Source organism: Oncorhynchus gorbuscha, linkage group LG06 (genome assembly GCF_021184085.1).
Source record: "Oncorhynchus gorbuscha isolate QuinsamMale2020 ecotype Even-year linkage group LG06, OgorEven_v1.0, whole genome shotgun sequence".
Lineage (NCBI taxonomy): Eukaryota > Metazoa > Chordata > Actinopteri > Salmoniformes > Salmonidae > Oncorhynchus > Oncorhynchus gorbuscha.
The window spans coordinates 36,512,967-36,585,055 of record NC_060178.1 but is presented as its reverse complement, the minus strand read 5'-3'; the positions used below and the strand labels follow the sequence as shown (position 1 = coordinate 36,585,055).

General features: G+C 44.4%; 1 protein-coding gene across 2 annotated transcripts; it reads left to right on the top strand.

Moving 5' to 3' along the window:
• The first annotated feature begins 22,923 nt into the window (after nt 1-22,923).
• Nucleotides 22,924-59,041, top strand: LOC124037119 (divergent protein kinase domain 1A-like). Of its 2 annotated transcripts, none has more exons than XM_046351772.1 (7): nt 22,924-23,050; nt 23,185-23,268; nt 53,071-53,205; nt 53,410-53,517; nt 56,531-56,707; nt 57,026-57,241; nt 57,445-59,041. In XM_046351772.1, the coding sequence occupies exons 1-7, from the start codon at nt 23,036-23,038 to the stop codon at nt 58,039-58,041; spliced, it is 1,332 nt and encodes a 443-aa protein (XP_046207728.1). In that variant the 5' UTR covers nt 22,924-23,035; the 3' UTR covers nt 58,042-59,041. The 2 variants fall into 2 exon arrangements, with proteins under 2 accessions (XP_046207728.1, XP_046207729.1); XM_046351773.1 differs by having other exon boundaries at nt 22,982-23,050; nt 23,190-23,268.
• Nucleotides 59,042-72,089: the final 13,048 nt, after the last annotated feature.

Below are 72,089 nucleotides of genomic sequence, written 5' to 3'. Positions count from 1 at the left end.
TGTAGCTGGTATTCTGTCTGGGTGGTGTTGCAGGATACAAAGATACTTTGCGTACTTCACGTGTACCCACAATGTTACATGACTGAGTACAAGGAAGAGAGACATTTTTTTGTTCATCTACTCTCCTATATGCATGGCCTAGAGATGGGAAAATAAAGATGTGCTATATATAGACTACAATAGGGTGTGTAGACAGTAAACTAGGGAAATACCCTGGCTTGAGTTTGGGGGACATCACACGGTGGCACAGGAGCTGGCAGACAAGGCTTAGCACAGAGTGATCCCCCACCGCTTTATAACAAATAGTTAGGTCCGTTTTACATACCGTAACAGTATAGTAAAGTTGTATGGCCAACTTTGCACGAAACAGTCTTATATTCAGTTATATGCTGAGTTAGCAATAAGCAGGTTGCACTTTGGTTGCATGGGGAACATACAAAATACAACATTTAAAAAGGTTCTCGTGTGAGACTATGGAGCTAGGCTCACCCCAAAGATACAGCAGGCTGAGAATGGCCTCTCGGGGTGCTAGTTCAGCCTGCCTCTGCAGTGCTGATCATTGACACTGCTCCTGGCTGTTAGTAAGGTGGCGTAGGTCCAAGCTCTCCTTCCTCAACACCTCTATGTCCTTCCCAACTCTCCCCCTGTCACTCAGTCTTTTCCTCAGTTCCACAGCCCCGGACAGAGGCCTCTTCCAGAAGAGAACGCAAGGTGGTTCTCTCTACACTCGTCACCTCTGCTTTAATCCTTCAACTGGTTGGTAAAGGGAGAGAGCAAGTTGATTCCTAACTACTATTGTTACTATACACGGAGTATACAAAACATAAAGCACATAGACTGACCAGGTGAAAGCTATGATCCTATAACATGAACGCTGGGGGTCGGCGAGCAAGTTCAGGGAGTGTATTTAATAAATAATTGAACATAGAACAAAACAAGAAACACGGGTAGCGTACAGACATAAGCAGAAATAATAACGCCTCGGGATAGAACCAAAGAGAGTGACATACAGTTGAAGTCGGAAGTTTACATACACCTTAGCCAAATACATTTAAACTCAGTTTTTCACAATTCCTGACATTTAATCCTAGTATAAATTCCCTGTTTTAGGTCAGTTAGGATCACCACTTTATTTTAAGAATGTGAAATGCTCAGAATAAATGGAGAGAGAATTATTTCATCTTTTATTTCTTTCATCACATTCGCAGTGGGTCAGAAGTTTACATAATACACTCAATTATTATTTTGTTAGCATTGCCTTTAAATTGTTTAACTTGGGTCAAACGTTTCGGGTAGACTTCCACCAGCTTCCCACAATAAATTGGGTGAACTTTGGCCAATTCCTCCTGACAGAGCTGGTGTAACGGAGTCAGGTTTGTAGGCCTCCTTGCTCGCACATGCTTTTTCAGTTCTGCCCCCAAATGTTCTATAGGTTTGAGGTTAGGGCTTTGTGATGGCCACTCCAATACCTTGACTTTGTTGTCCTTAACCTGTTAAGTCGACCCTCTACTTTTTCGAACATTCTGTTAAAAATCGCGCAACATTTCAGCGCCCTGCTACTCATGCCAGGAATATAGTATATGCATATGATTAGTATGTGTGGATAGCAAACACTCTGACGTTTCTAAAACGGGTTAAATCACGGCTGTGACTTTAACAGAGCGTGAGTTTCATCGAATAGCGCAGGAAAACCTGATCACTGAAAATGGAAATAAATATCCTTGCGCTTACTTCCAGGAATTGTTCAAAGTGAACCGAATTACATGAGACCGAGGTTTCAGCGCCTACAGCTACCACACGTTGTCTAGTCTTGTCATTTGATTCGTAATTGATTCTTGGTCTAACCGGTTCAAGGGAACTCCTTCCCTCCGTTCTCCGACCGGATGTTTTGGTCGAGCTCTCTCGGCCATGTTTTTTTCCAGACGACACCTATAGAAGTTACATCGCCTCCTGATGAATTTTATCGCTTATTAACGTGTACTAATACCTAAAGTTGCATTACAAAAGTATTTCGAAGTATTTTGTGAAAGTTTATTGTCGACTTTTAGAATTTAAAAAAATGACGTTACGTTATGAAACGCTCTTTTTTTTCGTTTATCATATAGTCTACATAGAACGATATCTAGGCTATATATGGACCGATTTAATCGAAAAAAAGACCCAATAGTGATTATGGGACATCTAGGAGTGCCAACAAAGAAGATGGTCAAAGGTAATGAATGTTTTATATTTTATTGTGCGGTTTGTGTAGCGCCGAATATGCTAATTATTTTGTTTACGTCCCCTGCGGGTCTTTTGTGGTGTTACATGCTATCAGATAATAGCTTCTCATGCTTTTGCCGAAAAGCATTTTAAAAATCTGACTTGTTGCCTGGATTCACAACGAGTGTAGCTTTAATTCAATACCCTGCATGTGTATTTTAATGAACGTTTGAGTTTTAACTAATACTATTAGCATTTAGCGTAGCGCATTTGCATTTCCAGAGCTCTAGATGGGACACCTGCGTGCCAGGTAGGAGCAAGTGGTTAAGGCATTTTGCCACAACTTTGGAAGTACGCTTGGGGTCATTGTCCATTTGGAAGACCCATTTGCGACCAAGCTTTAACTTCCTGACTGATGTCTTGAGATGTTGCTTCAATATATCCACATAATTTTCCCCCCTCGTAATGCCATCTATTTTGTGAAGGGCACAAGTCCCTCCTGCAGCAAAGCACCCCCCACAACATGATGCTGCCATCCTCGTGCTTCATGGTTGGGATGGTGTTCTTCGGCCTGCAAGCCTCCCATGTTTTCCTCCAAACATAACTATGGTCATTATGACCAAATTTCGACAAAAAGTATGATCTTTGTCCCCATGTGCAGTTGCAAACCATAGTCTGGCTTTTTTATGGCGGTTTTGGAGCAATGGCTTCCTCCTTGTGTCACGTTCTTTCAAAATCGAACCCAGAAGCAGACCAGGACAAGGAGAGTAGGAAGAAGGTGAGTATTTATTTACAAATGAATGTGAATGGGTAGATATATCCAGGTGGCGTAGCGGGCAGCGGTGGTGAGTTGATGGGAGTAAATAGGTGGATCCAATGGGGTAGCGGAATCCTCCGACGACCAGGCGGGAATGGGGTAAATGATCCGGGTGAGTAACTGAAGACAGAACAAACGGAGGTAAGTTTAAGGCAAGCAATACGTAAAAAACAACAAAACAAATTCTATCCAACTTGAGGCTGATACTATGGCACAACATACTGTTCATGGCTAACGATCCGGCAGGGAATGGATGTCAGGTCAGAGCTTTTGAAGGGGAGAGGTGATGATCAGGACAGGTGTGCAGATTACTGATATGATACAGGTGCGGGTGAACATCGATCTCCCAACAAGCTAATTCGCCCGGCAACCAGACAGGACACCGGAAACACTCCAGGACAGAAACACAGGCAAACACAGACTCAGGAAGCGGGATTCGTGACACCTTGCTGAGCGGCCTTTCATGTTATGTCGATATAGGACTCATTTTACTGTGGATATAGACACGTTTGTACCTGTTTCTTCCAGCATCTTCACAAGGTCCTTTGCTGTTGTTCTGGGATTGATTTGCACTTTTCGCACCAAAGTATGTCTCTAGGAGACAGAACGCGTCTCTTTCCTGAGCAGTATGACGGCTGCGTGGTCCCATGATGTTTATACTTGCGTACTATTGTTTGTACAGATGAACGTGGTACCTTCAGGCATTTGGAAATTGCTCCCAAGGATGATCCAGACTTGTGGAGGTCTAAAACAAAATTCTGAGGTCTTAGCTGATTTCTTTTGATTTTCCCATGATGTCAAGCAAAGAGGCATTGAGTTTGAAGGTAGGCCTTGAAATACATCCACAGGTACACTTCCAACTGACACAAATGATGTCAATTAGCCTATCAGAAGCTTCTAAATTCATTACATCATTTTATGGAATTTTCCAACATGTTTAAAGGCACAGTCAACTTAGTGTATGGATGTAATAAACGTATCACTAGTCACTTTAAACAAAGCCACTTTATATAATGTTTACATACCCTACATTACTCATCTCATATGTATATACTGTACTCTGTACCATCTCCTGCATCTTACCTATGCCGCTCAGCCGTCACTCATCCATCTATTTATATGTACATATTCTTATTCATTCCTTTACACTTGTGTGTATAAGGTAGTTGTTGTGAAATTGATAGATCACTTGTTAGATATTACTGCAGGGTCGGAACTAGAAGCACAAGCATTTCTCTACACTCGCATTAACATCTGCTAACCATGTGTATGTGACCAATAAAATTTGATTTGATGTAAATGTCTGACCCACTGGAGTTGTGATACAGTGAATTATAAGTGAAATAATCTGTCTGCAAACAATTGTTGCAGAAAATTACTTTTGTCATGCAAAAAGTAGATATCCTAACCAACTTGCCAAAACTATAGTTTTTTAACAAGATATTTGTGGAGCGGTTGAAAAACTAGTTTTAATGTCACCAACCTAAGTGTATATAAACTTCTAACTTGAACTGTATATAGGGAATCAGGCAGGTGTTTGAGTCTAGGTGAGTCTGATGAGGCGCGTAACGATGTGCGTAAGAATGAGCAGCCTGACGACCTTGAGCATCTATACTGAGGGAGTATACGTGACAGAACCCCCTCCCTGACGCATGACTCCAGCTGCAGGACGCCAACCAGATTGACACTCGGCCCGATCATGTTGGCTGACCTGCGGGAGCCTTACCAGCTGGCTGAGGCATTCCCAGTTGTGGCACTCGAACCCGATGATGTCACCTACACAAATACATTTAAATAATAACTCCCTGGTGGTCCCCTTCTGTAACATGAACGCTGGGAGTCAGGAGGCAAGTTTAGGGAGTGTATTAAATAAATAAATTAACCTAGCCCAAAACAACAAACACAGGTAGCATACAGATATGAACAGAAACAATAACACCTACAGAAAGAACGAAAGGGAGGGACGTGTATATGGAAGGTAATCAGGCAGGTGATTGAGTCCAGGTGAGTCGTTATGCGCATCATGGTGACAGGTGTGCGTAATAATGAGCAGCCTGACTACCTCGAGTGCTGGAGAGGGAGTATATGAGACAGATCCCTTATTGATGTCACTTGTTAAATCCACTTCAATCAGTGTAGATGAAGGGGAGGAGACATGTTAAAGAAGGATATTTAAGCCTTGACACATTGATTGTGTATTTGTACCATTCCGAGGATGAATGCGTAAGACAAAAGATTTACACTGAACAAAAATATAAAACGCAACATGCAACAACTTCAAGAGTTACAGTTCATATAAGGAAATCAGTCAATTGAAAGTAATTAATTAGGCCCTAATCTATGGATTTCACATGACTGGTGTAGTGGAAATTATTTTATAGGGACACTAGAAGTCAATCTTAAATTAATCATTGTTTATTGTCACCGCACTGGAGAGGTTCCAAAAAACTCAATGAAGTAGATAAGTTAGTTCCCTTATATACTGACAAGTTATATTTGTATGACTCAGCTTATTCATCATTCAGAATTAATGTTTGGTTCATAGCATGTGACAGACCAATATCTCAGGAGGCTTCTTATCTAAGCTGACACCTTGAAACAGAGATGTCCCTTTCTCTCAACAAGCTTCTGGGCGTACTGCCAAATTGCAGATACTGATAGTGAGGATTCATTCAATCAGTCACTTGAATGGACACAGATTGTTTTATAGAAAAGCACAAACAGAACACAGAAATTGGTTATTAGAAAAGTACAAACATAAAAATGTCCACGTTCCCTCCTCTTATTACTTGTGTAATAATAATCATTACATTTGAATGTAATTATTTTGATTTTAGCTTCTATATCATAATATTCTATACTCCTATTAAAGTAAGGGAAATCAACACAGAAAAAAAGACACTTAATTTCAAGCCCTTCATTCTGTAATTAGTATGGAAATACTATCAACATAATACACAGCATGTTAAATAGCACAATTTAGATTAAATAAAAATAAAATAAAAACACACACTGCAGCCCCTTTGGCAATTTGGGATCCCCATCTTCCAAACAGGGATCCCAACCAAGTTGCAGGCATCCACTCTGGTTGTGGGGAATTATTCTTAGCAACAGCGGCAATGTATTCGGTGAGATCAGTCATATTAGAAGAGGGATCTGGGACAAAAGAACAACATTTGCCAATGATTGCACAAGTGCTCCCTTGACCTGCCAAAAGAAAGTCAAGGGCCTCTTTGTTTCGCAGAGCCAATTTCCGCAATTATTTTAGCATTGACAATTTTCTCTTAGTCTCTAGAGATCTCCTGAATTTGGTCTAGGGAATATGCATATTGACTTTCACAGGGAAGAGAGAGAACACATGTTATAACAGTTTCACACCAACCTTGATAAGAATGAGATTGGGACCAAGTTAGCCAAAGCTACAATCGAGTGACTCTCCTGACATTTGCTGTATGGTTAGTGAGAAAGTCCATATTGCAAATGTACGGTCCCTTACTAGACGTCCGAAAACGTTTGTAAAATTTGCGGATGGCGTCGGGCCGAGCGGCAGGGCCGGACCTACCGGGAAGTCATCAAATGAACTTTGTCGGACATTCGGTTTCCGTTTTATAAAATAATCCAATTTTGGTCATTTTTCCGCTGTCACAGAAAATCCCACAAGAGGGCATAAGCAATCATATCGCCATTGGACAAAACATCACGAATCACGATGGGGCCTTATCTCGAAAACTGAAAATATTTAGAAGCCGAAACTTGGTGAGCGTAGGTTTGGCATAATGGGCAGTTGGCCCCGAACAAGATGGCATCTAGGCCTCAACGGTTTTTGAGTTATTGCCATTTATCTGGGATTAAAGGTCCAAAATGAAAATAGAGAAATTATTTTTCCACTTCACGTCAAAGTCAAGGAGCCTCCGGTGTCAATAAAAAAAGAACCAGCCATTTATCTATCGTCATTTAAGAGAAATCGTACAATGACAGATTGGTGATGTTCAAAGATAGGTGGGGTTTTTTCAACGGTTACAGATCCAGTTGCAGCGTGTTCATACGAATCTTTTTAAAGTGTGCTGCGGAGCTCTGCGAGATTTCTGTGATTTTCTGAAATAACACACACTCACTAAACCCTCCGTAAATAACTCAGTTCTTAACGTAAAGACTTAAAACTCAGGATTCTGTAAAGACATACCCCAATCAGGATATGAGTTTATTTATAGCCTCCTGTGCCAACCGGAAGTGCCTTAAATGGTGTCACAGTGGCAGTTTCCAAGGGTTAAAAAGGTCAGATATTTTCAAAACTTCATATGTGTGATTAGGCAACCCCCATAAACTGTAAGTCAGTCATTTCTCCCAACAGATGTCAAAGAAAAGCTCTCTATCACACGCACACACACAGAAACACACACTCAGCAAGCCTACAATGGTATTTCCATATTCTCTAGGCCGTGCCGAGTTCAACGAGACACCCCGCTTGACCGTAGCTCGCTCTGAGTGCAGCGACTTTGAAAAAAAGAAGGCGCAAAAGGAAGGCTGACCCTCAATGTCATTTGCTTTTGGGTGACAGTGAGAGAACCGTTAAGGTGAGAAGCACAATTCGACCTCAGGAACGTACCTGTGGTCCTCCCGATCCGTGCAAGCCTAACCTTGACCGTGTGGCATTAACCCTTACCAGTTAAAAGAAGGTGTTTACATCAAACAGTTTGCATTGACTTCTCTCCCCATAGGAATACATTGCCTGCACCTCTAAATTCAACCTGAAGCCTATGTGGGTTATGAATGCCTTATGAACCTGTCTTCTATGACAGTCCATCAGACCACTATGAGGTCTACCTGTGTCAATTCTAAGCTTCCTGGAGCAACCGGAAGTGGTTAAAATCACCCTAAAAGTGTATATCCATACCCTGCCTGCAGTTTGATAGACATAGTGCATTCAACCCTGTGTAAATCAGTCAGTTCTTAACGTAAGGACTTAAAACTCAGGATTCTGTAAAATAATACCCCAATGAGGATATGTGTTGACTTATAGCTTCCTGTGACAACCGGAAGTGCCATAATTGGTGTCTCAGGGGCTGTTTCAAGGGGTTAAAAAGTCAGATCATTCCAAAACTTCATTAGGCAACCCCCATGAACTGTAAATCAGTCATTTTTCCCATAAAATTTCAAAGGAAAACTAAATCACACACACACACAGCTTGGAAGTAGGGACCCATTGGGGTGCGTAGAGACATACACTGCCTGCATTAGTTAACCTTGTTGGAACTTTTAAAGAACCGTCAGACCTAGAGTTACGAAACTTTAGAATCCTGTTCTAGACCTCAGGTCGATAGTGCGTGGTGAGTTACGTGGCTCTAGAAGGTTCTCGGACCGAGAAACAGCCTCGTACATTTGCAATGACTTCAATTAATTTTTGCATCACGAAAATGACGACCATTTAGAAATATATATATATATATATATGCCATTTAGCAGACGCTTTTATCCAAAGCGACTTACAGTCATGTGTGCATACATTATACGTATGGGTGGTCCCGGGGATCGAACCCACTACCCTGGCGTTACAAGCGCCATGCTCTACCAACTGAGCTAGAGAAGGAAGACTAGGTGCATTGCGACCGTCTCGGCCCATATAGACAGACCCCAACATTTCTGTCTGATAGCTCATTCAAGGACCCCGTAGCAAGTCATGGAAAAAAGTGGATTTTCAGCATCAATTAGGGTTTTGCTCGGACACCAAATGACCGATCGAGCCGAAACTTGGGATTCAGGGTCTCCTCAGCTAGGCCTACACATAACATAAGAAATGGACCCGCAGCTAGAATTTAACTACGTGTTTTATGGTTTTTTATGGTTTTAACAGAAGGTGTTGTGAATTTTGGGCCAGCTCTGAAGTATGTGATAGTTGGTTACTAAACGAGTTGGGAAAAGTGGGTTTGGTGTCAGAATGATATCTAATTGACTGATGGACGGTGACTTGCTGGTGACTCTTGTCCATTTGCAATATGTTTAAACAGTGAGGTACCATCACCAAAGTGACATTCTGAAATCAACCCTAACGAGCGATTGAGATGAACCGGAATCACTGCCCAGCCATCCCGAGTTCATCGGGCCAGTCAATTTCGCATTCCTGCAGGATTTTTATAGCATGACAAAATCGTGATGGTACATGCCCATTGAACCATATTGCAAATGCACAGTGACTTTGCAAAAGTGAGAAAACATAAACAAATGGACATAATGAAATCAACACAACGAGCAATGGAAAGGAGCAACTATCACTGCCAGGCCATCCTGTGTTCATCAGGCCAGTCAATTTTGCATTTCTGCAGGATTTTTGAGCATGTCAAATTTCTTATGGTAAATGCCCATTGAACCATATTGCAAATGCACGTGCACTTGCATTATGATTCAACAGTGAAAAAACATCACCAAATGGACATGATGAAATCAACACAACGATTGATGGAAAGGAACAACTATCACTGCCCGGCCATCCTGTGTTCCCATAGCGGGCATTAATATCAGAATGACCGGTAAATGCATTTACAACCATATTTTTATTTTTGGGTTACCAGGTGCCTATTTTCAATCACCAGTTGCACAACAATGCGTATCCATCAGAATATTTTAAACAGTCCATAAAGCACTCAGGACGGCCCCCATAGATAGAGGGCCGTAGTAGGGTACTCCCATAGCGGGCATGGACAATAGGAGTCCCGGTAAATGCATTTACAACCATATTTTTTATTTTGGGGTTACCAGGTGCCTATTTTCAATCACCAGTTGCACAACAATGCACGTGCATTTGCAATATGATTCTATAGTGAAAAAACATCACCAAATGGACATAATGAAATCAACACAACGAGCGACGGAAAGGAGCAACTATCACCGCCAGGCCATCCTGTGTTCATCAGGCCAGTCAATTTCGCATTCCTGCAGGATTTTTATATCATGACAAATTCGTGATGGTACATGCCCATTGAACCGTATTGCAAATGCACAGTGACTTTGCAAAAGTGAGAAAACATAAACAAATGGACATGATGAAATCAACACAACAAGTGATGGAAAGGAACAACTATCACTGCCCGGCCATCCCGAGTTCATCAGGCCAGTCAATTTTGCATTTCTGCAGGATTTTTGAGCATGTCAAATATCTTATGGCATTTGGCCCCCAAAAAAGTGACTTTTGACTTTGACTTCCTATGAAATCATATGGCAAATGGAAAAATCATATTCCTTATGCACAAGTAAAAAATAAAAAATTATGAGAATACATTTTTACAAAAGCAGATTCATACAGTTCGTACACATGATTAATTGACATAAAATCTAAACAATTTTGAAAAACGGTCCAGAAAGCACTTTTTTAATGGGTGATAAGTTTGACAAAAAAAATCATTTTTTCAAAATTTTGCTTTTGGATGTTGACTTGGGTTACATTTCCAATATGAAAAACCAAGGTGGAGCGGATTCGCCACTTGTTGGATTTTTAAAGTGTTACAACTGGCAATTGCCATATGGCATTTGCAATACACTTTGCATGAATCAACGCTGAATTGGGTGGTATTGGACAATGTGTATATGGTTTGTCCGATGCCAATGACTTCCCATTCATTTTTGTCCAATTCAAGGGGGTATTCCCTTACTAAATTTAGGGGCATAGCCATGTCTCTAGAAGCCTCGCCTTTCCAAATCATAATTAGAACTATTGATAAATTATTCAACCCAAATTTAGAACAACAGAACCAACGTGAAGCACTAAGGACTATCACTTTAATTTAAGACCCTCAACTTAGCACAAACTGATACTGGAAGAATGTACATTTACATACAGTATATTCATCTCATAATTTCTATCAAGAACTTTTCTCATCACTTGTGGTAATGACATATTGGTATACCAATGCATTCTTAGTATATATTACCATACATTTCACAGTGTGCATACATCCACAATCAACCGGATATCCAAAATGGTTTATTTGGGGTAAACCTAAATCAATCACTTATCCTTCTGGCATTTCCTCATGTTCTTCTTCAGATAGTGTTTCAGGACGTTCTTTTAATGGCACATGTTAAAAATGGATAAAATGGATGATAATGTCTCACCTGAGCCGCCACTGTCCATTTTCCTACCAGTACACCGGCAAGTTTGGATGGGATGTCTCTCCATGCTCACTCCATGTGGACTCATGTCACACTCCGGAGAGAAAAGGCATGAGAGAAAATACATTTGATAGCTTTGTTGTTGTTAACAGGATGCTGGCTCGGACTCAGGTCTCACGGTAGAAGTGGTGAAGGACCATACTGAACACCATTTTTGCCATTGCTTCAGCCACTAAGAGGGGATTATAATTCCCACTGTTCTTAGTCAAATGATCCCTTCCCATGCATCTAGACACCATCTGTGGTCACCTTCACCATAACCGAGAGAGAGGACAGACCAGAACAACAGTTTGGTTTGGGGCATATCAGATTCAGGAAATCCAGACAAATGATTTACTGCATGAAAAATTATTACTACTACCACCAATAGTCTTAATACAGATTTCTAAAACAAATGTCAAAGAGAACAACAACACACAGTTGAAACCATTTTTTTCTCCCAAATTGGCTTATACTACCCCATCGTCTAGGAGATCTCACTGCAGAGTTTTAGGTCAGGGAGTTAGAGAGCTAATCCTTAGGGAGAAATCCCAACCATCCAACAGACCCAATCTGGTGAGATTTGTTATTGAAGCAAGACAAAAACGCATCACTTGATGTGGGGGAAAACTTCAACCCATTTGGAGTAACTGTTCACCATTACCAACATTATACCCCTTACCGCTAGCGGAACCCCTCGCCAACAGCCATTGAAATTGCAGGGCGCCAAATTCAATCAACAGAAATCTCATATTTCAAATTTCTCAAACATACAAGTATTAGACACCATTTTAAAGATAAAATTATCCTTAATCCAACCACAGTGTCCGATTTCAAAAAAGCTTTTTGGCGAAAGCAGAACATATCAATATGTTAGGTCAGCAACTAGTCACAGAAAGCATACAGCGATTTTCCAACCAAAGAGAGGAGTCACAGAAATCAGAAATAGAGATAAAATTAATCACTAACCTTTGATATTCTTCATCAGATGACACTCCCGGGACAACATGTTACACAATACATGTATGTTTTGTTCGATCAAGTTCATATTTATATCCAAAAACCTCAGTTTACATTTGGCTTTGCCTCCTAAACATCCCGTGAATTTGCACAGAGCCACATATATATTTACAGAAATACTCATAATGAACATTGATAAAAGATACAAGTGTTATTTACAGATTTAACGATATACAGCAACCGCTGTGTCAGATTCTTTTAAAAACTTTACGGACAAAGCAAACCATGCAATAATCTGAGTACAGCGATCAGAGACCAAAACAACCCAAAAAGATATCCGCCATTTTGGAGTCAACATAAGTCACAAATAGCATGATAAATATTCACTTACCTTTAATGATCTTCATCAGAATGCACTCCCAGGAATCCCAGTTCCACAATAAATGTTTGATTTGTTCCATAAAGTCCATCATTTATGTCCAAATAACTCATTTTGGTTTGCGCGATCAGTACACAATCTAAACACACGACGCGCGGGCAGGTCCAGGCAAAAGTTCAGGCGAAAAGTCATATTACAGTCCGTAGAAACATGTCAAACGAAGTATAGAATCAATCTTTAGGATGATGTTGTGGTTCAATTTGCCTGGTTACTCATTAGTTTAATATCTAATTGTTTGGGATATCAACAAAAACTCCATGAGGAGTACAATAAATTGTAGCCTTAATCATGTTCAACATTCATTGGTTCTATTTATAATTGTATTGGTTAGGGGTAAGTCAAGTCCTGTACAATGCTTTAACCTTTTCATACATCAAATGATCCATGACCCACTCTGAACATTGCTCAGAATAATTTTTACACCACTTATGTATATCTACGTGTGGGTGTGAATGTTGTATATTATTATATATTTTTCTATTGTTATTTCATCAGATCTCTAGTAACCCATTATACTCAATATTATGTTACTTTATCTCTAGTAACCCATTATACATTTAATGTATATCACAAATCCCTCCTCTACACTAGTGTCCTATTCATACAGGGGTTTAAATATTCACTCTGGTGATCTATTTATACAGTGGTTTAAATATTCAGTCTAGTGTTCTATTTAACAGCATATTCAGGAATAATACTCTCTTCTTTCATATCTCCATACAGAATCCCTTTATAACGTTTTAAATCTTTAGGTTTTCACCTCCACACGGCAGCAACGATCACAGCGCAGCAGCCCGAGAGGTACACATCTCTTTCATATCGAGGAAATCAATTTCCGGGGCCTGTTACCCTCTCAAATATTTCAATGGCTTCTCCTGTAAGTGTTCAATACCTGTAGCTCGATGGGCAGTGGTGGACATAACGTTATAGGTCGAAAAACTCCGCTCACACAGAACTGGTTGGGGTATTCATTATTTTTCCTATATAACTATACGTACAGTGCTTTGCGAAAGTATTCTGCCCCCTTGAACTTCGCTACCTTTTGCCACATTTCAGGCTTCAAACATAAAGATATACAATTTAATTTTTTTGTGAAGAATCAACAACAAGTGGGACACAATCATGAAGTGGAACGACATTTATTGGATATTTCAAACTTTAACAAATCAAAAACTTTCAGTGCAACAAACTCTCTCCAGAAGTTCAGTGAGGATCTCTGAATGATCCAATGTTGACCTAAATGACTAATGATGATAAATACAATCCACCTGTGTGTAATCAAGTCTCCGTATAAATGCACCTGCACTGTGATAGTCTCAGAGGTCCGTTAAAAGCGCAGAGAGCATCATGAAGAACAAGGAACACACCAGGCAGGTCCGAGATACTGTTGTGAAGAAGTTTAAAGCCGGATTTGGATACAAAAAGATTTCCCAAGCTTTAAACATCCCAAGGAGCACTGTGCAAGCGATAATATTGAAATGGAAGGAGTATCAGACCACTGCAAATCTACCAAGACCTGGCCGTCCCTCTAAACTTTCAGCTCATACAAGGAGAAGACTGGTCAGAGATGCAGCCAAGAGGCCCATGATCACTCTGGATGAACTGCAGAGATCTACAGCTGAGGTGGGAGACTCTGTCCATAGGACAACAATCAGTTGTATATTGCACAAATCTGGCCTTTATGGAAGAGTGGCAAGAAGAAAGCCATTTCTTAAAGATATCCATAAAAAGTGTCGTTTAAAGTTTGCCACAAGCCACCACCAAACATGTGGCAGAAGGTGCTCTGGTCATATGAAACCAAAATTGAACTTTTTGGCAACAATGCAAAACGTTATGTTTGGCGTAAAAGCAACACAGCTCATCACCCTGAACACACCATCTCCACTGTCAAACATGGTGGTGGCAGCATCATGGTTTGGGCCTGCTTTTATTCAGCAGGGACAGGGAAGATGGTTAAAATTGATGGGAAGATGGATGGCGCTAAATACAGGACCATTCTGGAATAAAACCTGATGGAGTCTGCAAAAGACCTGAGACTGGGACGGAGATTTGTCATCCAACAAGACAATGATCCAAAACATAAAGTAAAATCTACAATGGAATGGTTCAAAAATAAACATATCCAGGTGTTAGAATGGCCAAGTCAAAGTCCAGACCTGAATCCAATGGAGAATCTGTGGAAAGAACTGAAAACTGCTGTTCACAAATGCTCTCCATCCAACCTCACTGAGCTCGAGCTGTTTTGCAAGGAGGAATGGGAAAGAATTTCAGTCTCTCGATGTGCAAAACTGATAGAGACATACCCAAGCGACTTACAGCTGTAATCGCAGCAAAAGGTGGCACTACAAAGTATTAACTTAAGGGGCTGAATAATTTTGCACGCCCAATTTTTCAGTTTTTGATTTGTTAAAAAAGTTTTAAATATCCAATAAATGTCGTTCCACTTCATGATTGTGTCCCACTTGTTGTTGATTCTTCACAAAAAATACAGTTTTATATCTTTATGTTTGAAGCCTGAAATGTGGCAAAAGGTCGCAAAGTTCAAGGGGGCCGAATACTTTCGCAAGGCACTGTAGGTATATGGGGTGGCAGGGTAGCCTCGTGGTTAGAGTGTTGGACTAGTAACCGAAAGGTTGCAAGTTCAAATCCCCGAGCTGACAAGGTACAAATCTGTCGTTCTGCCCCTGAACAGGCAGTTAACCCACTGTTCCTAGGCCGTCATTGAAAATAAGAATTTGTTCTTAACTGACTTGCCTATTTATATAAAGGTAAAATAAAAAAAGGTATTCACACCCACACAACTCCATATGCATATTCAATGGTTTTAGCCTCCCAGACCACATAGACAATTCAGACATGCCTATAGAACGCTGCTTCCTATAGATATAAAACTCCACCATATTCAGTAACACCACATGCTATTATTAGTAGTCCCAGACTACGATGGGTGGTGGTGGATGGAACCCCTAAATAACGTTAGCTCACATTCACACTGGAGCTGGTCCCCTGACAGCTCTCATTGACGTTATAACTCAATTTCAATATCTTATTATCAAAATTCAATCATCTTATTATCCATATTTCTTAATATCCAAATTTCAATCAATCTTAATAATAATCATTTAAATCAATTCATTATCCAGGTTTCAATCAGCTTAATATGTCATATCTCCCAATCACACAACTTTCACACCCATATTCACTTAGTACTATTCCCAAACACACTCAGTCATCTCCCTTATTACTCCATGTGCATCTTCAACAATTTAATTTTACCTTTATTTTACTAGGCAAGTCAGTTAAGAACAAATTCTTATTTTCAATGATGGCCTAGGAACAGTGGGTTAACTGCCTATTCAGGGGCAGAATGACAGATTTGTACCTTGTCAGCTCGGGGATTTGAACTTGCAACCTTTTGGTTAATAATCCAACACTCTAACCACTAGGCTACCCTGCCGCCCCATTCTCTGTCATTACTTCCTACGCATCTTCTCTTTACATATAGAATAGCACCTAGTGCACTTTATGCTATTCTCTACCAGTGGCTTCAGACCCCATAGACACTTCTCTTATAAATTCCTACAGACAGCTGTCAGCGGGGCATGGTACTGTTACTTGCTCTCGTCTTCTCTCTAAAACTAGCTATAGCTTTCTTTCATGTCATATGTATCTTCAACAGTTCCTCTATAGTCTCTACAGTCACCCTAGTCCCTACAGCATCCATAGACCCTACAGCATCCATAGTATAATTTGTTCATATAGTCATTAATTCTGTGGTCTCTACAGACGCTATAGTCTTGTCACCTTCCATACATATAGAATAACACCTCATGCTATTACTTAAAAACTTCAGGATTGATATGACAACAGCCAGTGAAAGTGCAGAGCGCCAAATTCAAACAACAGAAATCTCAGAATTAAAAACCCTCAAACATACATGCATCTTATACCATTTTAAAGGTAATCTGGTTGTTAATCCCACCAAAGTGTCCGATTTAAAATAGGCTTTACAGCAAAAGCACCACAAATGATTATGTTAGGTCACCCCAAAGTCAAAGAAAAATTCAGCCATTTTTCCAGCCAAAGAGAGGAGTCACAAAAAGCACAAATAGAGATCAAATTAATCACTAACATTTGATGATCTTCATCAGATGACACTCATAGGACTTCATGTTACACAATACATATATGTTTTGTTCGATAAAGTGCATAGTTATATAAATAAAAAAAAAGTCTCAATATACATTGGTGCGTTATGTTCACTAGTTCAAAAACATCTGGTGATATTGCAGAGAGCCACATCATTTTACAGAAATACTCATTATAAATGTTGATGAAAATACAATTGTTAGACATGTAAATATGGATACACTTCTCCTTAATGCAACCGCTGTGTCAGATTTCAAAAAAGCTTTACGGAAAAAGCAAACCATGCAATAATCTGAGAACGGCGCTCAGAAAACAAAGAGATATCTGCCATATTGGAGTCAACAGAAATCAGAAATAACATTATAAATAGTCACTTACCTTTGACAATCTTCATCAGAATGCACTCCCAGGAATCCCAGTTCCACATTAAATGTTTAATTTGTTCAATAATGTCCATCATTTATGTTCAAAGAGCTACTTTTGTTAGCACGTTTGGTAAGCAAATCCAAAGTCATGAAGCGCGTTCACTAGTTGCAGACAAAATGTCAAAAAGTTCCGTTACTGTCCTTAGAAACATGTCAAATGATGTATGGAATCAATCTTTAGGATGTTTTTAACATAATATTCCAACCAGAGAATTCCTTTGTTTTCAGAAAAGTAAAGGAACGGGAGATACCTCTCATGTGTAATGTGAGTGACCAGCGTGTGACTGCTGGCAGACCTCTGACTCATTCCTCTCTCATTCGTTCCCACGTCACAGTAGAATCTTCAAACAAGTTTCTAAAGACGGTTGACATCTAGTGGAAGCCTTAGGAAGTGCAACATAACCAATATCCCACTGTGTATTCAATAGGGGCTGGGTTGAAAATCGACCAACCTCAGATTTCCCACTTCCTGTTTGGATTTCTTCTCAGGTTTTTGCCTGCCATATGAGTTCTATTAAACTCACAGACATCATTCAAACAGTTTTAGAAACTTCAGAGTGTTTTCTATTCAATACTAATAATAATATGCATATATTAGCAACTGGGACTGAGGAGCAGGCAGTTTACTCTGGGCACCTTTTCATCCAAGCTACTCAATACTGCCCCTGCAGCCATAAGAAGTTAAGACTAGTGGTAACCTCTATACATATCTTTGTTAAGTTTTATTATATATTTAGATTTTTTATTCAAATTCATTTCAAATTGACTTACTGAAATCAGTTGCCGTCCCTCAATTGTTCATGGATGATTGGTCTCCTCCTGGGCAGCTCACAGTAAAGGTCTGGCCTGAGTGGGTCTCGTCGTCTTTTGGTCAGACGGGAATTTCCCTCACGCTCCTTAAAATGTGCCACCAATTTTCCTCACAGACCCCAACTGGAAAGCTCCGCAGGCAGAATCAATCATCCTGTTCATTGACGCCAAATTGTTGTGGAAATTAATTTATAGAGATACAGGAACTCAATCTTAAATGAATCATTGTTTATTGTCAGCCCGCTGGAGAGGTTCCAACAAACTCAATGCTCCAAGTACACATGTCAATTAGGAGCTGTCACGGTGCAGTCCCGTTAGTTCCCTATATACTAAGTTATATTTGCATGATTTAGCTTATTCATCATTCATAATTAATGTTTGCTTCCTTCATGTGATGACCAATACTGGGTCATGCATGTGACAGACCAATACCTCACTAGTGGCCATCAAAGGTGAGCATTTGCTGAACTGCAGTCAGGTCAAGACCCTGGTGAGAACAACGAGCATGCAGATGACCTTCCATGAGACGGTTTCTGACAGTTTGTGCAGAAATTCTTTGATTGTGGGTTTGCACCGTTTCATCAGCTGTCTGTGTGGCTGGTCTCAGACTACCCCGCAGGTGAAGAAGCCGGATGTGGAGGTCCTGGCTAGCGTGGTAACATGTTGTCTAGGGCTGTGTGAGCAGTTGGGACGTACTGCCAAATTCTCTAAACCGACATTGGCTTGTGGTAGAGAAATTAACAATTATCTGGCTACCTATCTCCTGATTCTGCCTCCTCAACCCTCCTCTCCTCCCTTTCTGCATCCTTTGACTCTCTATGTCCCCTATCTTCCAGGCCGGCTCAGTCCTCCCCTCCCGCTCCGTGGCTTGACGACTCATTGCGAGCTCACAGAACAGGGCTCCGGGCAGCCGAGCGGAAATGGAGGAAAACTCGCCTCCCTGCGGACCTGGCATCCTTTCACTCCCTCCTCTCTACATTTTCCTCCTCTGTCTCTGCTGCTAAAGCCACTTTCTACCACTCTAAATTCCAAGCATCTGCCTCTAACCCTAGGAAGCTCTTTGCCACCTTCTCCTCCCTCCTGAATCCTCCTCCCCCCCTCCTCCTCCCTCTCTGCAGATGACTTCGTCAACCATTTTGAAAAGAAGGTCGACGACATCCGATCCTCGTTTGCTAAGTCAAACGACACCGCTGGTTCTGCTCACACTGCCCTACCCTGTGCTCTGACCTCTTTCTCCCCTCTCTCTCCAGATGAAATCTCGCGTCTTGTGACGGCCGGCCGCCCAACAACCTGCCCGCTCGACCCTATCCCCTCCTCTCTTCTACAGACCATTTCCGGAGACCTTCTCCCTTACCTCACCTCGCTCATCAACTTATCCCTGACCGCTGGCTACGTCCCTTCCGTCTTCAAGAGAGCGAGAGTTGCACCCCTTCTGAAAAAACCTACACTCGATCCCTCCGATGTCAACAACTACAGACCAGTATCCCTTCTTTCTTTTCTCTCCAAAACTCTTGAACGTGCCGTCCTTGGTCAGCTCTCCCGCTATCTCTCTCAGAATGACCTTCTTGATCCAAATCAGTCAGGTTTCAAGACTAGTCATTCAACTGAGACTGCTCTTCTCTGTATCACGGAGGCGCTCCGCACCGCTAAAGCTAACTCTCTCTCCTCTGCTCTCATCCTTCTAGACCTATCGGCTGCCTTCGATACTGTGAACCATCAGATCCTCCTCTCCACCCTCTCCGAGTTGGGCATCTCAGGCGCGGCCCACGCTTGGATTACGTCCTACCTGACAGGTCGCTCCTACCAGGTGGCGTGGCGAGAATCTGTCTCCTCACCACGCGCTCTCACCACTGGTGTCCCCCAGGGCTCTGTTCTAGGCCCTCTCCTATTCTCGTTATACACCAAGTCACTTGGCTCTGTCATAACCTCACATGGTCTCTCCTATCATTGCTATGCAGACGACACACAACTAATCTTCTCCTTTCCCCCTTCTGATGACCAGGTGGCGAATCGCATCTCTGCATGTCTGGCAGACATATCAGTGTGGATGACGGATCACCACCTCAAGCTGAACTTCGGCAAGACGGAGCTGCTCTTCCTCCCGGGGAAGGACTGCCCGTTCCATGATCTCGCCATCACGGTTGACAACTCCATTGTGTCCTCCTCCCAGAGCGCTAAGAACCTTGGCATGATCCTGGACAACACCCTGTCGTTCTCAACTAACATCAAGGCGGTGGCCCGTTCCTGTAGGTTCATGCTCTACAACATCCGCAGAGTACAACCCTGCCTCACACAGGAAGCGGCGCAGGTCCTAATCCAGGCACTTGTCATCTCCCGTCTGGATTACTGCAACTCGCTGTTGGCTGGGCTCCCTGCCTGTGCCATTAAACCCCTACAACTCATCCAGAACGCCGCAGCCCGTCTAGTGTTCAACCTTCCCAAGTTCTCTCACGTCACCCCACTCCTCCGCTCTCTCCACTGGCTTCCAGTTGAAGCTCGCATCCGCTACAAGACCATGGTGCTTGCCTACGGAGCTGTGAGGGGAACGGCACCTCAGTACCTCCAGGCTCTGATCAGGCCCTACACCCAAATAAGGGCACTGCGTTCATCCACCTCTGGCCTGCTCGCTTCCCTACCACTGAGGAAGTACAGTTCCCGCTCAGCCCAGTCAAAACTGTTCGCTGCTCTGGCTCCCCAATGGTGGAACAAACTCCCTCACGACGCCAGGACAGCGGAGTCAATCACCACCTTCCGGAGACACCTGAAACCCCACCTCTTTAAGGAATACCTAGGATAGGATAAAGTAATCCTTCTCACCCCCCCCTTAAAATATTTAGATGCACTATTGTAAAGTGGCTGTTCCACTGGATGTCATAAGGTGAATGCACCAATTTGTAAGTCGCTCTGGATAAGAGCGTCTGCTAAATGACTTAAATGTAAATGTAAATCTGGCAACAGCTCTGGTAGACATTCCTGCAGTCAGTATGCCAATTGCACACTCCCTTGAAACTTTAGATATCTGTGGTAATTGTACATTTTAGAGTAGCCTTTTATTGTCCCCAGTACAACATTGCTGGGTTTTTCACGCTCAACAGTTTCCCATGTGCATCAACAATGGTCCATCACCCAGAATAATCAACATGGGTCAGCATTCCCGTGGAACGCTTTCGACACCTTGTTGAGTCCAAGCCCTGACGGAAAGAGGCTGATCTGAGGGCAAAAGTGAAAGGGTGCAACTCAATAATAGGAAGGTGTTCTTAATGTTTTGGACACTGTATTGCGGGGAATTATTAATGATTTACACAATGAAACAATGAGTGTGCAAGAATTGGCAGCAGTCAGTGCGCTTTCATGGAGAAAGGTGCCTAAGCGCGTCTTCTCCACACAACACAAATTGTAAGCAAGCTAGTTACAGTTCCTCCTAAGGACATGCTTGCCATTGGGAAAAGAGGGTGTGCTATCAGCTGATCATTAACCAAGTTAACATCCACAGTTTTTATATGACTAAAGTCATACCATGACAGCTGTGATGGTAACAGGTAGTTTTGGTTCAATTTTATACATCCCGACAGATAATTTGTTCAGGTTTTTAGAAAACGTTGCACCAAAAAATTATAAACTGAAATACCTTCTGATCCTTTGCTATGAGACTGGATTGTGTCGAGGCACAGATCTGGGGAAGGGTACCAAAAAATGTCTGCTGAATTGAAGGTCCCCAAGAACACAGAATCTGCAGAGAATGGGAGAAACTCCCCATACAGGTGTGCCAAGCTTGTAGCATCCTACCCAAAAAGAGTCGAGGCTGCAATCACTGCCAAAGGTGCTTCAACAAAGTACTGTGCAAAGGGTCTGAATAGTTATGCAAATGTAATAGTTCTTTATTTTATGTATACATTTTCTTAAAACCTGTTTTTGCTTTGTCATTATGGGGTATTGTGTGTAGATTTATCAGTGGAAAACAATTTAATCCATTTTAGAATAAGGCTGTAAAGTAACAAAATATGGAAAAAGTCCTTCCACAAGATATTAACCCGACATAAATCTAGGGTTGCTACCAAGCCGGCTGGTCCTTCGTTCTATTGGTTCGGTTGCTAGAGAAGTGACCCAGTTGTTCAGTTTTTTTTTGTTCTCCATCTATGGATGCGACCCAGTCGTTCGTTCTACATGTTCCATTTTCATACTGGCTGGCAACATTCTTATTGCTCGCTAGCTAGCCAACTATGTCTAATTTACAGTCACGTCAAAAAGTGCAGCCAAAATATCAGCTGCATTTAAAATTGTTTAAGTTGTTTTACAGAGACACTTATTTGAATGCATCCACAACAATGAGGCATAGAATGTGTGCTCACTCGTCAGGACACTGTTGTTCAGAGGAGCTAGCCAAAAACACCGCTAACACAGTCGCTTCAAACTGTAGCTGGAAAGACTGCAAACGATCTGCACTTTGTTTCGTTTTGCCTTGTTACAACTGACACTTCTTTGCATATATCCATAAAAATGACACCAGCGGATTCATGATTGACTGGCTGAGAAACACTTTTATCCTGTACATTTAGATTATTTGCTAGGGGGCAGTTGATTAGTTTGGCTACTTCATAGATGTATGTACTGCTCTTACCTGTTTGGTCAATGGACATTGTGGAGTTTGACATAATCAAGTCTAAATAACATCCGTGTGAAGAGTCGATGACCAAGCTCACCTGCCACTCACTTCACACTTCTTGGTGGTTGTGTTGTTTACAACATGAAAGGGATGCAGGGTTCTGTGTTCTGGTTGTTTGACGTAAAGTAACAGAACGCGCGTGTTACTTTAACTTTTTTAACACTTTTGTCTGTGTTCTCCACGACTCACTATTTAATTGCTGAATTTCAGGTATATGTAGTAGTCTACCGAACAACAGCCTTTTGCTAAAATTTGTGACAGTACTGCAATTGTATGCACCATTATCAATGAGCCCTTTTCCCATACAATCCCCTCCCACTCTGTCTAACCGTGTACCAAGACAACTGCAGCGCGCTGATAGCGTTCACGTGGATGCTGTTTTGCAGCATCAGAGGCACACTTCCCAAGACGTAGTTTATTTGACGGGGATGATACATGATTTGGTAAAACGGACTATGATTTGTTAAGCACTGTGGTTAATTATTGCTACACCAGAAGGCAGAATAATTGTGCAGAATATACGATAATATGTATATATTTTTTCGCTTCTTATGGGGTTTTCTTTTTCCTCCGGCAGGTTAGTGGTGTGAGATGTTCATTATTTGCCATGGCAAGAAGTCTGTTTTCATGGGTCTGGCTGAGAAAGCCTATCTACATACAGGTAAGCCAATGGAAAATCTTTCCTATACTTTCTCGAGGTTGGACCATCACCTATTCACTATTGGAAGGTTGATTTATTCATGATACAGTATGGCACTTTCAACATTATATTTATCTTTTGGACACAATTGAATATACATTCATATGCAATATTTAAATTTTGGTATACTATACTTTGTGGCTTTATATTATTGTCATTGCCATCATTAATTCTTGTGTGGTTGTTGCATCTGATACAAATTTTTCCTTTTAATTAAGTATCATCATCATCATTGATCATATTTGCAATATGGCACTTAATGCTTTGTGGTGCTCAAGAGCAGCAGTCATTGGTCAAATTCAGTAGGCTACTCACCGTTGCTGTAGCAACAGGGCTGATCATGTTCACACAGGACAGGACACAAGGTTTTTTTTCCTCCCATGAATGCATTCAATCGTTGGTTCTTCTAGCTAAAAATATGTTTTGCTATCTTAGGTTGTAAGCCCTCTTATTTGAATTGTCCGAGTATGAGTTCCTGGTGCTGCTCTCGCTCATATTTACCTCCCATCAAAAATACTGTCTTTATGCTATACTCAACCCCATTCCCTTTATAGTGCACCACTTTGACCAGAGCCCTATACTTTAAGTATTGCATTATAGGGAATAGGGTGCCATTTGGGACACATTCAATATGAGTATTAGGTCTATAGTACAGGCCTATAATAACTGGTCAATGGTTTGCACATTTTTACAATTCTAGACAAATTCAGTAGATGATCTTAACTGTACAAGCAAACTAAGAATCATGACTAATTTACATATTCTTGGATCCCCCCCCCCCCCCCCCCCAAAGTTAGGCACATTTTTCTCACAAGTTACTCGAGACCATGCAGGAGATCCAACCTTTACAAGGCAGATGGTGTTTTCTGCTAATTACAGAGCCCAAGCCTTATGTTGTTTATTTAGATATGGTTAATGTTTGGAGGTATTTCCCCCCCAGTGATTAATGTATTTCTGTTACATAGCACCCTGGTATTTTATTCCATAGCCTGAAACCCTGGCTTTATCATCTTATCTGTCTGCTGAGATGTTCAGCCAGGAGTCCCACTGTGAGCTGCATTTGTTTTGCTCTCTGTGTGTGTGTGCGTGTGTGCTTGCGTGTGTGCGTCTGCCACCTCAGTCTCACGGACCGTTTTCTAGGCCATTTTGCTTCTTCCTAATGAGGGCATAGATTGACTGGAGCAGCTTCACTCGCCGGTTGGTAACTCCATAGGAAAAGCGATTTTCATACAAACGTATATAAAAACCCAAGCAGGCATGTTGTATTCTTACTAGGATATATCGATTCCTTGTAATTATGTTTATCAATGCACCTCACCGTTTAATAAATGCGCTCCCCAGTAGCCTACAGAATTTCCAAGAATGTCACAAATAATTTAATCTCGTCAACCCGGAACCAATGTAAACGGCCACGAGTGATTACAAATCATTCAACAAATCCTTAGCATTCAAATGATTGCCTATGGTTGAGTCTGTTGTCTGACTTACTCCTCATAATAGTATCAGACGTTGCACTGCATGCCGCTGAAGTTATCACCGTCATCCTGCTGTACCTTTCACCTCCACATAGGCTACACACTGTGGAAGGCCATGGTTGTCAGGATGCGGATAGCTCAGTGGTCCAGCCAAGTATTCCGAAAACTGCTCCATGGAGCCTGTCTGTCTGCCAGGAGACAGGGGTAATCCTGCCATGCTGGCTCCAGTTTACTGTGCTCAGTCATCCAGATCTGATATCCAATGCTCCTTGAGTCCTTGACGCTCAGAGTTAGACTCTGGGAATGACGCATAGGCTGCGTTCCAAATGGCGAAGTGGATATCACCGAACACGTAGCCCTGGCTGCTTGTCTCCTGTGATTTGTCACCTATCCGGCACAGTGTGAACGTGTGATCAGGCACTGCTCTATTTTTGTACTGCTATTAGGAATTAAAACAACAGATGCCCATTGCCCACCCACCAGTTTTATCCCTATAGAGTAAGAGAGAACCGCATCTGATATACCCTTGTGGTCCGAGCCTACATGAATATGATTGAGGAACTGTGTCAGTATGAAAGTGTAAAGGTTATATGGATGGGTATATAAATAGGACATAGAGGAAGGCACAAGACAAAAAACATTAGAGAGGGTTATGATCATGAGATTTGATGTTGGCACAGTTTAACAGTACTAACTAAAACACACGTACACAAGACAGAGAAAATTGTTCAAAATGCTAAATTGCCTGTTTTTGGAAGAATTTGGGTTACCAACATATTAGTCAGTTCTTCAATTGCAGTTGAACTTAAAGAGATGTGGGGGAGGTTTAAGTAAGAGTTGTCTGTCACGTCTAATCTTTCCACTGCTCTCTCTCCTCAGGGGAACACCTGCGTGCTCCCATTTCTCAATCTGCTCTTCTTTCCATTCTCTGCAGTGCATGACTCTATCAGAATTTGTTCACGAACCAATACAATGTCTGGGGTCTAAGCTTTTCCAGCTGGACTTGGTGGGAGCCTAAAGAAATCAATATTACTTCAGATGCAACATTTTGCTGTTATGACAACTATTTTGCTATTCTGTGCATGCATGCTTGTGAGTGTTTGCGTGCCTGTGTGCCTGCGTGAGAGATGGAGAGAGAGCTAGTATGTGTATTATAGCATGCATGTACTGTATGTGAGAAGAGTGTAACGTACATATTCCATGTTCGTGGCCTGTTGAACCAACTACGCAGTATGTAAGTGAAAAGTGAACAACTGGCCCAAAAGCTGTCGCAGTGTTGAGTCAGTTTGGGGATGGAGGTGTGTCCGCATCCAGGAAGGGGTGATGAGGTCTTTCTTATTGCCTGCTGTCTGACTCGGACTGGGATGAGTCAGATCACCAAGGAAGTGCATAGCTCCTTCACACAGCACAGACAGAGAGAGTGTTACATCTCCCAGAGCCTGCACCGTGCACACCGAGACTGTGTGATTCCCAAATGGAACCGTATCCCCTATATAGTGCAGTGCTTTGACGAGAGAGAGTCCATCCAGTACAAGTCAAGGGTTTTTCTTTTTCTTTATTTTTTAAGTGTTAATATTTTAGATTCTTCAAAGTAGCCACCCTTTGCCTTGATGACAGCTTAGCCCACTCTTGACATTCTCTCAACCAGCTTCACCTGAAATGCTTTTCCAACAGTCTTTAAGGAGTTTCCACATATGCTGAGCACTTTTTGGGTGCTCACTCTATGGTCCAACTCGTCCCAAACCATCTCAATTGGGTTGAGGTCGGGTGATTGTGGAGGCCAGGTCATCTGATGCCACACTCCATCACTCTCCTTCTTGGTCAAATAGCCATTACACATCCAAGAGGTGTATTGGGTCATTGTCCTGTTGAAAAACAAATGATAATAATAAGCCCAAACCAGATGGGATGGTGTATCACTGCAGAATGCTGTGGTAGCCATGCTGGTTAAGTGTGCCTTTAATTCTAAGTAAATCACTGACAGTGTCACCAGCAAAGCACCCCCACACATCACACTTCCTCCCCCATGCTTCACGGTGGGAACCACACATGCAGAGATCATTCGTTCACCTACTCTGCGTCTCACAAAGACAATGTGGTTGGAACAGAAATCTCAAATTTAGAATCATCAGACTAAAGGAAGATTTCCACCAATCTAATGTCCATTGCTCGTGTTTCTTGGCCCAAGCAAGTCTCTTCATCTTATTGCTGTCCTTTAATAGTGGTTTCTTTGCCTCAATTGACCATGAAGGCCTGATTCACACAGTCTCTTCTGAATAATTGTTGTTGAGATGTGTTTGTTACTTGTTACTGCAATTTCAGAGGCTGGTAACTCTAATGAACTTATCCTCTGGAGCAGAGGTAACTCTGGGCCTTCCTTTCCTGTGGTGGTCCTCATGAGAGCCAGTTTCATCGTAGAGCTTGATGGTTTTTGTGACTGCACATTTTCCGTATTGACTGACCTTCAAGGGTTTTACCAAATAGGGCTATCTTCTGTATACCACCCCTACCTTAAGAATTAAAGAAATTCCACAAATTAACTTTTAACAAGGCACACCTGTTAATTGAAATGCATGCCAGCTGGTTGAGAGAATGCCAAGAGTGTGCAAAGCTGTCATCAAGGCAAAGGGTGGCTACTTTAAAGAATCCAAAATCTAAAATATTTTTTGATTTGTTTAACACTTTATTGGTTACTACATGATTCCATATGGGTTATTTCACAGTTTTGATGTCTTCACTATTATTCTACAATGTAGAAAATTATAAAATTAAAGAAAAACCCTTGAATCAGTAGGTGTGTCCAAACCTTTGACTGGTACTGTATATACTGTGTTCTATTCTACTGTATTTTAGTCAATGCCACTCCGACATTGCTCGTCCTAATATTTATATATTTCTTTATTCCATTATTTTCTTTTTAGATTTGTGTGTATTGTTGTGATTTGTTAGATATTACTGCACCGTTGGAGCTAGGAACACAAGCATTTAGCTTATTACACCCGCAATAATATCTGCTAAATATGTGTATGTGACCAATAACATTTGATTTGATAAACCCCAAGGCCCAATGTAATGCATGAAAGTCAGTATTTAGAGGACAAACAGCGTTCCAAAAGGCACCCTACTCCCTAAAAAGTGTATTTATTTTGACCAGGGACAGTTAATGCACAATACAAGGGAATGGAGAGCCATTTGGGATGCACACTTGCTCTTTCCCCACTAGCAGCCTATGGGATCCTGTATAGGAGAGAGAAATGCATCATCACAGAGTTGAAATGATAGCCCTCAAAACAGTGAGTTTTAAAAGCCAACCACATACAGTTGAAGTCGGAAGTTTACATACACCTTAGTCAAATACAATTAAACTCAGTTTTTCACAATTGCTGAAATGTAATCCTAGTAAAAATGTATTGTCTTAGTTCAGTTAGGATCACTACTTTATTTTAAGAATGTGAAATATCAGAATAATAGTAGAGAGAATTATTTATTTCAGCATTTATTTTTTTCATCACATTCCCAGTGGGTCAGAAATGTACATACACTCAATTAGTATTTGGTAGGATTGCCTTTAAATTGTTTAACTTGGGTCAAATGTTTTGGGTGGCCTTCCACATGCCTCCCTCAATAAGTTGGGTGAATTTTGGCCCATTCCTCCTGCCAGAGCTGGTGTAACTGAGTCAAGTTTGTAGGCCTCATTTCTCGCACACGCTTTTTCAGTTCTGCCCTTAAATCTTCTATAAGATTGAGGTCAGGGCTTTGTGATGCCCACTCCAATAATTTGACTTTGTTATCCTTAAGCCATTTTGCCACAACTTTGGAAGTATGCTTGGGGTCATTGTCCATTTGGAAGACCCATATGCGACCAAGCTTTAACTTCCTGACTGATGTCTTGAGATGTTGCTTCAATAATGCCATTATCGATCTACTGAGACCATTTATAGAGACCATGTATAATCATTATTAATCAGGAAGGAAGTGTTAAAAAAAGGCAATAACAATTTAGAGTGTGTCAGAAAGATACACACTGAGAGTACAAACATTAGGAACACCTGCTCTTTCCAAGACATGACCAGGTGAATCTGTCATGCAGGTGAAAGAGGACCCAAAAGCGACTTAACAGAAACAGAGTTTATTAAAGTCCAAACAGGGAATAACAGAAATCCTCTAGACTGTAGAGGGGAAATAACTGGAGAAGCGGCCACAGACTGCAGGTCGCTTCGGGTAGGCGCAGGCCGTAGTCGACAGAGACACCTGCTCACACGCAGCATCTGATGAAGGCAAAAAACACGACAGGACAGGGCGATACACAATCACAGCAAAAACACGACAGGACAGGGCGAAACGCAATCACAGCATGGTGAATACAATACAAGGAACCGACGGGACAGGAACGGAACACAAAGGAATAAATAGGGACTCTAATCAGGGGAAAGGATCGGGAACAGGTGTGGGAAGACTAAATGATGATTAGGGGAATAGGAACAGCTGGGAGCAGGAACGGAACGATAGAGAGAAGAGAGAGCGAGAGAGTGAGAGAGGGAGGGGGAGAGAGAGGGATAGAAGGAGGGAAAGAACCAAATAAGACCAGCAGAGGGAAACGAATAGCATGGGGAGCACAGGGACAAGACATGATAATAAATGACAAACATGACAGTACCCCCACTCACCGAGCGCCTCCTGGCGCACTCGAGGAGGAATCCTGGCGGCAACGGAGGAAATCATCGATGAGTGAACGGTCCAGCACGTCCCGAGACGGAACCCAACTCCTCTCCTCAGGACCGTAACCCTCCCAATCCACTAGGTATTGGTGACCCCGTCCCCGAGAACGCATGTCCATGATCTTATGTACCTTGTAAATAGGTGCGCTCTCGACAAGGACGGGAGGGGGGAGGGAAGACGAACGGGGTGCGAAGAAAGGGCTTAACACAGGAGACATGGAAGACAGGATGGACGCGACGAAGATGTCGCGGAAGAAGCAGTCGCACAGCGACAGGATTGACGACCTGGGAGACACGGAACGGACCAATGAACCGCGGAGTCAACTTACGAGAAGCTGTCGTAAGAGGAAGGTTGCGAGTGGAAAGCCACACTCTCTGGCCGCAACAATACCTTGGACTCTTAATCCTGCGTTTATTGGCGGCTCTCACCGTCTGTGCCCTGTAACGGCAAAGTGCAGACCTCACCCTCCTCCAGGTGCGCTCACAACGTTGGACAAACGCTTGAGCGGAGGGAACGCTGGACTCGGCAAGCTGGGATGAGAACAGAGGAGGCTGGTAACCCAGACTACTCTGAAACGGAGATAACCCGGTAGCAGACGAAGGAAGCGAATTGTGAGCGTATTCTGCCCAGGGGAGCTGTTCTGCCCAAGACGCAGGGTTTCTGAAAGAAAGGCTGCGTAGTATGCGACCAATCGTCTGATTGGCCCTCTCTGCTTGACCGTTAGACTGGGGATGAAACCCGGAAGAGAGACTGACGGACGCACCAATCAAACGACAGAACTCCCTCCAAAACTGTGACGTGAATTGCGGGCCTCTGTCTGAAACGGCGTCTAACGGGAGGCCATGAATTCTGAATACATTCTCAATAATGATTTGTGCCGTCTCCTTAGCGGAAGGAAGTTTAGCGAGGGGAATGAAATGTGCCGCCTTAGAGAACCTATCGACAACCGTCAGAATCACAGTCTTCCCCGCAGACAAAGGCAGACCGGTAATGAAGTCTAAGGCAATGTGAGACCATGGTCGAGAAGGAATGGGGAGCGGTCTGAGACGACCGGCAGGAGGAGAGTTACCCGACTTAGTCTGCGCGCAGTCCGAACAAGCAGCCACGAAACGGCGCGTGTCACGCTCCTGAGTCGGCCACCAAAAGCGCTGGCGAATAGACGCAAGAGTGCCTCGAACACCGGGATGACCAGCTAACTTGGCAGAGTGAGCCCACTGAAGAACAGCCAGACGAGTGGAAACAGGAACGAAAAGGAGGTTACTAGGACAAGCGCGCGGCGACGCAGTATGCGTGAGTGCTTGCTTAACCTGTCTTTCAATTCCCCAGACTGTTAACCCGACAACACGCCCATAAGGAAGAATCCCCTCGGGATCAGTAGAAGCCACAGAAGAACTAAACAGACGGGATAAGGCATCAGGCTTGGTGTTCTTGCTACCCGGACGGTAAGAAATCACAAACTCGAAACGAGCGAAAAACAACGCCCAACGAGCTTGACGGGCATTAAGTCGTTTGGCAGAACGGATGTACTCAAGGTTCTTATGGTCTGTCCAAACGACAAAAGGAACGGTCGCCCCTCCAACCACTGTCGCCATTCGCCTAGGGCTAAGCGGATGGCGAGCAGTTCACGGTTACCCACATCATAGTTGCGCTCAGATGGCGACAGGCGATGAGAAAAATAAGCGCAAGGATGAACCTTATCGTCAGACTGGAAGCGCTGGGATAGAATGGCTCCCACGCCTACCTCTGAAGCGCCAACCTCGACAATGAATTGTCTAGTGACGTCAGGAGTAACGAGGATAGGAGCGGACGTAAAACGTTCTTTTAGAAGATCAAAAGCTCCCTGGGCGGAACCGGACCACTTAAAACACGTCTTGACAGAAGTAAGAGCTGTGAGAGGGGCAGCAACTTGACCGAAATTACGAATGAAACGCCGATAGAAATTAGCGAAACCTAAAAAGCGCTGCAACTCGACACGTGACCTTGAACGGGCCAATCGCTGACAGCTTGGACCTTAGCGGAATCCATCTGAATGCCTTCAGCGGAAATAACGGAACCGAGAAAAGTAACGGAGGAGACATGAAAAGAGCACTTCTCAGCCTTTACGTAGAGACAATTCTCTAAAAGGCGCTGTAGAACACGTCGAACGTGCTGAACATGAATCTCGAGTGACGGAGAAAAAATCAGGATATCGTCAAGATAGACAAAAACAAAAATGTTCAGCATGTCTCTCAGAACATCATTAACTAATGCCTGAAAAACAGCTGGCGCATTGGCGAGACCGAACGGCAGAACCCGGTACTCAAAATGCCCTAACGGAGTGTTAAACGCCGTTTTCCACTCGTCCCCCTCTCTGATGCGCACGAGATGGTAAGCGTTACGAAGGTCCAACTTAGTAAAGCACCTGGCTCCCTGCAGAATCTCGAAGGCTGATGACATAAGGGGAAGCGGATAACGATTCTTAACCGTTATGTCATTCAGCCCTCGATAATCCACGCAGGGGCGCAGAGTACCGTCCTTCTTCTTAACAAAAAGAACCCCGCCCGGCCGGAGAAGAAGAAGGCACTATGGTACCGGCGTCAAGAGACACAGACAAATAATCCTCGAGAGCCTTACGTTCGGGAGCCGACAGAGAGTATAGTCTACCTCGAGGAGGAGTGGTCCCCGGAAGGAGATCAATACTACAATCATACGACCGGTGAGGAGGAAGGGAGTTGGCTCGGGACCGACTGAAGACCGTGCGCAGATCATGATATTCCTCCGGCACTCCTGTCAAATCGCCAGGTTCCTCCTGAGAAGTAGGGACAGAAGAAACGGGAGGGATGGCAGACATTAAACACTTCACATGACAAGAAACGTTCCAGGATAGGATAGAATTACTAGACCAATTAATAGAAGGATTATGACATACTAGCCAGGGATGACCCAAAACAACAGGTGTAAACGGTGAACGGAAAATCAAAAAAGAAATAGTCTCACTGTGGTTACCAGATACTGTGAGAGTTAAAGGTAGTGTCTCAAACTTGATACTGGGAAGATGACTACCATCTAAGGCAAACATGGGCGTAGGCCTGTCTAACGGTCTGAAAGGAATGTTATGTTTCCGAACCCATGCTTCGTCCATGAAACAACCCTCAGCCCCAGAGTCAATCAAGGCACTGCATGTAGCACCCGAACCGGTCCAGCGTAGATGGACCGACATAGTAGTACAAGATCTAGATGAAGGGACCTGAGTAGTAGCGCTCACCAGTAGCCCTCCGCTTACTGATGGGCTCTGGCCTCTTACTGGACATGAATTAACAAAATGTCCAGCAACTCCGCAATAGAGGCACAGGCGGTTGGTGATCCTCCGTTCCCTCTCCTTAGTCGCGATGCGAATCCCTCCCAGCTGCATGGGCTCAGTCTCAAAGCCAGAGGAGGGAGATGGTTGCGATGCGGAGCAGGGAAACACCGTTGATGCGAGCTCTCTTCCACGAGCCCGGTGACGAAGATCTACCCGTCGTTCTATGCGGATGGCGAGAGCAATCAAAGAGTCCACATCTGATGGAACCTCCCGGGAGAGAATCTCATCCTTAACCACTGCGTGGAGTCCCTCCAGAAAACGAGCGAGCAGCGCCGGCTCGTTCCACTCACTAGAGGCAGCAAGAGTGCGAAACTCAATAGAATAATCCGTTATGGACCGTTCACCTTGGCATAAGGAAGCCAGGGCCCTAGAAGCCTCCCTACCAAAAACTGAACGGTCAAAAACCCGAATCATCTCCTCTTTAAAGTTCTGGAACTTGTTAGAGCAATCAGCCCTTGCCTCCCAGATAGCTGTGCCCCATTCTCGAGCCCGGCCAGTAAGGAGTGAAATGACGTAAGCAACCCGAGCTCTCTCTCTAGAGTATGTGTTGGGTTGAGAGAGAACACAATCTCACACTGCGTGAGAAAGGAGCGGCACTCAGTGGGCTGCCCGGAGTAGCAAGGTGGGTTATTAACCCTAGGTTCTGGAGACTCGGCAGGCCAGGAAGTAACAGGTGGCACGAGACGTAGACTCTGGAACTGTCCAGAGAGGTCGGAAACCTGAGCGGCCAGGTTCTCCACGGCATGGCGAGCAGCAGACAATTCCTGCTCGTGTCTGCCGAGCATGGCTCCTTGGATCTCGACGGCAGTGTAACGAGCGTCTGAAGTCGCTGGGTCCATTCCTTGGTCGGTTCCTTCTGTCATGCAGGTGAAAGAGGACCCAAAAGCGACTTAACAGAAACAGAGTTTATTAAAGTCCAAACAGGGAATAACAGAAATCCTCTAGACTGTAGAGGGGAAATAACTGGAGAAGCGGCCACAGACTGCAGGTCGCTGGGTAGGCGCAGGCCGTAGTCGACAGAGACACCTGCTCACACGCAGCATCTGATGAAGGCAAAAACACGACAGGACAGGGCGATACACAATCACAGCAAAAACACGACAGGACAGGGCGAAACGCAATCACAGCATGGTGAATACAATACAAGGAACCGACGGGACAGGAACGGAACACAAAGGAATAAATAGGGACTCTAATCAGGGGAAAGGATCGGGAACAGGTGTGGGAAGACTAAATGATGATTAGGGGAATAGGAACAGCTGGGAGCAGGAACGGAACGATAGAGAGAAGAGAGAGCGAGAGAGTGAGAGAGGGAGGGGGAGAGAGAGGGATAGAAGGAGGGAAAGAACCAAATAAGACCAGCAGAGGGAAACGAATAGCATGGGGAGCACAGGGACAAGACATGATAATAAATGACAAACATGACAGAATCCAGGTGAAAGCTATGATCCCTTATTGATGTCACTTGTTAAATCCACTTCAATTGGTGTAGATTACGGGGAAGAGACAGGTTACAGAAGGATTTTTAAGCTTGAAGTAAATTCCATTTCAATATAATTTTATTGGTCACATGCAGATGTTTTTGTGAGTGTAGCAAAATGCTTGTAATTTAGACATTGATTGTGTGTGTGTGCCATTCAGGGGTGAATGGGCAAGACAAAAGATTTAAGTGACTTTGAATGGGGTATGGTAGTAGGTGCCAGGTTTGAGTGTGTCAAGAAATGCACCGCTACTGGGTTTTTCCACGCTCAACTGTTTCCTGTGTGTATCAAGAATGGTCTACCACCCAAAGGACATCCAGTCAACTTGACACAACTGTGCAAAGCATTGGAGTCAACATGGGCCAGCATCCCTGTGGAACGCTTTCAACACCTTGTAGAGTCCATGCTCTGACGATTTGAGGGCAAAGGGGGGGTTCAACTAAATATTTGGAAGGTGTTCCTAATGTTTTTTACACTCAGTGTAGATTGTACAGTACTGTAACTGTCTCTCTGTACCTAACCATGTGTTACCACGGAGAGCCATTGGGTTGTTGATTACTAAAGTAAGTATTCCAATTCCAAGTTCTATGGGTAGAACACTGAGGATGTGCAAAAGACAGAGAAGATTGTTCCGTAGATATGGGGTCAAATTCAATTATGTAATTGATTCAATGCTGGCTCATACAGAATACATAGATAATCTATTTCTCCCCTCATTCTATGGCCCTCTTCACCTCTGTCCAGTGATTTATTATTCTCTCTGTCACAATGGTAAAGTCATCTGGGAAGAATGAGTCACCTGGTCTGTGCTCACAGATGGTAGCTTGACTAAAACAAACAGAGATGCAAGACCAACAGAGACTGGGAACATGGAAGAAGTCCTCTGAGTCTCCTCCCTCCCTGGTCTGTCACTGGCTACATCCCAAATGACAACCTATTCCCTATATAGTGCACCTATTCCCTATATAGCCCTATGGGCCCTGGTCAAAAGTAGTGCACTGGGCTCTGGTCAAAATATGTGCACTATATAGGGAATAGGGTGCCATTTTGGCCTGTATTCATGGATGCCAAGGGATGCCAGGCTTCCCCAACAAAATTTACCAAGAAAAAAACATTTCAAATAATTCATCTTTTGTCTCTCTGTGTTTCATAATTTCCCTTCAAATCGCAAAAAGCTGAATGTAATCTCAGTGGAGAAAGCATCCAAGTGAGCGAAACAGCACCCCTTTCTCTCTGTATGTGTAGGCCATCTATCTGATGCTGTCTGGTCCAAAAGAGTATGACATTGTTGCTGCCTGTAGCATTGAATACAGGGGAAGCCAAACAGTGTTGAGCTCAACTGTGAATGGTCCTGGTGTACTTTTTAAAAAAGTATCAAGGGAAGCCAGTTTGGATTTGACTTCCTCCCGATCACATCGCATCGAGAGCATACGTCATTGACAGAAACTTGTTGTGTGTCTCATTGAGTTGTTTTCTTCCGGTGGCTATCTAGCAAGCTAAAACTGTCCCTTTCCTAAATTAGCCATGGGATGGAGATAGGCATTTGGACTTGTGGTTTTAGGCTACATAATTCTCCGTAATGGCCAACGATTTTATCCAACCATAAATTCATACATTGTTCCCCTGGCCTGAGAGGATGGAAGTTCAATATGTAGCTAAATATAGAAGGCTAATGATTAACCTCAGTGTCCCTACACCTGGATGGTTGTTGCTAACTTGCGCTTATGTGACTAGAATGACGTTGTAAGTAACAGCCAACTTTTCAGGACATAGACGTGTCTTATATGGGCAGAAAGCTTAAATTATTGTTAATCTAACTGCACTGTCCAATTTACAGTAGCTATTGCAGTGAAAAAATACAATGCTATTGTTTGAGGAGAGTGTAACAACAACAACTTATCACTCCAGCTGGTTTGATACATTCATCTCTGAAGGTAAATAATGTACTTACATTCAGTAATCTTGCTTTGATTTGTCCTCCTAAAGGTGCCAGAGATCAAATGTAGCATAGTTTTGTTTGATCAAATACATTTTTATATTCAGTAGGAACTGGGTTTTACAGTTTGAAGCCCTGCTGTGTCTTGAGCTACAGGCAGTTAGATTTGGGTATGTCATTTTAGGCAAAAATGGAAAAAAAAGGGTCCGATTCTTACTAAAGCTGCCCATAAAAGGAAGTTAGGCTAGCGAGTAAGCATTTTCACCAGTAGCCTAGAACAACACAAAATGTAAGTGTGTACTGTATGACGGAGTGGTAGAGTGTTTCGTCAACATGGCATTGGCGTTTCTCTACAATTAGGGTGAGTGAACATGTTTTTTCTGCTTGCACAAACACACACGCACAAACACACCAAAATCATAACCTTGGACAGCCATGTCATATTTAGCTTACTTTGATTGGACTAAATTGTACTTGGTATCTTTTAGTTGTCTCTGTATTAGACTAAGCATGGGTGATTTGATGATGTTAAAATGTTGAAGTTGAAATGGTGCTGGAATAGTGGAAGCAGCTCCTGTTTTCTTTGCGACTTGCGGTAACTCTGTGGTTTTAAATCATTAGTTGTTTGGTAGTCCGAAAATGTCAGAAACATTAACTTGCTTGACCATGCTGTAGGTCATGTAACTGTTTGTTACATGCAATATACTTTGTGTAGTTCACCAGACAGATGTTTATTCTGCCACTGTATCTTCTTATTGTCTCGGCCTCAGGCCTATATAACAATGTCGCAAGGCATATGAACTAAACAGGTTATAACGCATACAACGCAATTATCACAAAACAGGTTGTAATATGGCATTTTTTCTGTCTGCGCTTCCCCAGGGATGTTATCCACGCACTGCTATTGTATGGGACACAGCCTTTGTCAGTAAACAGGGCTGTATTGTGTCATGTTTGTCATTTATTATCATGTCTTGTCCCTGTGCTCCCCATGCTATTCGTTTCCCTCTGCTGGTCTTATTTGGTTCTTTCCCTCCTTCTATCCCTCTCTCTCCCCCTCCCTCTCTCACTCTCTCGCTCTCTCTTCTCTCTATCGTTCCGTCCCTGCTCCCAGCTGTTCCTATTCCCCTAATCATCATTTAGTCTTCCCACACCTGTTCCCGATCCTTTCCCCTGATTAGAGTCCCTATTTATTCCTTTGTGATCCGTTCCTGTCCCGTCGGTTCCTTGTATTGTATTCACCATGCTGTGATTGCGTTTCGCCCTGTCCTGTCGTGTTTTTGCTATGATTGTGTATCGCCCTGTCCTGTCGTGTTTTTTGCCTTCATCAGATGCTGCGTGTGAGCAGGTGTCTCTGTCGACTACGGCCTGCGCCTACCCGAAGCGACCTGCAGTCTGTGGCCGCTTCTCCAGTTGTTTCCCCTCTACAAGTCTAGAGGATTTCTGTTATTCCGTTTTGGACTTAAATAAACTCTGTTTCTGTTAAGTCGCTTTTGGGTCCTCTTTCACCTGCATGACAGAAGGAACCGACTGAGGAATGGACCCAGCGACTTCAGACGCTCGTTACACTGCCGTCGAGATCCAAGGAGCCATGCTCGGCAGACACGAGCAGGAATTGTCTGCTGCTCGCCATGCCGTGGAGAACCTGGCTGCTCAGGTTTCCGACCTCTCTGGACAGTTCCAGAGTCTACGTCTCGTGCCACCTGTTACTTCCTGGCCTGCCGAGCCTCCAGAACCTAGGGTTAATAACCCACCTTGCTACTCCGGGCAGCCCACTGAGTGCCGCTCCTTTCTCACGCAGTGTGAGATTGTGTTCTCTCTCCAACCCAACACATACTCTAGAGAGAGCTCGGGTTGCTTACGTCATTTCACTCCTTACTGGCCGGGCTCGAGAATGGGGCACAGCTATCTGGGAGGCAAGGGCTGATTGCTCTAACAAATTCCAGAACTTTAAAGAGGAGATGATTCGGGTTTTTGACCGTTCAGTTTTTGGTGGGGAGGCTTCTAGGGCCCTGGCTTCCTTATGCCAAGGTGAACGGTCCATAACGGATTATTCCATTGAGTTTCGCACTCTTGCTGCCTCTAGTGAGTGGAACGAGCCGGCGCTGCTCGCTCGTTTTCTGGAGGGACTCCACGCAGTGGTTAAGGATGAGATTCTCTCCCGGGAGGTTCCATCAGATGTGGATTCTTTGATTGCTCTCGCCATCCGCATAGAACGACGGGTAGATCTTCGTCACCGGGCTCGTGGAAGAGAGCTCGCATCAACGGTGTTTCCCTGCTCCGCATCGCAACCATCTCCCCTCTCTGGCTTTGAGACTGAGCCCATGCAGCTGGGAGGGATTCGCATCTCGAATAAGGAGAGGGAACGGAGGATCACCAACCGCCTGTGCCTCTATTGCGGAGTTGCTGGACATTTTGTTAATTCATGTCCAGTAAGAGGCCAGAGCCCATCAGTAAGCGGAGGGCTACTGGTGAGCGCTACTACTCAGGTCCCTTCATCTAGATCTTGTACTACTATGTCGGTCCATCTACGCTGGACCGGTTCGGGTGCTACATGCAGTGCTTTGATTGACTCTGGGGCTGAGGGTTGTTTCATGGACGAAGCATGGGTTCGGAAACATAGCATTCCTTTCAGACCGTTAGACAGGCCTACGCCCATGTTTGCCTTAGATGGTAGTCATCTTCCCAGTATCAAATTTGAGACACTACCTTTAACTCTCACAGTATCTGGTAACCACAGTGAGACTATTTCTTTTTTGATTTTCCATTCACCGTTTGCACCTGTTGTTTTGGGTCATCCCTGGCTAGTGTGTCATAATCCTTCTATTAATTGGTCTAGTGGTTCTATCCTGTCCTGGAACGTTTCTTGTCATGTGAAGTGTTTGATGTCTGCCGTCCCTCCCGTTTCTTCTGTCCCTACTTCTCAGGAGGAACCTGGCGATTTGACAGGAGTGCCGGAGGAATGTCATGATCTGCGCACGGTCTTCAGTCGGTCCCGAGCCAACTCCCTTCCTCCTCACCGGTCGTATGATTGTAGTATTGATCTCCTTCCGGGGACCACTCCTCCTCGAGGTAGACTATACTCTCTGTCGGCTCCCGAACGTAAGGCTCTCGAGGATTATTTGTCTGTGTCTCTTGACGCCGGTACCATAGTGCCTTCTTCTTCTCCGGCCGGGGCGGGGTTCTTTTTGTTAAAAAGAAGGACGGTACTCTGCGCCCTGCGTGGATTATCGAGGGCTGAATGACATAACGGTTAAGAATCGTTATCCGCTTCCCCTTATGTCATCAGCCTTCGAGATTCTGCAGGGAGCCAGGTGCTTTACTAAGTTGGACCTTCGTAACGCTTACCATCTCGTGCGCATCAGAGAGGGGGACGAGTGGAAAACGGCGTTTAACACTCCGTTAGGGCATTTTGAGTACCGGGTTCTGCCGTTCGGTCTCGCCAATGCGCCAGCTGTTTTTCAGGCATTAGTTAATGATGTTCTGAGAGACATGCTGAACATTTTTGTTTTTGTCTATCTTGACGATATCCTGATTTTTTCTCCGTCACTCGAGATTCATGTTCAGCACGTTCGACGTGTTCTACAGCGCCTTTTAGAGAATTGTCTCTACGTAAAGGCTGAGAAGTGCTCTTTTCATGTCTCCTCCGTTACTTTTCTCGGTTCCGTTATTTCCGCTGAAGGCATTCAGATGGATTCCGCTAAGGTCCAAGCTGTCAGTGATTGGCCCGTTCCAAGGTCACGTGTCGAGTTGCAGCGCTTTTTAGGTTTCGCTAATTTCTATCGGCGTTTCATTCGTAATTTCGGTCAAGTTGCTGCCCCTCTCACAGCTCTTACTTCTGTCAAGACGTGTTTTAAGTGGTCCGGTTCCGCCCAGGGAGCTTTTGATCTTCTAAAAGAACGTTTTACGTCCGCTCCTATCCTCGTTACTCCTGACGTCACTAGACAATTCATTGTCGAGGTTGACGCTTCAGAGGTAGGCGTGGGAGCCATTCTATCCCAGCGCTTCCAGTCTGACGATAAGGTTCATCCTTGCGCTTATTTTTCTCATCGCCTGTCGCCATCTGAGCGCAACTATGATGTGGGTAACCGTGAACTGCTCGCCATCCGCTTAGCCCTAGGCGAATGGCGACAGTGGTTGGAGGGGGCGACCGTTCCTTTGTCGTTTGGACAGACCATAAGAACCTTGAGTACATCCGTTCTGCCAAACGACTTAATGCCCGTCAAGCTCGTTGGGCGTTGTTTTTCGCTCGTTTCGAGTTTGTGATTTCTTACCGTCCGGGTAGCAAGAACACCAAGCCTGATGCCTTATCCCGTCTGTTTAGTTCTTCTGTGGCTTCTACTGATCCCGAGGGGATTCTTCCTTATGGGCGTGTTGTCGGGTTAACAGTCTGGGGAATTGAAAGACAGGTTAAGCAAGCACTCACGCACACTGCGTCGCCGCGCTTGTCCTAGTAACCTCCTTTTCGTTCCTGTTTCCACTCGTCTGGCTGTTCTTCAGTGGGCTCACTCTGCCAAGTTAGCGGGTCATCCCGGTGTTCGAGGCACTCTTGCGTCTATTCGCCAGCGCTTTTGGTGGCCGACTCAGGAGCGTGACACGCGCCGTTTCGTGGCTGCTTGTTCGGACTGCGCGCAGACTAAGTCGGGTAACTCTCCTCCTGCCGGTCGTCTCAGACCGCTCCCCATTCCTTCTCGACCATGGTCTCACATTGCCTTAGACTTCATTACCGGTCTGCCTTTGTCTGCGGGGAAGACTGTGATTCTGACGGTTGTCGATAGGTTCTCTAAGGCGGCACATTTCATTCCCCTCGCTAAACTTCCTTCCGCTAAGGAGACGGCACAAATCATTATTGAGAATGTATTCAGAATTCATGGCCTCCCGTTAGACGCCGTTTCAGACAGAGGCCCGCAATTCACGTCACAGTTTTGGAGGGAGTTCTGTCGTTTGATTGGTGCGTCCGTCAGTCTCTCTTCCGGGTTTCATCCCCAGTCTAACGGTCAAGCAGAGGGGCCAATCAGACGATTGGTCGCATACTACGCAGCCTTTCTTTCAGAAACCCTGCGTCTTGGGCAGAACAGCTCCCCTGGGCAGAATACGCTCACAATTCGCTTCCTTCGTCTGCTACCGGGTTATCTCCGTTTCAGAGTAGTCTGGGTTACCAGCCTCCTCTGTTCTCATCCCAGCTTGCCGAGTCCAGCGTTCCCTCCGCTCAAGCGTTTGTCCAACGTTGTGAGCGCACCTGGAGGAGGGTGAGGTCTGCACTTTGCCGTTACAGGGCACAGACGGTGAGAGCCGCCAATAAACGCAGGATTAAGAGTCCAAGGTATTGTTGCGGCCAGAGAGTGTGGCTTTCCACTCGCAACCTTCCTCTTACGACAGCTTCTCGTAAGTTGACTCCGCGGTTCATTGGTCCGTTCCGTGTCTCCCAGGTCGTCAATCCTGTCGCTGTGCGACTGCTTCTTCCGCGACATCTTCGTCGCGTCCATCCTGTCTTCCATGTCTCCTGTGTTAAGCCCTTTCTTCGCACCCCCGTTCGTCTTCCCTCCCCCTCCCGTCCTTGTCGAGAGCGCACCTATTTACAAGGTACATAAGATTATGGACATGCGTTCTCGGGACGGGATCACCAATACCTAGTGGATTGGGAGGGTTACGGTCCTGAGGAGAGGAGTTGGGTTCCGTCTCGGGACGTGCTGGACCGTTCACTCATCGATGATTTCCTCCGTTGCCGCCAGGATTCCTCCTCGAGTGCGCCAGGAGGCGCTCGGTGAGTGGGGGGTACTGTCATGTTTGTCATTTATTATCATGTCTTGTCCCTGTGCTCCCCATGCTATTCGTTTCCCTCTGCTGGTCTTATTTGGTTCTTTCCTCCTTCTATCCCTCTCTCTCCCCCTCCCTCTCTCACTCTCTCGCTCTCTCTTCTCTCTATCGTTCCGTCCCTGCTCCCAGCTGTTCCTATTCCCCTAATCATCATTTAGTCTTCCCACACCTGTTCCCGATCCTTTCCCCTGATTAGAGTCCCTATTTATTCCTTTGTGATCCGTTCCTGTCCCGTCGGTTCCTTGTATTGTATTCACCATGCTGTGATTGCGTTTCGCCCTGTCCTGTCGTGTTTTTGCTATGATTGTGTATCGCCCTGTCCTGTCGTGTTTTTTGCCTTCATCAGATGCTGCGTGTGAGCAGGTGTCTCTGTCGACTACGGCCTGCGCCTACCCGAAGCGACCTGCAGTCTGTGGCCGCTTCTCCAGTTGTTTCCCCTCTACAAGTCTAGAGGATTTCTGTTATTCCGTTTTGGACTTAAATAAACTCTGTTTCTGTTAAGTCGCTTTTGGGTCCTCTTTCACCTGCATGACATATTGACTCCCTGTCCCCAAACACACTCTGTTTCTCTCACTTTCTCCCCACTCTCCATCTTGCTCTCCCTCAATAAGAGGAGTTATCACTCCTTTCACATACATTTGATACTTTTTACAAGAACACCCACCTCTTCTGGATATTAATAATACAGTAAGCAGGTCTAGGATGTCTGTTTGCTGTTAGTTCCTGAGGAACATGTCGAAAGGTTGGATTTTCTAGGAAGATCAAAATTCTATAATTATTTCCCCAAATGCATTTAGCAAACTGACTCAAATTTAGGAAGTGTTGTTTTGAATCATTTTCTTTTTCTATGAATCTCACGTTTCACAACCTGACCAAACGACGTGTGTGTTATCTGTCTCTCACCTCATCTATTTTGCATAATTGTTATCATACTTAATCTTGCTTAAATTTGCATATTTAATGATGACCCCCCCCCAGTGATGGAGCTATTTATATCCATTCATTCATTGGATAACTAGACTACTGGTACTAGACCAGCCTGCTTATTAAAGTGACTGGAAATCCCTGTAGTGCTCAGTGATTCTCTTGCTTTCAACATTCCAAAATGCTACTGATCTTAAGTATTCACAAAAGACTATTTCTAGTCATGTCTTCTGTAAAGATTTGTGCCATATTTCTCAACTTCACATTCGTACTTCCTTGGTAATATGATTTATCCTTATTGCAACATAAAGGTGGTGCAATACTTAGCCTACATATCCAACATTTTGGGCATTTTATAATATTTACTCGTCTGTGCATGTTCAAACATGATCTAGATCAGGGCCGACTAAACTGCCCCCCCCCCCAAATATATATTTTTAGTTTTTAAGAAGTGGGGTCTCAACTTACTGTTGAGAGACTGCATAGTACACGGTTCCCCAACTGGCATTCCGCGGGTGGTTTTATTTGGGCCCCCGAGTATTCTGAGTATTCTGAGCTAAAATAAATTGTATAGGTCTCCGTGGGGTGACGCACAATTGGCCTAGCGTCGTCCAGGTTAGGGAGGGCTAGGCCGGTAGGGATATCCTTGTCTTATCGCGCACCAGTGACTCCTGTGGCAGGCCGGGCGCACTGCACGCTAACCAAGGTTGCCAGGTGCACGGTGTTTCCTCCGACACATTGGTGCGGCTGGCTTCCGGGTTGGATGCACGCTGTGTTAAGAAGCAGTGCGGCTTGGTTGGGTTGTGTATTGGAGGACGCATGACTTTCAACCTTCGTCTCTCCCGAGCCCGTACGGAGTTGTAGCGGTAAGACAAGATAGTAGCTACTAAAAAAATTGGATACCACGAAAAATTGGGGAGGAAAAGGGGTAAAAAATAAATAAATAAATTGTATATACATTTTTTACCATTGTAGGACATTAAAGTGTCACGCCTTGGTCATTGTATTTTGTGTTTTTGGTATATGTTTGGGTAAGCCAGGGTGTGACATGGGTTTATATGTTGTGTTTCGTATTGGGGTTTGTAGTAATTGGGATTGTGTATGATTAGGGGTGTGTCTAGTTAGGCTTGGCTGCCTGGGGCGATTCTCAATCAGAGTCAGGTGCTTGTCGTTGTCTCTGATTGAGAACCGTATTTAGACAGCCTGACTTTCGCGTTGTAATTTGTGGGTGTTTGTTCCTGTCTTAGTGTTGTAGTCACCAGATAGGCTGTAATAGGTTTCACGTTTCGTTTGTTGTTTTCATATTCAAGTTATTTCATGTACCGCGATTTACTTCATTAAAGTCATGAGTAACCTACACGCTGCATTTCGGTCTGACTCTCTTCATTCAACAGATGAACTACATTACAGAAACACCCACCACTCACAGACCGAGCAGCGTGTGAACTGGCAGGATCTGAAGGAGGATGTTATGGACAGCAGAAGCATGGAGTATACTACGTGGGAAGAAATCGACAGGTGGGTGGCCGACCCAGAGCGAGTGCAGGAGCCCGCCTGGGATTCCCTACAGCAATGCGAAGAGGGCTATAGACGTATGGAGTCGAAAAGGAAAGCACGGCTATACAGAGCGAAAACCGAAAGTAACGGGGGAAAGCGCAGAGAGAGAGTGGCTGAGTCAGGAGTCAGACCTGAGCCTACTCTCCCAGTTAATCGTGAAGAGCAGTTGCAGTGGGAGAGACTGCACCATTTGGAAATTTGGACATGGGAGGAGGAATTAGACGGAAAAGGACCCTGGGCGCAGCCGGGAGAATATCGCCGTCCCAAGGAGGAAATAGAAGCAGCTAAAGCGGAGAGGCGCAGGTATGAGGAGGCAGCACGGCGACGCGGTTGGAAACCGGAAAGTCACCCCAAAAAATGTATTGGGGGGGGGCTTAGGGAGAGTATGGCTGAGTCAGGAGATAGACCTGATCCAACTCTCCTTGTTCATCGTGAGGAGCCAAGGAGGAGACCAGAACCAGAGCCAGTGTTAGAGGTGAGCGAAGCAGAGACTGTGAAGGAGTTAATGGGGAAAGTGGAGTGGAGAGTAATGAGGGAGTTGCTAGCTTGGTGCTATAGATATAATATTTGTCCGACGGATCGTGTTGGGGATTTGATAGCACCTGAGTTAGCGCTCTATACTCAACCTGAGGTGCGTGTTAGTCAGCTGGTGAAGTTGGTGCCAGCCTCACGCACTAGGCCTCCTGTGCACATCCCTAGCCTTGCACGTCCTGTGCCTACACTGCTCTCAAGATCTCCAGTACGCCTTCACGGTCTAGCCCATCCTGTGTCACCTCCACACACCAGTCCTCCGGTAGCAGCTCCCCGCACCAGGCTTCCTGTGCGTGTCCTCGATCCAGTACCACCAGTTCCAGCACCACGCACCAGGCCTCCAGTGCGCCTCGCCTGTTCAGCGCAGCCAGCGCTTTTCTCCTCTCCTGCGCTGTTGGAGTCTCCCGCCTGTTTAGCACAGCCAGAGCCTTTCTCCTCTCCTGCGCTGCCGGAGTCTCCAGTCTGCCCAGTCGGCCCAGTTCTCCCAGTCGGCCCAGTGCTCCCAGTCTGCCCAGCTCCGCCAGTGCTCCCAGTCTGCCCAGCGCGGCCAGTGCTCCCAGCCTGCCCAGCGCGGCCAGTGCTCCCAGTCTGCCCAGCGCAGCCAGTGCTCCCAGTCTGCCCAGTGCTCCCAGTCTGCCCAGCTCCGCCAGTGCTCCCAGTCTGCCCAGCGCGGCCAGTGCTCCCAGTCTGCCCAGTGCTCCCAGTCTGCCCAGCTCCGCCAGTGCTCCCAGTCTGCCCAGCGCGGCCAGTGCTCCCAGTCTGCCCAGCGCGGCCAGTGCACCCAGTCTGCCCAGCGCGGCCAGTGCTCCCAGTCTGCCCAGCGCGGCCAGTGCTCCCAGTCTGCCCAGCGCGGCCAGTGCTCCCACTCTGCCCAGCTCCGCCAGTGCTCCCAGTCTGCCCAGCTCCGCCAGTGCTCCCAGTCTGCCAGGATCCGCCAGAAGTGCCAGTCTGCCAAGATCCGCCAGAAGTGCCAGTCTGCCAAGATCTTCTAGATAGGCCAGACAACCTGAATTATCCAGTTCCACCAGCCAGCCAGGATTTACCGGAGCCTACTACCTGCCTGAGCTTCCTCTCAGTACTGAGCTTCCTCTCAGTACTGGGCTGTCTCTCAGTACCGGGCTTCCCCTCAGTACCGGGCTGCTTCGGTCCCGGGCTGCCCCTCTGTCCTGAGATGCCCCTCTGTCCTGAGCTGCCCCTCTGTTGCGAGCTGCCCCTCTGTCCCGAGTTGCCCCTCTGTCCCGAGTTGCCCCTCTGTCCCGAGTTGCCCCTCTGTCCCGAGCTGCCCCTCTGTCCCGAGCTGCCCCTCAGTCCCGGGCTGCCCCTCAGTCCCGGGCTGCCCCTCTGTCCCGAGCTGCCCCGCTGTCCCAGGCGGTATAGCCGTGCTTTCCTTTTCGAATCCATACGTCTATAGCCCTCCTCGCATTGCTGTAGGGAATCCCAGGCGGGCTCCTGCACTCGCTCTGGGTCGGCCGCCCACCTGTCGATTTCTTTCCACGTAGTATACTCCGTGCTTCTGCTGTCTATAACGTCCTCCTTCAGATCCTGCCAGTTCACACGCTGCTCGGTCTGTGAGTGGTGGGTGTTTCTGTAACGACGTTCGTCTGTTGTATGAAGAGAGTCAGACCGAAATGCAGCGTGTAGGTTACTCATGGCTTTAATGAAGATAAATGCGGTACATGAAATAACTGTAAAAGAAAACAACAAACGGAACGTGAACTAATTACAGCCTATCTGGTGACTAACACAGAGACAGGTACAAACACCCACAAAATACAACGCGAACTCAGACTACCTAAATACGGTTCCCAATCCGAGACAACGATAAGCAGCTGACTCCAATTGAGAATCGCCTCAGGCAGCCAAGCCTAACTAGACACACCCCTAATCATACACAATCCCAATTACTACAAACCCCAATACGAAAACACAACATATAAACCCATGTCACACCCTGGCTTACTCAAACATATACCAAAAACACAAAATATAATGACCAGGGCGTGACAAAAACAGACTAATTTAATCACGTAGTAAACCATGTAAGCAAGCATTACATTTTCTTTTGACTGCACGCTGCTGAGACATACCATTGTTATATGTTATGTTTCGTATGATATGTATCGATTTGTGGATGTCCATAATCCATTTAGCATATGTTACAATTCATATGATGTTACAAATTGCAATTCGTGTGATATTTTACGAATTTCAATTCGTACAATATTCGTACAATATGTTGTGAATTTCCAATATGCATGAAATGTTACACATTCCAATTTGTTGTGGCTAATGCTAGCTAGGTGGCTAAAGCTAATGTTAGTTAGGTGACTAATGTTAGCTAGGCTAGGGGTTAAGGTTAGGTGAAGGGGTTAAGGTTTGGGTTAATGTTAAAGGGTTAAGGTTAGGTTTAGGGGAAGGGTTAGCTAGCATGCTAAGTAGTTGCAAAGGAGCAAAAAAGTAGTAAGTAGTTGCAAAGTTGGTAATTAGCTAAAATGCCCATCCTTCCACCCCGACCAACCACCCTTGAGTATGTCTTAAGTAACCATACCAAACCTAACATAGGATACTAATTTCAGTGTCTCGGATTTACATTTACTATGTTACGCCTAGTGTATGAGACCAGGCTGGCACACAGCAAGTTGTGATTTTTCCCTGGTGCACTCTGTTTTACCACCTGACTAATTTTTACTTGTGGGTGATGACTTCAGCAATGTAACTTGACATTGTGTTGATCAGTCTGCACAAATTTGGATTATAGGAATGTCAAGATGGCAGGAGAGAAAGCATATGCCAGAGCCAGGGCTGTTACATGACCATATTACCTCTACACCGGTGGTCACGAGTCATGACCGCAGTCAAATTCCACTCTGACCTTTTAATCATGGTGTCCCTGGCTTAATGTCCCTGGCTTCTCCAAGTTCTGATGCTGCTGATGGTCATTAGTAGCCTACCAAACTTGCTAACTGCCTGGTCCTCATCACTCTATTGTCCCTCTAATCACTCTGACATCAATGCAGATGTAAACGAAAATCAAATTAAACACTTCATGAGCTCATGTTGCGCAACATTTCTATAGGCTATGCAATTGCGTGATGGCGTCTATTAAAGATCCCATCAGCTAGGCCTACTATATTCATTCCTCAACTTTCCCACTATTAAGCACACTGCTTTGCTTTACAACAGAAGTATAGCCTATCTGGCTGGCATGAAAATGAACCACGGGAGAAGCATCCTCCATTCGCTATTTAAATGCATAGATGACATGTCTTTTTTCCCCGGCTGCCCCTGTTCCGAGCAGGTGAATGATAATGGTCCATTCTAAATCAAAACTCATTTCACACATATATTATTTAGTATGTGTAAAAGATAAGATTAAATGAAGAATAGTCTGATGGGTGGCAATATTTTAGAATTAATGAATGACATTATCACTTGTGAATGATTTCCGGCATGTGCAGTAAGGCAAGAAACAGCGCTTGTATTATTTTAATATCTTTTTTAGTATAGTCACACACCTCATGTAGCCTAGTCCTTTATAATAAAGCATTACATGCATAATCACATTTGCGGTCACTTTGGAGAATGGTGTTTTCCATCTAATTGATTGCATTTTGGAACATTCACACTGATAGCCTACTGCCGTGTGCTCATTGCTGTGCTCATAATGTAGAGAAATAGCCTAATAGTTTATTCTGTTTTGTTGCATCTGTCTCTTTGGTGTTTTTGGGGGGAATATTTCTTTCTTGCACAGAATAGGTCCAGTTTTGTACTATGGGGGACAGTATATTGACAAACGCTAGTGTTTTTGCTGTTTATTAGGCATACTCATCTTGTTGGCTGACGAAGAGTAAATGTGGACAGTTCCAACATCTTCAATATGAGCCACGGAATTCGATAAGAAGCCGATGTTTCTGTCTTCGTGTGTAGCCTACTTTGGAGCTGCGATGCCTGTGAGAAGGACCCAATCACGTGACCGGCATTAGCTAATAAGAATTGAGATATCTGAGAAAGCCATGTGAGTGAGAGGTGCTTTAGAGCAAGGCGATTGGCAGCAGGGAGAAGATAATTATAATTATTATATTCAGCCCAAGGGCACTGTGAGGGAAATTGTATGTTTATGTATCAAATCAATGCTATTTTTATGTTTATGTATCAAATCAATGCAACTTTCTAATAACTAATTAGAGGTGACTGACTGATTGTGTATGGAGGAATCCTAACAATCACTGATCCTCAACTTGGCAGTAAGCCCAGAATATTGCTATGGGAACAACCGAGGTACCTCAGTTTCAAGGTCTCAACTTGGGGAGAGAGAAGGCCTTGTGAGGTATTGGTCAGTCACATGTGCGAGCCACTGGTAGTGATGAATTAATTGTGTTAAATTATGCAAATATAACTTGTCTGTGTATAGCCGTATAGAAAACAACTGCAGGGACCACACCAGTAGAGTTTTTCTGATGGACCTGTATGGTGTGCAGAGTTTGTTGTAACCTCTCCAACTTGCTGATAATAAATAGGGAATCGTTTTAAGATTGGCGTTAGGTGTCCCTGGTGTTGAATTTCCACCACAGCACAATGGCCACTGGCATGGATTTTTTTCAGTGGTGTAAAATACTTTAAAGTACTACTTAAGTAGTCTTTTGGGGTATCTGTACTTTACTTGACTATTTTTACTTTACTACATTTTACTCCATACATTTGACTTTGAAATGATTTATACTTAAGTATATTTTTAACCAAATACTTTGGTTAATTTTACTGGGTGACTTTTACTTGAGTCATTTTCTATTAAGGGTATTTTTTACTTTGACTTAAGTACGACAGTTAAGCCTGACAGTACTTTTTCCACCACTGGATTTTTTAGGGGGCATTATGGCCACACAAGGGGGATGCCGCCTGGAAATTCAAGGCATTTTGTCAAATTGAGAATGAGAGACTGATAAAGTGTGCAGCCTGCATAAAAAGAAAGCAGAGCTCATGCCTTTCATGGAACTTTTTTCAAATCATCATTATATATATATATATATATATATATATATAGTTACAGCAGGCCAGGGTAGGAGAATCAGACACAGACACATGCAACTTCCGGTACTGTAATTGTTGATTCTGATGGGGAACCAGCATTCTCCTCCTGAATCCTCCTCACGATGGCTGCAGAAGCTGGGGTCCTTGGGATATGTTGCCTCCTCTGGAATTGAGGTCTTGCCCAGCTCCTCAAGAAAGAGCCATCTCCTCTGAAGCTTTCTTCTGTTTTAACCTGGGTTCAACGCCATCCATATGACAAACGCGTTGTATGCCGAGATGTCCAAGATGTTGAAGAGTATCACAAGTGGCCAGCGTAGGGTTCTTATTTTGCAGCTGTAGCCAGTCACTATCTTGTCTAAATTGTCCATCGCTCTTTTTGTGGCATTGTAATCCATTGTGATTTCTGGTTTTGATGTTCCTGGCCACAGATTCTTCCATCCCTATGCAGCATACTCATGAGTACCACATTTTTTTCTGGTACTAGAGAAGTGTCGGCGGTGAACACAAACTTAGATTTATTGATAGGCCTGTTCCGTGTATTCAACAGCTGAGGTAGGAGCTCTGGCTTGTTTTTTTGTACTGTTCCTACCATCGTCAGCTTCCTCTTGAGGAGCTCCTGTCCCAGCTTGGGCGAAAAAGAAAAAAAAAGTTATCGCATGTGATGTTGTGGCCACGGAGTCCCTGTGTCACATCCTGGACAACCCGCATCCCTTGGTTCTTCTCAGGGGCTCCTCTAATCTGGCTTCCCCGTATACACTTGCAAGATCCACACATATTGTGAAACAGCATCACAGGCAATCCAGATCTTGATTCTATATTTTGCGGGTTTAGACGGTATGTGCTGCCTGAAGGGGCAGTGGCCCCTAAATGGCATAAGCTGCTCATCAACAGTAAGATTGGGCCCAGGGTTGTAATTACAGGGGAAGGTGGTCCACCAACCTGATTGCAGCTAGCTTGTCTTTCTGCCGCCGAGCTTGTCTGGTGTCTCGGTTACAGAAGAGGATAATCCTGAAAATAATGTGGAAGTTCTCCAGATACATTGTTGCACTGAAAAGTTATCTTCCAGTTTCTGCATCCCACAGGGATTCTGTGGATTCCCCATTGGATCTGAAAACACCAGAAAAGATAAGAACCCCAAAGTATGCAGGTTAATGAGTTTGGTCCATCTCCTTCCATCTCTCTCAAAAAACACACCTTCACTCTGCCATTTTGCCACAACTTTGGAAGTATGCTTGTGGTCATTGACCATTTGGAAGGCACATTTGCGGCCAAGCTTTAACTTCCTGACTGATGTCTTGAGATGTTGCTTCAATATATCCACATGCCTCATGATGCTATTTTGTGAAGTGCACCTGTCCCTCCTGCAGCAAAGCACCCCCACAACATGATGCTGCCATCCTCATGCTTCACGGTTGGGATGGTGTTCTTTGACTTGCAAGCCTCCCCCTTTTTCCTCCAAACATAACGATGGTCATTCTGGCCAAACAGTTCTATTTTTGTTTCACCAGACCAGAGGACATTTCTCCAAAGTGTACGATCTTTGTCCCCATGTGCAGTTGCAAACCGTAGTCTGGCAATTTTATGGCGGTTTTGGAACTGTGGCTTCTTCCTTGCTGAGCGGCCTTTCAGGTTATGTCGATATAGGACTCGTTTTAATGTGGATATAGATACTGTTGTACCTGTTTCCTCCAGCATCTTTACAAGGTTCTTTGCTGTTGTTCTGGGATTGATTTGCACTTTTCTCACCAAAGTATGTTCATCTCTAGGAGACAGAACACATCTCCTTCCTGAGCGGTATGACAACTGCGTGGTCCCATGGTGTTTATACTTGCCTGCTATTGTTTGTACAGATAAACATGGTATCTTCAGGCATTTGGAAATTGCTCCCAAAGATGATCTAGCCTTGTGGAGGTCTACAATTTTTTTCTGAGGTCTTGGCTGATTTCTTCTGATTTTCCCATGATGTCAAGTAAAGAGGCCCTGAGTTTGAAGGTAGGCCTTGAAATACATCCACAGGTACACCTCCAGTTGACTCAAATGATGTCAATTAGCCTATCAGAAGCTTCTAAAGCCATGACATAATTTTCTGGAATTTTCCAAGCTGTTTAAAGGCACAGTCAACTTAGTGTATGTAAACTTCTGACCCAAATGAATAAATTAAATAATTTGTCTGTAAACAATTGTTGGCAAAATTACTTGTGTCATGCAGAAAGTAGATGTCCTGAATGACTTGCCAAAACTGTAGTTTGTTAACAAGAAATTTGTGGAGTGGTTGAATAACGAGTTGTAATGACTCCAACCTAAGTGTATGTAAACTTCCGACTTCAACTGTACATAGGGCAACAGTCTCTAGGGTGCAGGGTAGAGTACCGGGTGGTAGCCGTCTGGTAACACTGGCTATGGTTCATGGTAGGGTACTGATGACCATTAAACAGTCCTTAACAGTCCTTATTAGCCTTATGAACATAGAAGATTGGTTGCAGGTTCTATGCTAGAATGGTAAAATGTAATACATATTTTAATACAGGTAATCAAAATGTGTTGTTCGGTGTCAAGTTATATATATATGGCTATGATTTTATTAATGTTTGAAGCGTAATTTTATGATTACTTTGAAATAAAGCTATTGCTTCAACAGCGCCTATTGTTTACCTTTTATATTTCTAAATAAATCATGTCTATTTGTTCAGTACGAAGGCCATCACTCAGATTATATTTTGTCCCACCGAGCCCAAAAGTGTGAGCACCCCTGATCTAGATGCTGTTAACGTGTGTCTTCAGTCTTACTGTATCTGGGTCATGTTCAGTTGTATTATCATAAGATAACCACCCGAACTTCAAATAGGAATGTATTCAGATCATGATCTTATTATTATGTGATGAAGGTCATCACAGCTCTCTCTCCCCCTTCTCTCTCATTTCTCTTTCTCGACCCCCCCCCCCTCTTTCCCCCAGGCCCGATTCTCTTACCTGCACATGAAGTATATGTTCTTCTCGTGGCTGGCAGTGTTTGTGGGTAGCTGGGTGGTGTATGTGGAGTACTCATCCTACTCAGAGCTGTGCCGTGGACAAGCATGCAAGAATGCCATAGTAAGTTCTCTATTTCCTTTTATAAAATTAGTAAATTGATAGAGCCACCTACTGGTTAAAAGAAAGACATCCTTCAAATACAATATTCCATTGTCAGCTCTATATTGTGTTGAAACCATCCTGCGAGTTACTATACAAAACAAACACGTTCTGTGTGTCTATTAGTTAGTTACAGTATTCAAACCCACGCCATATCTATTTCAGTGTGACAAGTACAGGAAAGGATTGATCGACGGCTCGGCCTGCACCAGCCTGTGTGAGAAAGACACGCTGTACCTGGGGAAGTGTCTCTCATCCAAGCCTAACAACCAGGTCAGATCTGCCTCTGATCCTTTGTCTGTTCCGGCACTAGCTGATATTAGTTCTATGGTAAATCTCAAACGTCTTTCTGTGATTCATCACGTCCTCTCTCTTCGCCTCCTTTCCCAAATGAGAGGGAAGGAGAGAATCCAAGGATCTTCTCCTCCAATCCACATGCATCTCCTCACTTCTTTCTGACATTGGGGAGGTGGTGAGGAGAGAGGACACGAGAAATCAAAAATTACCTTTAAGATTCACCCCTAGTGTTTAGCACTACAGGGCCAATTGCAACCATCTATGGTCAGCAGATTATCGCCAGCTGATCTCTCAAGGATCAGACCCTTTTTTTTCACCTAAAATGACATACCCAAATCTAACTGCCTGTAGCTCAGGACCTGAAGCAAGGATATACATATTATTGATACAATTTGAAAGGAAACACTTTGAAGTTTGTGGAAATGTGAAATTAATGTAGGAGAATAAGACATTAGATCTGGTAAAAGATAATCCAAACAAACATTTATTTTCATTTTTTTTTATCCTCTTTGAAATACAAGAGAAAAGCCATTAAATCACATTGGAGTTTGGGCGCAATTTAGAGTTTGGCCACAAGATTGCAGCAGTGTATGTGCAACATTTCATACTGATCCAATGAAGCATGTCTGCCCAAATGTGCCAAATTTTCAAGTACATACTATAGAGAACATACAACAATTATATGGTAATAAAAAATGTAAGTTTACACACTCTCAAGAATGTCATAAATTATGGATAATTAGCTTCCCTACAGAAAAGACAGTAACCTTCATACATCTAGATGGCCGTGGGAGTGGGGCCAGACACAGCAGTGGTTCAAACTGTAGAACCAGGTTCCTAGATTTGATTATAAAAATCTAACGAAACTATGCTACATTTTATCTCTGGGACCCTCAGGATGACAAATCAGAGCAAGATTACTGAATGTAAGTACATTATTTACCTTCAGAGGTGAATGTATCAAACCAGTTGCCGTGATAAAAGTTTGTTGTTGTGCACTCTCAAACAATAGCATTGTATTTTTCACTGTAATAGCTACCGTTCAGTTAGATGAACACAAATTTAAGCTTTCTGGCCATATAATATCTGTGTCCTGGAAAGTTGGCTGGAACAACATCATTCTATTCACATTAGTGCACGTTAGCAACAACCATCCCGGTATAGAGACACCGATCCCGTCGAGGTTAAAAATCACCCACACAGCTGATCTCAATTGCAAACATCATTGGCCACTGATTTACCGCTCCACAATGCGGAAGTCGGTGTTATCTTTTAGTCCCATAGAGAATGATAGAGGCCTCTAGTGCCCTAAAGGTCGTATTAGCATGGGCAGCGCCATTGAGGGCATCTACCATTTTAGTGTAGAAAAAAATGGACTACTTCAAAATGAAGAATGCCTCTGGCAGTGCCCATGCTGTCACAGACGCTAAAATGGTACCACGGCTCAGGAGAAGACCCAGAGGCAGACAGTTTCGAGGTAACAAAAGTTTGTACAATAACAGGGGTGCAGGCAAACGACAGGTCAAGGGCAGGCACAGGTCAGTAATCCAGAACAGAGTCCAAAAGATACAGAACATTAGGCAGGCTTAGGCTAGGCAGAGTTCAGTAATCCAAGGCGGTGTCACAGGTACAGAACGGCAGGCAGGATCAGGGTCAGGGCAGGCAGAATGGTCAAAACTGGAACTAGAGAAAATCAGGAGAATGGGGGAAACCGCTGGTAGGCTTGACAAGACGAACTGGCAACAGACAAGCGGAGAACACAACTCTAAATACCCTGGGGAAGATGGGCGACACCTGGAGGGGGGTGGAGACAAGCACAAAGACAGGTGAAACAGATCAAGGTGTGACAAATGCCACAGATACAAAAATCAGTCCTCTATTTAGCTATGTGTTTAGTCCTGAATGCAACCAAAACATTTTCAAGAAGATTTCGCCCTCTGGTGGGTATTATCATCGTAACAATTTAATCCTAAATTGATTTATCTATTTGATAATCATTCCGTACAACTGAAAATGTATTTAATTTCCTTGTTTACCATGGCAAATCTACTATGGCAATATAGCCTCCCCTACACATTTTATGGATGGAAAAATCATGGTGCAGGATACATCTTTCATTTCCAATTCATGAAATCTATTAATGATTTTACTTGTCTTAATAAAATATGGCCATTTCTGTTCGAGGGGAAAAGCAATTATTCCTTAACTGTAGGCTACAAATTGGATATATGGAAGTAAATCATGATTGAATTGTGGGACATTTTTTAAACAATTTGACAATCATTAATTACAATTGAAATAAAGGATTTCCTTGTTTCTTGCCACAGCAGTGCCTTAGACTGCTGCGCCACTCGGGAAGCCCTTACTGTGACAATCCTACACATTTTATGTTTCCAATATATGTAATCCATTCATTATGATTTGTCTTTCAAAAATATAGTTAGACCATGGGTCAGAAATATCCCTGCACTGTCCATATTTGTGTAACGAAATCAAGTCAGTCGTGATGGGTTATAAAATCTATAACTTTTAACAAATTAAAATGTAGTCTGATAAAGTTATTTAAAATGGCACACATATACTATTTTGCAATTTAAGATGATAGGTTTGAATGAAGTATAGGCCTACAACTCCTATATTCTTATAATAAGTATTTTATATTCATCAGCCTTACGGTTTCAGATGCTCCTGATAGGTTGTTATTTAATTGGGGGTGGGAATAAAGAATCTAGACAATGAGAGTTGCAGCTGTCTGCCATCAAAGTAAGATCAGCTAAATCACAGATTTATGCTTGTGAGATTTTCATTGCAATCAAGCTTATTTTAGCACACAGGTGCGTGTAATCTCCCATTACTATAATTTAAAGAAAACCAGCACTAACACGGTGCTCCATGAGAAGTTCTGCATCTTCCTTGCTATCCACCCAGAGTGACTCTGTGTCTGATAACAAACACCAGCGTGTTCTGTCTCTGTGTGCGTGTCTCTCAGGTGTACTCTGGTGGCTGGGGGGACCTGGAGGGGGTGGTTAAGTGCCAGATGGAGGAGGTTCCTCATTATGACCCGGGAGCTGAGATGGAGCACAGGAAGGAGGCTTCGCGCTTCAACAAGCCCACCAAGGGAACCTCTGTGGAGAAGTTCAAAGCGATAGTCCTCAGCCACCTCAAGGTCAGAGCACTGTCATCTCATCCCAGTGTGATTCATTAGCCTTCCTGCTTTTCCACTTTATAAATGGTTTCATGTCGGCAAAACTTATTTGAAGGCTAGTAACATAGGGACTTCATAACACATTCATAATTCATACATACTGCCTTCATAATCAGGGCTTCATAGCCGCAAGTTGATACTTTCGTTACGTCAAAGTATTCACATTCATGTAACTTATTGCAACCTTTGTACGTGTGTTATGACTTAAGTGTCTAGTGTGTTCATTAATGCAGTTCTGTTATGAAGGTATCTCTTACCCTTATTCCTCTTCCTCTCCAGACCAAGGTGGGTGAACAGGCCAACCTTCAAGACCTGGTGAGCCTGGTTCTTTTCGTGGCCGACTACAACAAAGACGGCCTCATCTCCCTACCAGAGGCCCGTTCCATGTGGGCCCTGCTCCAGCTCAATGAGTTCCTTCTAGCGGTGGTCCTGCAGGACAGGGAGCATGCCCCCAGGCTCCTGGGCTTCTGTGGGGACCTGTACGTGATGGAGAAGGTAATCCAATAGGAACACCCATTTATGGATTCTAATAACGTTTTTGGGATAAAAATGTTCTCACACAACACAAAAATGAACAATAACAAATGGATTCCAATCATGATCTTATTTATGCAATGAAAGTCATCACAGCTCTCTCCCTCCTTCTTAACCCCCGTCTCTCTACCCCTCTTTCTCTGTACCTGTATGTGATGGAGAAGGTGCCCTACGCTCCCCTGTACGGCATCAGCCTGCCATGGGTAGTGGAGCTGTGGATACCCGCGGGGTTACGACGCAGCATGGACCAGTGGTTCACGCCCTCCTGGCCCCGCAAGGCCAAGATCTCCATTGGCCTCTTGGAGCTTGTAGAGGATGTCTTCCACGGCACCTTTGGCTCCTTCCTCATGTGTGACGTGAGTGCAGCCGACTTTGGCTACAACGACCGCCACGACCTGAAGGTGATGGATGCTCGTCACATCGTCCCCGAGGCCACTTTCCAAGAAGCCATGAGGGAGCGGCGGTGCAACGTGGACGAGGACTGTCTGTACGGGACCGACTGTCGCACTTCCTGTGACCTCACCAAGCACCGGTGTACGCCAGAGGTGACACGGCCCAACCTGGCCAAGGCGTGCAGCTCGCTGAAGGAATATCTCCTGCGTGGGGCGCCGTCTGACATTCAGGATGAGCTGGAGAAACAGCTGTATGCTTGTATAGCGTTGAAGGGCTCGGCGGAGCAAATGGAGATGGAACACTCGCTTATACTGAACAACCTGAAGACCTTGTTGTGGAAGAAAATATCGCACACCAAGGACTCCTAATGAGGCGAAAATATAGGTACTGTACATCCCGACTTTCCACCCTTCTCCCAAAGTGTGCACTAGAACACTCCCGGTCATGTATTTGAAAGCATTGGTTGGAAACAAGTTTTCGTCATTGTAAATCCAGTACAGAGAGTGGTTAAATACACAATTTGGAAAAGGGTGGAGAATCAGTACACATATGAGCACTACCGCTGCCTCTCTGTCAAACAGTCTGGTTTCACAATACCTCAGAACTGGACTTGACTGGGAGTCTATGGCAGGAGTGGATGAAACAACCGCTGGTTTTAATTGGAAATTCTGTCTCTCACCATCTAGTATAACCCTTAGAACCTCCCCCTACTTTGTGGACTTGTGGAGTTCAAAGTGCAAGTAGTGCAAATGATTTAAACAAATGAGAGAGTTTGGAAAATATGTGCAAGTACTCATCTAGAAATAGTTTTCACATATTAACTTTATATTTCTGAACTCAGAATCAGTTGAGCATCCCAAAAATATGATCTATGTGATAGAACATTTATTTTAATTTGGCGATTTTCACCAAGTCCCATCTAACAGAGCTCCACAGTGGAGGTGTCATAATACCCATAAATCCTTGCGGTCAAACAGAAATGGTTGCTGGATAAAATACCCAAGCTGGCAAGGTAAAAATCTGTCATTCTTCCCCTGAGCAAGGCAGTTAACCCACTGTTCCCCGGGCGTCGAACACATGGATGTCGTTTAAGACAGCCCCCCCCCACCTCTCTGATTCAGAGGGGTTGGGTTAAATGTGAAAGACACATTTCAGTTGAAGGCATTCAGTTGTACAACTGACTAGGTATCCCCCTTTCTCACCTTTCAGATTCTAAAACGCAAATTAGCAACAATGTAGACATCAAATTTTATTGGTCACATGCACATGGTTAGCAGATGTTATTTCGAGTGTAGCGAAATGCTTGTGCTTCTAGTTCCGACAGTGCAGCAATATATAACATGTAATCTAACAATTCAACAACAACTACCTAATACATACAAATCTAAGTAAAGGAATTGAATAAGAATATATACATATATGGTTGTGCAATCATGGAGTGGCATAGGCAAGATGCAATAAATGGTATAAAATACAGTATATACATATGAGATGAGTTATGCAAGATATGTAAACGTTATTAAAATGGCATTATTAAAGTGACTAGTGGTCCATTTATTAAAGTGGACAATGATTTCAAGCCTGTATGTAGGCAGCAGCTTCTCTGTGTTAGTGATGGCTGTTTAACAGTCTGATGGCCTTGATATAGAAGCTGTTTTCAGTCTCTCGGTCCCAGCTTTGATGCACCCGTACTTACCTCGCCTTCTGGATGGTAGCGGGGTGAACAGGCAGTGGCTCGGGTGGTTGTTGCCCTTTGATCTTTTTGGCCTTAGTGTGACATCGGGTGCTGTAGGTGTCCTGGAGGGCAGGTAGTTTGCCCCCGGTGATGTGTTGAGCACGCACCCTTGTGGGGGATCAGCGAAGTAAATCCAGGACCCAATTGCACAGGGCAGGGTTGAGACTCAGGGCCTCAAGCTTAATGATGAGCTTGGAGGGTACTATGGTGTTGAATGCTGAGCTCTAGACAATGAACAGCATTCTAACATAGGTATTCCTCTTGTCCAGATGGGATAGAGCAGTGGGCAGTGTGATGGCGATTGCATCGTCTGTGGACCTATTGGGGCGGTAAACAAATGGAAGTGGGTCTAGGGCAGGGGTGGGCCGACTTTTTGGCTCGAGGGCCACATCGGGATTTTGAAATTCAACGGAGGGCCGCATTTTTGGGGGGACCAATTGTTTGTTCAAATCAATTAGCCATCGCAGTGCTAGCTGTGCCACCAGAGACTCTGGGTTCGCACCCAGGCTCTGTCGCAGCCGGCCGCGACCGGGAGGTCCATGGGGCGACGCACAATTGGCCTAGCGTCATCCGGGTTAGGGAGGGTTTGGCCGGTAGGGATATCCTTGTCTCATCGTGCACTAGCGACTCCTGTAGCGGGCCGGACGCAGTGCACGCTAACCAGGTCACCAGGTGCACAGTGTTTCCTCCGACACATTGGTGCGGCTGGCTTCCGGGTTGGATGCGCGCTGTCTTTAGAAGCAGTGCGGCTTGGTTGGGTTGTGTTTCGGAGGACGCATGGCTTTCGACCCTCGTCTCTCCCGAGCCCGTACGGGAGTTGTAGCGATGAGAAAAGATAGTAACTACTAACAATTGGGGAGAAAAGGGGTTACTTTTTTTTTGTTTAAACACAAAAAATAATATATATTTTTTTAATTAGCGGTGGCCTCCCAAGTGGCAAAGCGGTCAACGGTGCTTGAGGTGTCACTACAGACAGTCCCAGATGGCCGTGACTGGGGGACCCATGAGGTGGCGCACAATTGGCCCAGCGTCGTCCAGGTTAGGGGAGGGTTTGGCAGGCCGAGATTTCCTTGTCCCATCGTGCTATAGTGACTCATGTGGCGGGCCGGGCGCATGCATGCATGCTGACACGGGCGAAATATGTTTCCTCTGTGTTTCCTCTGACACATTGGTGTGTTTGGCTTCCGGCTTGTTGTGAGGATTCCGGTTTGGAGCGAGTGGTCGCATTGGCGCTTCGCTCCCGCAGGTAGTATAACTTTTTACATTTCATTATATTTCATTATAGCACAACGGTTTGATTTGTCTAATCAAACCGCAATTTCTTCTCAGCTAGCTACATAGCCGTCTTTGTATCAAAGATAATTGCGTAATTATCGTATTTCGCCGTCCCTAACGTAGTCTTCACTAGCCAGCTAGCTAACGTCCACTGATTAGCTGCACTGGAGAAACTATTACACTCAACTGAACGACTTGATCAGTGTAGTGTTAGCTAGCTACATAACTGTCTTTGCTGTCTTCGTATCTTCGTTCCAAGATAATTGTGTTGTTTAGGTTTAGAGTGTGTAGTCTTAGAGTGATTATCTTAATTTACCGAGGTTAGCTAGCCAGCTATTTGTCGTCCTTAACGTAGGAGACTCTGCTAGCTAGCCAACAGCTAGCCAACGCTAGCCAACGTCTTCTGAATAGAACTCAACAACCCGGTCGCATTCACAGGTAGTATCACATTTTCACTTCATTTCATCACAGTACAACGGTTTGATTTGTTTGATCGTAGCTAGCTACATAGCTAGCTACATAGCCGTCTTTGTATCAAAGATAATTGTGTAGTCTAGAGCGATTTTCTAGGTTAGCTACCCAGCTATTGTCGTTCTTTTAACGCAACGTAACGTAAACAACACTACTAGCTAGCCAGCTAGCCCCCGAATAGCAGCACTGTAGAAACTATTACACTCAACGGAACGACTTGATTAGTGTAGTGTCAACAACGCACCCACTGCCAGCTAGCCTACTTCAGCAGTACTTCAGCAGTACTTCAGCAGTACTGTATCATTTTAATCATTTTAGTCAATAAGATTCTTGCTACGTAGCTTAACTTTCTGAACATTCGAGACGTGTAGTCCACTTGTCATTCCAATCTCCTTTGCATTAGCGTAGCCTCTTCTGTAGCCTGTTAACTATGTGTCTGTTTATCCCTGTTCTCTCCTCTCTGCACAGACCATACAAACGCTCCACACCGCGTGGCCGCGGCCACCCTAATCTGGTGGTCCCAGCGCGCACGACCCACGTGGAGTTCCAGGTCTCCGGTAGCCTCTGGAATTGCCGATCTGCGGTCAACAAGGCAGAGTTCATCTCAGCCTATGCCTCCCTCCAGTCCCTCGACTTCTTGGCACTAACGGAAACATGGATCACCACAGACAACACTGCTACTCCTACTGCTCTCTCTTCGTCCGCCCACGTGTTCTCGCACACCCCGAGAGCTTCTGGTCAGCGGGGTGGTGGCACCGGGATCCTCATCTCTCCCAAGTGGTCATTCTCTCTTTCTCCCCTTACCCATCTGTCTATCGCCTCCTTTGAATTCCATGCTGTCACAGTTACCAGCCCTTTCAAGCTTAACATCCTTATCATTTATCGCCCTCCAGGTTCCCTCGGAGAGTTCATCAATGAGCTTGATGCCTTGATAAGCTCCTTTCCTGAGGACGGCTCACCTCTCACAGTTCTGGGCGACTTTAACCTCCCCACGTCTACCTTTGACTCATTCCTCTCTGCCTCCTTCTTTCCACTCCTCTCCTCTTTTGACCTCACCCTCTCACCTTCCCGCCCTACTCACAAGGCAGGCAATACGCTCGACCTCATCTTTACTAGATGCTGTTCTTCCACTAACCTCATTGCAACTCCCCTCCAAGTCTCCGACCACTACCTTGTATCCTTTTCCCTCTCGCTCTCATCCAACACCTCCCTCACTGCCCCTACTCGGATGGTATCGCGCCGTCCCAACCTTCGCTCTCTCTCCCCCGCTACTCTCTCCTCTTCCATCCTATCATCTCTTCCCTCCGCTCAAACCTTCTCCAACCTATCTCCTGATTCTGCCTCCTCAACCCTCCTCTCCTCCCTCTCTGCATCATTTGACTCTCTATGTCCCCTATCCTCCAGGCCGGCTCGGTCCTCCCCTCCCGCTCCGTGGCTCGATGACTCATTGCGAGCTCACAGAACAGGGCTCCGGGCAGCCGAGCGGAAATGGAGGAAAACTCGCCTCCCTGCGGACCTGGCATCCTTTCACTCCCTCCTCTCTACATTTTCCTCCTCTGTCTCTGCTGCTAAAGCCACTTTCTACCACGCTAAATTCCAAGCATCTGCCTCTAACCCTAGGAAGCTCTTTGCCACCTTCTCCTCCCTCCTGAATCCTCCTCCCCCTCCCCCCTCCTCCCTCTCTGCAGACGACTTCGTCAACCATTTTGATAAGAAGGTCGACGACATCCGATCCTCGTTTGCTAAGTCAAACGACACCGCTGGTTCTGCTCACACTGCCCTACCCTGTGCTCTGACCTCTTTCTCCCCTCTCTCTCCAGATGAAATCTCGCGTCTTGTGACGGCCGGCCGCCCAACAACATGCCCGCTTGACCCTATCCCCTCCCCTCTTCTCCAGACCATTTCCGGAGACCTTCTCCCTTACCTCACCTCGCTCATCAACTCATCACTGACCGCTGGCTACGTCCCTTCCGTCTTCAAGAGAGCGAGAGTTGCACCCCTTCTGAAAAATCCTACACTCGATCCCTCCGATGTCAACAATTACAGACCAGTATCCCTTCTTTCTTTTCTCTCCAAAACTCTTGAACGTGCCGTCCTTGGCCAGCTCTCCCGCTATCTCTCTCTGAATGACCTTCTTGATCCAAATCAGTCAGGTTTCAAGACTAGTCATTCAACTGAGACTGCTCTCCTCTGTATCACGGAGGCGCTCCGCACTGCTAAAGCTAACTCTCTCTCCTCTGCTCTCATCCTTCTAGATCTATCGGCTGCCTTCGACACTGTGAACCATCAGATCCTCCTCTCCACCCTCTCCGAGTTGGGCATCTCCGGCGCGGCCCACGCTTGGATTGCGTCCTACCTGACAGGTCGCTCCTACCAGGTGGCGTGGCGAGAATCTGTCTCCTCACCACGCGCTCTCACCACTGGTGTCCCCCAGGGCTCTGTTCTAGGCCCTCTCCTATTCTCGCTATACACCAAGTCACTTGGCTCTGTCATAACCTCACATGGTCTCTCCTATCATTGCTATGCAGACGACACACAACTAATCTTCTCCTTTCCCCCTTCTGATGACCAGGTGGCGAATCGCATCTCTGCATGTCTGGCAGACATATCAGTGTGGATGACGGATCACCACCTCAAGCTGAACCTCGGCAAGACGGAGCTGCTCTTCCTCCCGGGGAAGGACTGCCCGTTCCATGATCTCGCCATCACGGTTGACAACTCCATTGTGTCCTCCTCCCAGAGCGCTAAGAACCTTGGTGTGATCCTGGACAACACCCTGTCGTTCTCAACCAACATCAAGGCGGTGGCCCGTTCCTGCAGGTTCATGCTCTACAACATCCGCAGAGTACGACCCTGCCTCACACAGGAAGAGGCGCAGGTCCTAATCCAGGCACTTGTCATCTCCCGTCTGGATTACTGCAACTCGCTGTTGGCTGGGCTCCCTGCCTGTGCCATTAAACCCCTTCAACTCATCCAGAACGCCGCAGCCCGTCTGGTGTTCAACCTTCCCAAGTTCTCTCACGTCACCCCGCTCCTCCGTTCTCTCCACTGGCTTCCAGTTGAAGCTCGCATCCGCTACAAGACCATGGTGCTTGCCTACGGAGCTGTGAGGGGAACGGCACCTCAGTACCTCCAGGCTCTGATCAGGCCCTACACCCAAACAAGGGCACTGCGTTCATCCACCTCTGGCCTGCTCGCCTCCCTACCACTGAGGAAGTACAGCTCCCGCTCAGCCCAGTCAAAACTGTTCGCTGCTCTGGCCCCCCAATGGTGGAACAAACTCCCTCACGACGCCAGGACAGCGGAGTCAATCACCACCTTCCGGAGACACCTGAAACCCCACCTCTTTAAGGAATACCTAGGATAGGATAAGTATCCCCCCCTTTAAGATTTAGATGCACTATTGTAAAGTGACTGTTCCACTGGATGTCATAAGGTGAATGCACCAATTTGTAAGTCGCTCTGGATAAGAGCGTCTGCTAAATTACTTAAATGTAATGTAAATGGCTTAGGCCGGCATTGTGTCAAGAAGCAGTCTGGCTTGGCTGGGTCATGTTTCAGAGGACGCACGGCTCTCGACCTTCGCCTCTCCCGAGTCGGTATGGGAGTTGCAGCCATGGGACAAGACTGTAACTATCAATTGGACACCATGAAATTGGGGAGAAAAGAAAAGAGACATCAATAAAAAAAGATCTATCATTTCATTAAAAAAAAAAATATATATATATATATTATTATATATTAAATAATATGTCTCGTGGGCTGGATTGAAGTGCCCGGCGTGCCGGATACGGCTTGCAGACTCCACTTTGTCTCTATACTGACATTTCGCTTGTTTGATTGCCTTGCGGAGGAGATAACTACACTGTTTGTATTCAGCCATATTCCCTGTCAACTTTCCATGGTTAAATGGGGTGGTTCGCTCTTTCAGTTTTGCGCGAATGCCACCATCTTTCCACTTTTTCTGGTTAGGGTAGGTTTTAATAGTCACAGTAGGTACAACATCTCCAATACACTTCCTGAAAAACTCACTCACTAAATCAGCGTTTACGTCGATATTATTCTCTGAAGCTACCTGGAACATGTCCCAGTCTGTGTGATCAAAACAATCTTAAGGCGTGGATTCCAATTGGTCAGACCAGCGTTGAATATCCCTTAGCAAGGGGAAATCCTGTTTGAGTTTCTGCCTATAGAAAGGGAGGAGCAAATTGGAATCGTGGTCAGATTTGCCGAATGGAGGGCGATGTATGCGTTGCGGAAGTTAGAGTAGTAGTGATCCAGTGTTTTTCCAGTGCGAGTGCTACAGTCAATATGCTAATAAAATTTAGGTAGCCTTGTTCTCACATTTGCTTTGTTAAAATCCCCAGCTACAATAACTACTGCCTCAAGATATATGGTTTCCAGTTTGCATAAAGTCCAGTAAAGTTTCTTGAGGGCCGTTGTGGTATCGACTTGAGGGGGATATACACGGCTGTGACCGAGGAGAATTCTCTTGGGAGATAATACAGTTGGCATTTGATTGTGAGGAATTCTAGGTCAGGAGAACAAAAGGACTTGAGTTCCTGTATGTTGTTATGATTACACCATGAGATGTTAATCATGTAACATACACCCCTGCCCTTTTTCTTCTAGGTTGCTGTACCGACTCCAACAGCATATCCCAAGAGACACATTTTCAGTTAAACAGAGTATGTTACAATCCCTGATGTCTCTCTGGAAAGCAACCCTTGCCCTAATTTTGTCGACCTTCTTATCTAGAGACTGGACATTAGCGAGTAATATACTCGGAAGCTGTGGGTGGTGTGTGCACCTCCGAAGTCTGATCAGAAGACCACTCCATCTGCCTTGCCTCTTCTCCAGTGGCGTTGTTTTGGGTCAGCCTCTGGAATCAGTTCAAATACCCTGGGTGGTTCGGCGAAAGGATCCACATCGGGAAAGGTGTATTCCTGATCGTAGTGCTGGTAAATTGATGTCTCGCTGATATCCAAAAGTTCTTCCCGGCTGTATGTTAAAACACTTGAGATTTTTTTGGCTAACAAGGTAAGAAATAATACATAAAAAACAAAATACTGCAAAGTTTCCTATGGACTAGAAGTGAGGCAGCCCCCTCTGTCAGCGCCATTACTAGTTAATCATGCAAAACTACAAATCCCTGCAAGCTCCTGAACCTCTCTAGCTGACACCTTTGCAAACAGGTGGTCTCAATAAAAACTTGCACAACACAGTTCAGTGTTGTCAATTTAAAGAAATGTAGCTAATTTATGAATTACTACATTTAGGTAACATTAAATGGTTAATCCAGAGATTCTTACCTTTGTCTCGATTCGGGAGTAATTGGAACCATTTCCCTGTTTGACTGCTGGGTTTTACGGGTATTAGGGCTGTGGTAGTCTATGCAGTTGTAACAGGCTCGCTCCCTGTCCCGCCTCAATTTTAACCACACCCCTTTTCAACTCCCAATTTGTTGAACAATGTTACCAGAACAGATAAAATTATGAGCAAGATGTTTCACCGGATGTAAAAATCTGAAGCATCCGGTTGACCTTTCCAAAGAGGAAGCCCAGTGGCCGGCAGAGCAAGAAGATGGAGTGAGAGATTTTGACCGACATTCTGCTCATTTTCTCATCAATGGAACATTTGATCTCAATACAGTTGGTTAATTAAACTGTGATTGTCAGGTATAAACAATTCTTTACAATCGAGGGGGATGGGGTAATTTTAGCATTTTGTTTTCATGTGTGTAATGTTTAGATTTTATTAGATTTACTGTAGATTTCTAGAAAACAATGTCAGTCAACTTCTCCCTCAGCATCTTTATTTACATCAGCATTGACGTTTAACATTTATAGGAGTTGGTCAAATTTTGAATTAGAATTTTGACAATCATATTTTCTAGAACCCAAAGGCATGATAAATGTGCACATTAAAGACCCAGTGCAGTCAAATGTGATTATCCTGTGTGTTATACACTACCGTTCAAAGGTTGACACAACTACTCATTCAAAGGTTTTTCTTTATTTTACTATTTTCTACACTGTACTATTAAATAACACACATGGAATCCTTTAGTAACCAAAAAAAGTGTCAAACAAATCTAAATATATTTGAGATCCTTCAAAGTAGCCAGCCTTTTGCCTTGATGACAGCTTTGCACACTCTTGGCATTCTCTCAACCAGCTTCATGAGGAATGCTTTTCCAACAACCTTGAAGGAGTTCACATATGCTGAGCACTTGTTGGCTGCTTTTCCTTCACTCTGTGGTCCAATTTATCCCAAACCATTTCAATTGGGTTCAGGTTGGGTGATTGTGGAAGCCAGGTCATCTGAGGCAGCACTCCATAACACTCCTTCTTGGTCAGATACCCATTACACATCCTGAAAGTGTTTTGGGTCATTGTCCTGTTGAAAAACTAATTTTAGTCCCACTAAGTGCATACCATGACATATCGCTGCAGAATGCTGTGGTAGCCATCCAGTGTGCCATGAATTCTAAATGAATCAATGTCACCAGCAAAGCACCCCCACACCATCACACACCCTCCATGTTTCACGGTGGGAACCACACATGCAGAGATTATCCATTCACCTACTACGCATCTCATAAAGACATGGCGGTTGGAACCAAGTCTCAAATTTGGGCTCATCAGACCAAAGGACAGATTTCCACTGGTCTATTGTCCATTGCTTGTGTTTCTTGGCTCAAGCTAGTCTCTTATTATTGATGTCCTTTAGTAGTGGTTTCTTTGCAGCTATTCAACTATGAAGGCCTGATTCACACAGTCTCCTCTGAACAGTTGTTGAGATATGTCTGTTAATTGAACTCCGTGAAGTATTTATTTGGGCTGCAATCTGAGGTTTAGTTAACTCTAATGAACTTATCCTGTACAGCAGAGGTAACTCTGGGTCTTCCTTTCCTGTGGCGGTCCTCATGAGAGCCGGTTTCATCATAGCTCGATGGTTTTTGTGACTGCACTTGAGGAAATTTCCTGATTGACTGACCTTCATGTCTTAAAGTAATGATGGATTGTCATTTGTCTTCAGCTCACAGACAGATGACCTGACATTCTCCTGTAGAATTCTCTTATACAAAGCATATTTCATGGTTCCTTCTATTAAGACAAGTCATCCAGGTCCTGAGGCAGCAAAGCATTCCCAAAACATCACAGAACCACCACCATACTTGACCGTTGGTATGAGGTTCTTACTGTAGAATACAGTGTTTTGTTTTCGCCAGGAATAAAAATGGGACCAATGTAGTCTTTGTGTGTGTTAATTGTAAATCCAGGTTCCCTTTAACTAATACCAGGTTTGGTTGAAGGTCTGATAACATTCAGTATCAAAAATAGAGGAAGTTAGAAAGGGGAAAAATACCTTACAGGCCATCAGACTGTTGTACAGTCACCACTAGCAAGCATACACCCAGTACCCTGCCCTGAACTTTAGTCACTGTTACTAGCCAGCTACCACCCGGTACTCTACCCTGCTGCCCTGGGGGTGCAACTCAACATTAGGAAGGCGTTCCGAATGAATGAATGAAACCAGTCAAAATTTTGGACACACCTACTAAACATTTTTTTTAAACAATTATTTACATTGTACAATAATAGTGAAAAATCAAAACTATGAAATAACACATATGGAATCATGTAGTAACCAAAAACATGTTCATTAAAAATATTTATATTTGAGATTCCTGAAAGTAGCCACCATTTGCCTTGATGACAGCTTTGCACACTCTTGGCATTCACTCAACCAGCTTCACCTGTAATGCTTTTACAACAGTCTTAGAGGAGTTCCCACATTAGCTAGGCACTTGAAACTGCTTTCCCTTCACTCTGCAGTCCAACTCATCTCAGATGGTTTGAGGTTGGGGGATTATGGAGGCCATCATCTGATGCAGCACTCCATCATTCTCCTTCGTGGTCAAATAGCCATTTGGGGCGGCAGGTAGCCTAGTGGTTAGAGCGTTGGGCCAGTAACCGAAAGGTTGCTGAATTGAATCCCCGAGCTGACAAGGTAAAAATCTGTTGTTCTTCCCATGAACAACCCACGGATCCCTGGTAAGCCATGAATCTTTTCTTAACTGACTTGCCTAGTTAAAAACATTTTACATTTAAAATGACACAGACTGGAGTTATTTTGGGTCACTGAAAAACAAATGATATTCCCACTAAGCGCAAACCATCTACAAGTCTTTGCTAGGTAAATCCCCACATTATCTCAGCTCACTGGTCACCATAGCAGCACTCACCCGTAGCACGTGCTCCAGCAGGTATATCTCACTGGTCAAACCCAATTCCTCATTTGGCCGCCTTTCCTTCCAGTTCTCTGCTGCCAATGACTGGAAAAAACTGCAAAAACCACTGAAGCTGGAGACTCATATCTCCCTCACTAGCTTTAAGCACCAGCTGTCAGAGCAGCTCACAGATCACTGCACCTGTACATAGCCCATCTGTAAATAGCCCATCCAACTACCTCATCCCTATACTGTACTTATTTATCTTGCTCCTTTGCACCCCAGTATCTCTACGTTCACATTCATCTTCTGCACATTCCAGTGTTTAATTGCTATATTGTAATTACTTTGCCACCATGGCCTATTGTTACGAATCCCTTTTGGCCCGACAGTCTCAGGGGGATGGTAATGAGACCCCTAACATAACTCATGCAAATAATAATTGTGACAAAGTATGAAATAACCTCGACTACTGAAATCTACCATCAAACTCAGGGTTGATTAATAAACACACAGTAATGGGGGGAGCAGGAAAAGGGGCTGAGCTGGACAAAAGGAAAGAAACAATAAGTATTCAAAAAAAACTAGACTAGCCTACTTTAACAACAGCTAACTAACCAAAAATAGTGGGTCGTCCGCCCAGTTCTAACTAGTGTATTTAACAAAGTCTACCTACGGGTAGTGTATGCCCATGGGCGACTTGTCTTGGTTTCCCCTTTTCCCACCAGCAAACAAACACCATAACTAAAAACAATACTCACAGGTGATGACAAAGTGCTATGGAGGTGCTCAAACAAAAGAGAGTGAAAAAGAGAGAGAAACACACCAACAGAGTGAGAAACACACCAACAGAGTGAGAAACACACCAACAGAGTGAGAAACACACCAACAGAGTGAGAAACACACCAACAGAGTGAGAAACACACCAACAGAGTGAGAAACACACCAACAGAGTGAAACACACCAACAGAGTGAAACACACCAACAGAGTGAAACACAACAACAGAGTGAAACACAACAACAGAGTGAAACACAACAACAGAGTGAAACACAACAACAGAGTGAAACACAACAAGAGAGTGAAACAACAAGAGAGTGAAACACATCGATCTACAGACATGGCATTTACAGAGAGATTGAGCTCTAGAGCAAACAACTGACAGGGGTTTTAAACCAAGGGAAAATAACTGTGATTGGGTAGGAAACAGGAGGAGGTGTGTCTTCTGATTGATGATCGATTGTTGACTGATTGGGAAGTGATGATTTTCACCTGTGAGGGGAGAAGGAGAGAAAAGAAACACACACACACAGGATACCTGTATCCATAACACCTATTTATTGCCTTACCTCCTTATTTTACCTCATTTGCACACATTGTAATAACTCTGTGGTGTTTTATGTGTCAAACTGCTTTGCTTTATCGCAGTTGTAAATGAGAACTTGTTCTCAACTAGCCTACCAAGTTAAATAAAAGGTGAAATAAATCAAATATATATTATTTTAAACAGGTGGGATAGCGTATCGCTGTGGTGGCCATGCTGGTTAAGTGTGCCTTGAATTCTAAATAAATCCCAGACTACGTCACCAGCAAAGCACCACCACACCTCCATGCTTCACGGTGGGAACCACACATGCAGAGATCATCAGTTCACCTACTCTGTGACTCAAAGACACAGCGGTTGGAACCAAAAATATCAAATTTGGACTCAGACTAAAGGAAGATTTCCAACAATATTATGTCCATTGCTCATGTTTCTTGGCCCAAGAAGGTCTCTTTTTCTTGTTTATTTTATTTAACTAGACAAGTCAGTTAAGAATAAATTCTTATTTACAATGACGGCCTACCCCGGCCAAACACGGACGACACTAGGCCAATGGCACTCCCAATCACGGCTGGTTGCGATACAGCCAGGAACCGAACTAGGGTCTGTAATGACGCCTCTATCATTGAGAAGCAGTGCCTTAGACCGTTGCACCACTCGGGAACCCTTATTGGTGTCCTTTAGTAGTGGGTGGTTTATTTGCAGCAATTCGACCAAGAAGACCTGATTCACAGTCTCCTCTGAACAGTTGATGTTGAGACGTGTCTGTTACTTGAACTCTGAAGCATTTATTTGGCTTCAATTTCTGAGGCTGGTAACTCTAATGAACGTATCCTCTGCAGCAGAGGTAACTCTGGGTCTTCCTTTCCAGTGGTGGTCCTCATGAGAGCCAGTTTCATCATAGTGCTTGATGGTTTTTGCGACTGTACTTGAAGAAATATTAAAAGTTCTTGACATTTTCCGGATTGACTGACCTTAATGTCTTAATGTAATGGAGTGTTGCTTCTCTTTGCTTATTTGAGCTGTTCTTGTCATAATATGGACTTAGTATTTTACCAAATTGGGCTATCTTCTGTATACCACCCCATATCTTGTCACAACACAATTGATTGGCTCAAGAAGGAAAGAAATTCCAAATTAACAAGGCACACCTGTTAATTTAAATGCATTCCAGGTGACTACCCCATGAAGCTGGTTGGGAGAATGCCACTTAAAATGAGTACTGGAGCCTATTTCAGTCCAAGTAAAGCACTGACAATGGATTAGTTCAAATAGACCAATAACAGCTAGTTTTCCCCTCTCCACTCCCAGACCATCCTAGCAACATTTTTAGCTTGAGAATTAGCAGCTAATAAGCTATTTTTGTTTCTTTTTGAC

Coding starts and splice junctions, on each gene's coding strand:
- LOC124037119 (XM_046351772.1), top strand. Junction 23,269..53,070: donor GAAAGCCTATCTACATACAG/GTAAGCCAATGG, acceptor TCTTTCCCCCAG/GCCCGATTCTCTTACCTGCA. Junction 57,242..57,444: donor ACCTGTACGTGATGGAGAAG/GTAATCCAATAG, acceptor GTGATGGAGAAG/GTGCCCTACGCTCCCCTGTA.